Consider the following 72,089-nt stretch of genomic DNA (forward strand, 5'->3'; position numbering starts at 1 on the left):
ACCAAGCACTTTGTTGTCTCCAATGAAGTATATTTTTTAATTATATTGTTAGCAATAATTTTCGAGCAGGCAAAGCAAAATGAAAAGGCCATGGTGTCTCGAATATTGAATAACTGTCAATAGCAACATTCCTCTCAAGGTTTATGCCTGGTTGTTTGTACGACATTAGTCAGCTCCTGCCCCTATCCTGCTCTTTTATTGATGACAAATGAAGTCAAGGTTCCTGAGGGAGTCATATCCTTCACGTCCTCCGAATAGTGCACTCGCAGTTGACAAATAGCCTGAATAAACCAAAGCTCCAGAAATCCAGGTGTTTGTCGATAAGTGCCACTCATGGCAAATGTTAAGTGACCCAGTGGAACATCAAACAAAATGTCAAAGGAGCTTTCCGGGAATCCCTGGCTGGTGTTGCTTATATTTGTTATTTGCACAAGTCCATTGCTTTGCTTTAGGTTGAGAACTCTCTAGGCTCCCCTTTATCCTTAAAGATTTTTTCAGTATAATAAGATCTGTGTCACTCTGGCACAGCACCGGACCACCGACAGAGTAACTTAAGAATAAACTGTTTTTACTCTTCTAATTTCAGCACAGATCAGCAGAGCATTTCTGCCACTGAAGTGAAATTAGTCAGCAGATGGCACTAGCAGTCTTTGAAGATGCATTGGATTCTAAATAAACGTTTGCTAATGAGTCATTAGTTAAGCTGTTTTCTAGCATATTGGTAGTTAGTTGATCGACAGATTTTAGCTCTCAAACGAAGTTAACGCTAATGTGCCAACAGTGCCCCCTTGTGAACGAGGTCTGCAATTGTTAAAGACTGTACAAAGGAGACAGAATGTGCTTTAAGGAAAATTATATCAGTATACAACCAAATTACATGCTAAAATGTAGATTAGCAAGATGATAATGCACCATTAAAAATAATATATGGAGAAATATATAGAAACATTAGCTAATTTAATTGTTATTGAAGGAAATAAAAAAATCAGCAACTTATCACAGCTGCTTTTATATTTATCCAAAATCATTTTCATATAATAAGAAAAAATGTTAATTAATATAAAATACTAAATCAAACATTCATGTAAACTTGTGTTTTGGCAGCTTAGTTGTCTCCTTGGGTTCATGAAAGACACTATATAAATAAAACTATGAAATATAATTATTATTACTAAATAAATTAAATCCACAAATAAAATTATTATTACTGTTAGTTGAATAACAGTGATATATCCTCAAAACATTTAAGATAAAAAACAAAAAAAATCTCAAAATTGTTGATATTCCGATAAAAAGAAAATATAAGTGTATAATTCAAGAGATGAGATATCATGAGATGCCTCTAGGAAACAGCTGTGATATTTACTTAATAAAAAAAGGTTCTTATACTTACTTATAGCTATTCATTTGTTTTTCAAGTCTTCTAACAAGCTGACAAATGCTTTTGTTCATGTGTTGCTTGTGTGCTCATGTGAGAGACACTTAAAGTTGCAGGCAGGCTGTCTTCACACTATCTAACACCTGCGCAAAGCCACCTGTCTACTCTAACAGGGCTGTGCTAACAGGCTTTTGCGGTGACATACCATCAATTCAAGAAGGGCAAAGCAGACTTTCGACAACCACAGAAGCTGACAAAAGCAAGCCGGGAAAGGACAATGTCCTCACGTGAATTACAAAAGCTAGCACTCACAGTGGGAAGCCTTATTTTAGCTTTAACAGGATCGAGAAGTGCTGCTCACCTTTCTGACACAGTTTGTACCTGGCACATGAAGGTCTGATGAAGGTGTCACAGGTCATGTAGCGTGGGGTGTAGGGTGACATAGTTCCACTGTCAGGCACATCCCACCGCTGAGAGCAGCAGATGAGATGTATGTTGTCACAATGCCACTACACTATTGATTTCTGAGTCTAAAAAGGGCAAAGGTGAAGATGAAGTCATGCAATGATTTAAAGTGTTTGAAATTTTAATTTGGAGGTTTGCCTGCAGTCTCTAAATGTTGTGGGTTGTTTGATATTGTGGTAGAGCTGCAAGACAAATGATTGCTGGTTTGTTTAGCAGTATTGGAAATCATCGTTTTCCGATACAGTGATTCAAATATCAAGTGAGACCAACATTTTTTAAATCTAACCTAACTTAAAGGGATAGTTTACACAAAAATGAAAATGACCTCATGATTTACTCACTCTTAAACCATAGGTATGAAGTTATTATTAATAATAAAGGAAATGTTAATAAAGGAAATACCTCATATACTTTAGATAAGTATGATTTAATGCTTAAGGAAATTCCTTTGACCTTTTTCATTTTTTTAAAAGAAATATTATATATACTCCATAACAATATCAAAAAACTATTATAAAACTTACCTGCAGTTGTGACGGAGATTGTCCCCCTTTTTTTTTTAAACAGACAATTTATCTTTTAGTTTATAGCAAAACCCTGAACCTGCAAGAGAAAAAAATGCTAATATAAACACCAAAAATAAGGCTTTAGTCAACTTTTACAGACTCAGGATCTATCAAACATGGACTCAAAGCCACAAAACTAAAATTTTGAATTCACAGGGTCAATAATTCTTACTTCAGTACAACTCACTTCATTCACATATTCCCATCCCATCTCAGTTGCGTCTTACAGTGTGACTGCGATCCGACTCGATGCCTATCAGCATTGCCCTGGGCAAAACTAATGTTCTGCTCATATGGACAAGAGTGGATAATGAGCTAGGGTTATCCATGCCCCATCAGTCATATTTGAAGGAGGAAACAAATATGTAGCTGCGTCTCAATAAAGTTAGCTTTGACTCTCATACACAACTGATTTCCTCTCACTGGAAGAAAATGGGAAATCTGGGACGCCTGCTTGCCCCACACAGCTGCACCTGAAGTCACGATAACCCTGACACTTCCAAGCACAACACCACCTTACTTTCCTTTCCAGCAGCAGACCCTTACTTTATTCTCTTGAACAAAATAAACACCCCTCCAGGGATTTTTTACTTAAAATTGTTCCTGCCTTTATCAGTGGGGCAAGTTTCAGTAAAAAAATCATGTCACAGATTTCTTATGTTGGGTAAGGACAACTTAGCAAATAATTTTGTTTATAGTACCAAAATAATTTGTATTTTTAATTGGAAATTTCCGGATATAGCACTTTGGGATTAAAAAAAAAATCCTGCATTCTTCCTTTTGTTGCTTTTAATTGTTCTAGAAAAAATGTCATTCTCGCAGTGTTTCATAGTGATGAAGCGATGGGAAGTTTTTTTGTTTGCTTTTTTTTTTTTTTTTTTTTTTTTTTTTTTTGAGCAATATCTGGAAATATGTCCATATATGGTCATTTTCTGAAATTATCAAAGATAAAAAAAAAAGTTTGACTTTATGCAAATGACTCAGTATGCAAATGTCTCAACTTGAAGTGGCATCTACCAATAGGAGTGAAACAGAGCTCATGGGATTCATATCCTGTGAGATACTCTAGCTGGGTTGTAGCCAATATTGTTAAAGTCATGATATATTGTGACATGTATCTGAATATGTCTCTGCCCACATACTAAAATATAATAATCAAAATTATGCATGAAAACTGTATCAAATGTTGTTGCCATTCAGAGTTTGATTCATACATATTTTCCACAATATATAATGCACTTCTGCAGTTTATTGTCCCTTACAAACACTTTCCTCTGCACAATCATTTACTGGCAAGAAAGTCTCCTGTACTGTTATACAACTGTAAGTTTCTATATATACACTATAACTTTTCAAAAGACCGCCAGTTACATAGCCTACTATTAACTTTAGAGTGGCTGAGAACTGTATGAACATCATTAAAGACCAATAGTGCAGTAATTTAATCACTGTGTGGTCAAAATCCCTTTGAGGCAAGTCAGTTCACTCTGCAGCCATATTCATAACACCCACAGGCAGCTATTTCTAGAAATGCATTATGCAAGTACAACTCTTATGCAGGCTACTTGAATGTGGTAAGACTGGAATCGAATGACATTTCAATAAAATATTACAAATAAGAAATAAAATATCACAACATTTGTGTCATAAATTGCTTTTTATACACACAGACTAGAGTAAACAATATAGTGCTTGCACTTTTAAAAAGGGAAGGTTCACCCAAAAATCAAAAGTATGAAAAGAGTTTCTAAATTGGATGTGAATGACATCTCAGGTTGTATTTACTTCTGGGAAATTCTGAAATAATTTTGAAACCAGAGTTTCTGGGTTGGGCGGGTCATAAACTTTTAACATGGTGGAGGGGACAACCACTGCTGCTGTCAATGCGGTTCTCACAACAACTACATCTCTTTGTTTTGTCACTAAAGTAGTGTATTTATAGGCTAGATATGGCTAACGATCATTCGAAGCATGTATGTTTTATTAGCAGTGAAATTGCAGAATTGTCAGCAAACTGCATGTATAGCTCAGTGAATATGATTGTCAACCAACAGGATGCTGCATTTTATTCTTTCCGACGTTAAAGCACTTGAATGTGACAAGCTCGTAATCCTGGCCTCATAAGTGGGAAAAAGGTCATTTCCGATAGCACGTGAAGGCAGCATAAAACACTTCGGTAGGAAAATATCTTATTACAGACTGGGTTAGATGGCATGATAAATTGCGTTTAATGTGTTTCGAAGAATTTCAATTTGAATGAATTAATCCTTTAACTTGACTACACTAATTTCATTTTAAAAAGTTTACTTGCTGAGTTGCTGTTTGCCACACATTAGCATTTAAATCCTGCACCACACCCCGCAAGGCTTGTAATAATTAATAACCACAAATGTGTCTGTGCTGACTCATTTATTTTATTATCATATTCTCATGAAGATATTAAACCTACTGAAAGATCATTAGCAGCTTAGTCCTCTGACCTACTTCCTACTTCACCTCTGGTGCTGAATGAGATCACCTCTTTTATAGCTCATTATTTTAATCTAGGGCATAAGGATTTATTAAGCGCATACCTCATACAGTGTGTGGTCAGTACTACTTACAGCATGCACTTAGTATTGATCCAGTGGGGTAGGATGAGACAATGAAGGATCAGCCTTGCTCTGGACCCATAACTACAGTACTCATTAGCTGCATGGAGTATGGTGGAAATACTAGCTTATATCTTGAGTTCCTTTGCAAATGGAAGCCATTTTCACTTCAGGCATCGTGGTTCACAAACTGACATTTCACACTGGATGGAGAAACAAAAATGATATTGGATTTAGTGATTGATCACCAGTTGGGCTTCCTGAAACGCTAGGTCAACCATTAAAGAGTTAAATAGTTTTCAAGAGAGACCCCTAGCGGTTAAGGGTAGAAGCACTCACTTCATAATTATAATTGTGTAATTCAGAATAATAATTATTGTTATGTAGCTACAATGTGCTCCTGTGGCTTAGTGTTAGAGCATTGTGTTAGCAGCACAAAAGGTTGTGGATTCAACTCCCAGGGAACACACATACTGGTTTAAAAAAAAAAAAAAACTGTGCCCGTAAAGCGACTTGTTCAGTTTACTTAGTTTTGTCGTTGCCACGAAATAATAACTCATGGGAACGTGATAATATGTCGTGGCCACGGGATATTAATTTGTGTGAACGTCATATTAACTCGTGGGAATGTCATATTATGTCGTGGCCACGAGATAATTTTGTCGAGGTAACGACATCCTTACGACATTTTTCTCGTGGCCACGAGTTTAATGCATAAACAAACCTGCGTGACCATAGCAACCCAGGATTAGGCCTATCAGAGATGGATTCATTCATATTTTATTTTGAATTAAGAAATTATTATATAATTTATACATATAAAATGTATGCATTTATGACATTTTATGTTAATGTCGAGCATTTACTTTATGCTGTTATTTACAAAAGTATTCAGAATGTTAAGTAAAGAGATCGAAATTGAAGCAAAAAAATTGTATATAAACGAAATAAAAAAAATATAACCAATAATATAAGGCTAATAATAATGTACACATATTACGTGGGAAGTACTATCAGTTAATGGACTTACAAGACTGTAGGATGGATAAAAAAGTTTTTCTATTTTATTATGCACATGTCATATTTATGTATGATAAACTTCATTTGAATGCTGACGATCGCATGTAATACAGCCCGGTAGCCAGAGCATATGGTTAATATAATAATTACTTAAATCAAAATAAAATATGAATGAATCCATTTCTGATAATCCTGGGTTGCTATGGTCACGCAGGTCTGTTTACGCATTAAACTCGTGGCCACGAGAAAAATATATCGTTCCCTCAACATAAGAAGTCGGGGCCACGAGAAATGGATGTTGTTCCCTCAACATAGCATCTCGAGACCACGACATATTAATACGTTCCCACGAGTTATTATTTTGTGGCTACGACATAACTAAGTAAACCGAACAAGTCACTTTACGGGCACCGTAAGAGAAAGAGAGAGAGAGAGAGAGAGAGAGAAAGAGAGAGAGAGAGAGTCTCTGGATCATTTTACATGCAGGAGCATGGAGCAGGAAAAAGTTTTAAGATCCCACTAAAAATTGTTGTGCCACAAAAATAAAATATGCATGACATATACCTAAATGATAACAACTGTATATGATAAATGCTTCATTAAAACCAATTTCTGCACATGGTGTTTCATTTCAATAAAGCAGAAAAAAAACTCTCTTTATGACGGCACCCCCTCACTGCAGAGGATCCCTTGATGAGCAAGTGATGCAATTCTGTTCCAATGAAGACACAAACTCATCTTGATGGCAGGAGGGTGAGTAAAGTCTCAGATCATGAATCAAAAAATGCTTCAAGAACTGTGTGCTCAAGAAACAAAGATTGCAGCATGAAGGTCACGTACTGTACATCCAGGGTTAAAACCACCAAGTGAGCTGATGCAATTGAGATTAACGAGAATACTAACAGATATATAACTAATGTCTCCAGGTATGTGTGATAAACTTCATTGACTACAACCTCACTATGGAGCCAAAAGAGTCTCAATAAAGATAAATGCACACACTACATTCACATATGCACACACAGGATTCATACATGCACACACATGATTCATAAATACACACACAGGATACACAAATGTGCACAAAATTTACAAATGCATACACAAAATTTAAGAAGCACAGAAGATTCACAAATGCATACAAAATTCAGAAATGCACACAAAATTCAGAAATACACACACAATTCAGAAATGCAAACAACATTTACAAATGCACTCAAGATTCACAAATGCACAGAACAAGATTCAGAAGTGTATTTCTGATGCACACACACATATATCTTGATTTACAAACTGCTTGCGGTCTGTGAACTTCACTGCATTTGTGTGTGAATTTTGAGACTCCTCTGACTTGGCTCGCTGCATTTGTGAATCTTCTGTGCTTTTTAAATTTTGTGTGTGCATTTGTGAATTTTGTGCGCATTTGTGTATCCTGTGTGTGTATTTATGGATTATGTGTGTGCATGTATGAATCATATGTGTTCATATGTGAATGTAGTGTGTGCATTTATCTTTATTGAGACTCTTTTGGCTCCATACCTCACTGTCATTGGGAGGTGGTGAAGTAATGTCCCTCTATGCACACAAGAGGGCAGCGGAACTTCACTAATAAATGTGTTATTTTTGGTGCAATACCCATTGAAGCTTTTCTGTAAACCTTTTCAATAATTTATCAAAAAGCCATAAAAACCAATAAAAAGACAAAGAATTAAAGTCATCAAATAATGCATCTTTTGTTTAAGGTTTATGTAACAATCCATTAATCAATTGCCAACCCATGCTTAAAGTAGTTTAAATGTCTGCATCAAAGGCCACATTTGTGTAACAAAATGCTTCCAGTCTTATAAGTGTAATAAATTACTTCCAGCTGTAACCACAAGACTGCTAATGTTGTTTTTCAATTTGCTGTTTAGGGCAAAAAAAAAAAAAAAAAAAAAAAAGATACTGGAGCCTGAGCTGACCTCTTTTTTCATAAATAGATAAATAAACTGTTTGTAACCATGACATTTACAAAAAGATGAAAATCCTGTGCTGGAAAATAATGCTAATTCATTATTACACTAGTGCTTTTGTAGTCATCCTGTTTCTTAATAAAGCCTAATAGTTTCAAAGACAGCACTGACACAATTTCATTCAATGGAAAATTCTCTGTAGATGATTGCATGGTAAATTTGAAATGGTAAGTAGAGGGAGAATTATGAAAAGTCATGTCTTTCATATAATGCTTTATTAACGTCGATGCTAGTTAAGTTGTCTGTGGGTGTGCAAGTAGCTCAGTTCATTACAGCAAAAGGTCCTTAGAGACATTTGGATCAGGTGAAAAGCTCTGGGTCGTCATTCACTCCCTGCTCTCAATCTGCCCATTAACTTCAGCACACTCCCTATAAATCAGCTTCTTTTAGATCTGATGTTAGCATGAAATATATCAGTTTGGAAGTTTAATAGTTTAACATTGTTGTTCCACTATTTATCTATTTAACCGTCTGTCTGTCTGTCTGTCCATCTATTTATTGGAACAACATTAAACAAGTAGCTTAGAAGCCTGTTATCAGATGAGTCAAATAAGTATGGAGTTGGCACACTGCCTTATTTTATGCTTCGTCATGCTGTCATCTATATTTCCAGTTTCCACTATGACAAATACTTCCTCTTATGTCATCTACATGCAAATATAAAATTTAATAATAATATCTTGTGTTTACTTACTGCTGAACGGTTATAGTCTTTTTGCTTTTACTAGCTAAGTTTAATAACTATTGCATAAGGACTGTTTGCAGTAGTAGATACTGTACACTTCCACGTCTACGATTAGGTCTAAAATCAATGTATAGTCTGACAGATAAGGTCATACAAAGCGATCAACTACAGAGGCATCTGAAAAGCCTTCTTTCATCTTCTCTCTACCTACTGTGTGTGGGTGTACAACTTGTCCCATTTCTCCTGCCATCACTTTACAATGAACATTTAACACTGTGCTTGTGGGATTCCTGCCAACGTGTAATCAGTGACTGCATGGAAAGTGACAAAAGAGGGGAATCTAATGGCTGGAAGAGTAGGCTAATTACAGGGGGAGTACATTATTGTCACGGGGAAACCCAGAGTGAAAAGAGATAGTAGAATGCATTTAAAGGGTACATCACATACACAGTTTCACCTAATCTCATGTTAATCTTGAGTACCTATAGAATAGTACTACATCCTTCATATATCCAAAAAGTCTTGAGTTTTATCATATTTATAGAAGAACAAACAGCTTTCCGACTCTTTTCCGTGAGTGAAGCTATAATACTGATCTTTTGTGTTGTTTCCATGAACATAATAACTTATGTGCTGATTTCCAACAAAATACAGAAATCTGATGCAATTGTACTTACATGAATGGGGTCTTTTATCACAGGGACGGCTCTATATTATAATAGCAAACGATGTGCAAATCCAGCGTAGATTTGGGCCTTGTTTATAAAACATTCGTCACTCAAATGACCAGAACACACAAACGAACTTGATACACTCCGTTGCTGCCCCGGAAAAACAAACTGCACCCACTGTTCATGTAACGCTGGGTTCTTGGGGAAGCTGAACACGGTAAGCCTTCCCTCACATCCAAAAATGCACTTATTTGGAAACATTCTCGAACAAATCCCATGCAGCGCTGCCGACGATTTTGAAGAGCGTTGATGTGCGGGGTCTTGCTCTCCTCTGGCCAACGTGTGTGCGCTTTTCCAGGAGAAATTATCATATAAGGACTTCCATTCTCTTCTACGTCATTAGATACACGATCAAAAAAAAAAAAAAAAAAACAGCCGAAACCAACCTGGAAGTAAGATTTTCGGCACAGAAATTCTCTGTCATTCTTCTAAATTATTTCTAATTTTTTTTAAACTTTGGCCATGTTTAGCATGAGAATCCATCTCTTTAACACTGTGAGCTTCTCTGAATACACGAAACACCATTGTACCCCCCCTTTAAACAGTCTGATATCTGGAAGAGAACTGCGAAGCAAAGAGAACAGGATTATACAGCATATTGTATAATAACACAACTGCTGATATTTTATTGTTTTGAGGGTAGCTGGGTTAAGCAGGCCTTTGAGTAGATATACCTTTTATATCTCACCTCCAACAACATGAGTGCCATTATTGTACTCGCACTTAAAATTAATAATGTATTGGATAGTTTTAGATTTAAATAGTTTTGGATGGATCACTCCTGAATTATTATTAGCAGGTTAAGTGTGCTCAGGTCTCAATGCTCAACAACTCTCCATTAATACTATTTCCGAACGATATGGTAATATTAGCATTCTTAGTCATCCTGTACTGTATGTGGCAAAAAATATATTCCATCATAATACATGGCCATTTTAAATAGCTGTCATTAAAGAAAGATGCTCAGGTAAGATGTAATTTCAGCAGCCAGATAACCAGACCACCCGGAACCTTAATACAGAATTAAAAAATACAGTATATATATATTTGACCACCTTATTTTAGAACACAGATGCAAGCTATTTTCAGGTGTAAGACCTTCAGTTCATTAGCCAGTATGGAGCACAACAATTTCCATAGGGAAAATGATTTATTACTGTTACTGATAATTATTGTTAATTGATGATATATGCTTTTGTTGAAGTCATTTGTTCAAATTAATTAAACATTTTTTTTATTATCATGTTTCATTGAGGAATTATTAGTGAAAAAAAAACTTTTTTAATTTATGTATTTAATTTATTTATTACCTAACTAGAGCCATTACATACACAGTTTTGTACCGTTGTCTTTTTGTCTGATTTTCATTCCATTTTTTTTTTTTTTTTTTTTTTTTTTTTTGGCTTCAAATAAAAGTCTTGCTGGCTTGGTTCATGGCATTTAACATGTATTAATTGTTTTATCCCTTTGTGAAAATGAATAGAAAAAAAAAATACTTCCAGAAACAACACCATTGAAAAAGTAGGTATGCAGGCACTAATAAAATCTATATGTAAATAACTACAAGAACAACAAAGTGCAGTAAACAGTAAATCTATTTACATTACAAACCAGTATGTTTATGATTTTTATCAAAAATTTTAAATAATATTATAACAAATACCAATTCGCAATATAAAGCAGCATAACAGACAGTTTTTGTAAAGAAATATAGCTGGAAGAGAACGAGAACAACCCTGGTGATTTTGGTATCTATAAAATACAATAAGTAGCATCAATCTGCAGCTTCTAGTTACTTTATATTAAAAGGCATCAAATTAGACAATTACTGTTTACATTTTTGTATTGTACTGTATGATGTCATCTTTTCATTTCAAAAGAGCATCAGCCTTCATCACATCAGGCTTTTCCAATGATTTAAAAGCTTAGTAAATCCATCACTGAAGCTGATTAAACTTGGATGTTCCCTTTGACCAGATAACAGTTTTTATGTGGCTGAGAGCTACCCTACTTACTAGCTCAGACTAAAATCACTGTCTGTCCAGTGACCCACTATACAAGGTATTTTATAGATTTATGTCAGTGCAACTTTTAGAGATTTAAATACTACATGTATATATCTTTTGAGGGGAAGTTATATATATATATATATTTATATCCAGTGTAATTTAATTTATTTGAGGAACGTTCTGGAATATTTATACAATTCAAAATAAATGTTTTCTATTTGAATATATATTTAAAATAGAATTTATATTTGCGATGGCAAAGCTGTCGCCAGTGTCACGTGATCCTTCAGAGATCATTCAAATATGCTGATTTGGTGTTCTGCTTCATATTTTTGTGGAATATGCGTTACACTACCATTCTAAAGGACACATTGAGCAAAGATGAATTATGCAATTACCCGAGTCTTCTGTGTCAAGTGAAATTATCAGAAATAATTCTTATATGTTGATTTGCTGCTCAAGAAACATTTATTATTTTTATCAATGTTGTGCTGCATATTGTTGGTGAATAAAAGTATTAGCATTTCTTTTTTTTTTAAAAGCAACTGGATTTTAACCCTTTCGAGTCGATTAACGCATATATGCGTTTTGAGTCATTTTCACCTGATAACCCCGAAAAGAACTTAAATTACACTCTCAGTTTTAATCGTACAGATAAGAGCAATACATCAATCGAATCTGTAAAGGGTCTAGTTTTTTTTGGATACAGACATAATAACAAAAAACCTTTGTGCACTTATAAAATAAAGATAACAAACAAGGTGCGCTGTCTACAGTCTTTGTCTCCGCTGATCGTCATGTACAAACATTTCATTAAAATGAACTGTAACTCCGTGAATACTCAACGAAGAGACATGAGAGAGATATCTATAGAAAGCCTGGAATGTCTACTTTTAAACTAAACAAGTGCTGCCGAAAACAAATATTCTGAGATAAAGTAATCCATATGAAAACAACGCGATGTCTATTTTTCATATCTCCGCTCATTATATTTAATGTGACCACGCCCCCGCGCTGAACACGCTATTCAGATTCAAACTGAAGCGCGCGGCTTGAATACGCCCACACAGAAGAAAAAGCAGCCAGACTATTCTTCAAGTTTTTATTTTATTTTACTGTTTGCTTCGCGATGAGAGGACTAAGACATAATTCACCCCAAAAAGATGTGATGTGGTTGAGGATTTGAGAAATGGATTTCCTCAGAAAAAAGAATGAAGCACTTTATTCAGCAGAGATCATAAACAGAGTAAGTCTCTCTTTATTTATTTGTACTAGTTTTCACATAACGTGTAAACATTTTACTAGTTAGACTTTTTCCAAATACTTTTTCCAAACTATAATTCCTGACTAAATGTATAATCAAGTGAAACATTATGAAGTTTCAATAACAATATACAATACTATACCATTCAAAAGCTTGATGTAAATAATATAAATGTGACAAATAGAGATAACTCTAACAAATGTAAAAACAATGCAGTTCTTTCGATTTATTCCCCCTAAAAAAAACTGAAAAATATTATCAGCTCTTTTCAACATTAATAATAATAATAATAATAATAATGATGATGATAATAAATGGGGTTTATTTGGTAGAAAATAAGATTGTTAAAAGGATTTCTGAAGGATTGTGTGACTAGAGAAAGGATGCCAAAAAATTTGAAAGTCAGCTTTGATTGTTCCTAATAAACTGTTTAACTGCTCCCCCAAGTGGATATTAAATTATGTTGTGGGATAATTAAATATATTCTTAATAAACTACAAACATAAAATTATATACTTTTATTTTGTTCTCTTTCTTGTAAGTCCTCACTCACAGTAGCACAGTTGAATGAGAGGCTCATTATGCAGCTCATTATGCAGGCCTTTGTCTTCTCAGGTGTAAATCACAATGATATTCATGATAGTTGACGCCTACTTGCATATGACTTTTACCAACAAAAAGTGTTTTAGAAAATTTAAATCAATATATTGTTTTCTGTGAGTGAGTAAACAAGATGATTTTCACATCATTCAGAAAGAAAAATTCTAGGCTACAAGCTCCAGTTCTCAACTTTTCCGGCAACCAATTTTATGTATGTGTTTTATTCCCTTATTCAAGTGATTTAACATTTTTAGTTTTTCACTAACCATGCATAACATTTTTTTTCTCAAAAATACAATCATGTACATGCATGGGTTTCACATATTATTATAGCCCAGTTTGTGCTGATTACAGTGATATTAGACTTTACCCATTTAGATATTTATAAGAAACTGAAAAAAGCACAAATGTCAGGGCATGACAAAACTTCTCAAGGCCCCAAAAATACCCTTAGACTCCAGAGGGTTAACCTGAACTGCAGTGTGTATTAATTATTAATTAGCAAGTTTCACAATGAATGTGGCTAAAGTAAACAGTCCCTCAGAGAGCAGCTGGAAGAAAGGGGCGGGGTCTGCAGAGCTCATTAACATTCAAAGGAAAATGCTACTACAAAAACTACGTGCTCTGAAAAGAGATGTTTTTGACAGGGTAAAAAAAAAAAATGTTTTTTAGAATACCATTGAGAAATTTTTACCAAACTATGTTACAGACTTTACATTAAGACCCTAAAGAATCATATAAACATTTGGAAAATGGGCATTCTATGAACCCTTTAAAGACTTTCAGTAGGGTTAAGGTCAGGAAACTGTGATGGCCAATTCATACACAAAATTAAACTCATGCTCCCTGAAAATCTATTTCACATTTTGGTCCAATGAATCTTGACATTGTCATCCTGTAATATGGACATGGATGACCATACATGGTGGTGTACTGTACATTGTGTAATGCATAACTGATCAGTAGACACTAAAGAACCCACCATGAACACACACTCGGAGCAGTGGGCACCACTGGAGAGCAGTTGGGGTTCAGTGCCTTGCTCAAGGGCACCTCTGTTCATTCACTCCCCCCACCTATTGGCACGAGACCTTTGGGTTACGAGTCTGACTCTCCATTAGGCCACGACTTCCACAGAAGTGTGTTTGCTTGTTGTGTAATGATGATAATGTAATGTAATCTAGTGTATATAAAAGTAGAAATGTAATTCTGATAATGGTGATGGAAGTGTTGCACTCTAAGTAAGCTTGCACTGACCGGAAAAAAGGAAGACTAAAAAGGTAATGCAGAGCATATTGTGTGTGGGCTTAATCCTGATACTGTGTTCAACAACAAAAATTGATGATACACTGTAAAATAGATCATAATTGTAAAAGTAAAAGACTGAAAAATACTAAAACAGTAAAAGCATGGTAATTGTTAATGGTAAAAACTGTAATAAATCAAAATAATAATTATAATTTAATAGTTGTAATGAGATTACAAATGGAATATGGACATATGGAATTTACAGTAAATAACGTTAAATGTACAGCTTTTGGAAGTGAAAAAGCGTTCTACACAATGCACGATTTTAGCAATCATATCAGATGCAATAATAATAACATTATATAATAATAACATTGCAAATCACATTGTGCAACATGGATCTGATAAACTTGTGTACGATATGCATGCACACTGTATGATGATGACACCTATTGACTCGTACGCTACGCCGCACATTACTATAAAATAAAAAAAAAATTCATCATTTTGACAGTTGTAATTTTTAAGTGTTCTAAAAAGGTAAGGAATAAGAGCTTGAGATAAGCAGTTTTATGTTTTAACATTGTGTTGCATTGATTTCATTGACGTTGCATTTTTCTGGTCAGTAGATGTGGGTTATAGCAGCCAACAACGTGTGCAATGATCATGCTGAATTTCTTACACTGTCAGAAAATTATCATAGGCTATCTTTGGTTGCAAGACCGTGACAACGGCTGCCTTTGAACCAGTGGTGTCAAAAGTACTGGCATTCATTACTCAAGTAGAAGTATAGATACTAGAGTTTAAAAAGACTTTTGTAGAAGTTGAAGTATCAACTCAAGCTTTTTACTCAAGTAAAACTGTAAAAGTACTGGTTTAAAAAACTACTTAAAGTATAAAAGTAAAAGTAATGTAAGGGGAAAAAAATGCAATTAAGAACAAAAGCTTAGGCCGCACCACAGGGGCCTGTTCACTACCCCACCTCCTCAAAAAAAAACATTTTTCTAAAGGCCATAGGCCATAATGACTATAATGTTATATTAAAATGTTCATGTTGAAAAATTTGGGATGCACTAGGCTACCTGTTTCAGCCGCATATATGAAAATACAAAAATGGTGTGCACATCCCAAACATCTAATTAGGACGCAGGTGCAAGACAACTGAATGATATAGACAAATAAAGAAGTGAAGTCTGAACACTGAAAACTACTGCTCCAGAGGAATTTAATCAAGAAACGTTTCGACCTTCAGGTCTTCATCAACCGCATACATGCCCATTTAAAATGAACGCACTTTAGTACAATGCAAATACATTAAAGGACTAGAGATATGATGACTAGTTGCCAATAAGTATTGTTATGGTGCAAAAAGTCAAACTTCAGAGGCATGTCATCAATAACCTTTAATGGAATGTAAATGTACTGTACATCCAAGCTTAGCTGCAGGAATCTGCGAGGGCAATGGACAAGAACATTGGTGCAGGCTTAGTAACAATTACACTTGTATGGTTGTCTATATACAATAAACATTAGTGCTGTCAAAATGAATGATTAATCCAAGTGATTAATCGAAAACTAAAACTGAAAAAGAAATCATAATCCTGATACTTTCTTGATTGATAGCTTCTTGTATTTGGTACATACGTCTGCTATGTCCAGTGTTCGGGGGGTAACGAGTTACAAAGTTGGTATAGCCTACTTATCACAACATTGTCAATCGCATCATCAATCGAAAACGCTAATTTATTCAAACGTCTCGCTACCGAACTACCTACAGTAGCTTAATTTGTGGAGGACGAAGAAAAAGCACTCATTTGGTAAATGAGCCAGTGAGAAATAATAACTTTTAAGTAGGGTCCAGTGCCTTTTCGATACTTTTAAAACGGTACCGGCTCCTAAACGGTGCCTGAACCTATACTTTAAAAAAAAAGAACCACAAAAAAAAAAAACTATGGATAACTTATAGAACATTACAAATATTTAAAATAAATCCATAGCTTTTCAGCTTGGATGCTCTCATTTCCCAAGTTGTGCTTCCCTTAATCTAAGGCTAATAAATGTATTTCACAGTCTGGGTATAAATGTATTTCACAGTCTGGCACATAATATTTCTACTGTATCTCTGTCACTCACTCTGATATTTAGTTCAGATGAGTCACTGTCTTTAATCAGTTCTGTGAATTACTGTATGCTCATTCTTTATTAAGTAGCAAAAATGTCGTTTTTAAAATACAGTACTGTGCAAAAGTCTTATGGAAAAAAATAGTATTTTCACCCCAAAAAGTGTTTTAAGCCAGTTATTTATATCTTTTGCTGTAGTGTGTCAGTAGGAAATATTAGTTTGCCATTAATTTTAATAATAATCTAGTGCGATTTTGAATGCACAAGCAGTCTGACAACGGCAAAATGAATGTTTGGAAATGTAAACTGATATTTTATACTGACACACTACAGCAAAATATATAAATAACTGGCCAAACACCATTCTTTTAAGTGAAAATTTTGCACAGTAGTATATGTATAAAGTACGTATGATTAAATTAAGTATATTTAAAATAAGTTTAATTAAAGTATGTGTTCGTTCATATGTGTTAAGGGCTAGATTTTCGCTGGAGGAAACGGCTGTGGTTTGATGAGCGAAAACTTTACAGATGAGAAACTGACTGCTACCTCGTGACCTTTTGCGAACTGTATTTATGACAAAGAACTGCACAGATATGGATATTCTAACAATCTATCGATAAACACATACCTTGTGTCCTCTGTTTGTTTAAGAGCGCATGCGCTGCTCCGCTCGCGGTCTGCGCCTCTGCGGATTGATGAGCGCGCTGAAAGACGGGGAGGAGACCGGTCTGACGCTGGTTTCATGTGAAATTTAAGCGGACTGACTCTGAGGCGATCGGATACCGGTTCCTTACCCAACCCTACTTTTAAGAAATACATTTTTTGATAAACGAACCCAAAACTGTCTATGTCCTGGCTGGACTGTGATGTGATTTGTGTCACGTGCAGGTGCGATGGATCGCGTACAAACCAATAGGGTGTCGGAATGGTATAGGTTTATACTTCTCATCCAACCACAATCAAATTCACTCCATCCGGATGGCGCGATTTATCTGGATAGTTTTTTTTTTTTTTTTTTTGAATGATGACAAGCCGGAATGAAAACAAGCCGAAATGAAATAGCAGTAACGAAGCTATTTTTAAAATGTAAGGAGTAGAAAGTACAGATACTTGCCTGAAAATGTAAGGAGTAGAAGTAAAAAGTCGGCTGAAAAATAATTACTCAAGTAAAGTATAGATACCCCAAATTTCTACTTAAGTACAGTAACAAAGTATTTGTACTTCGTTACTTGACACCTCTGCTTTGAACCTGTCTCACTGAACTACATAGGACCACCGTTTAGGAACCACAATCACAGAAATCGTCACAATAGTTTCATGATTCCAATCTTTCGTCTTTTCGTTCAGCTGAAAACAGTGCAGTGTGTAGAAGGCTTTGGTTATGTTTTAATCACTTTTGTACTTTCATGTTACATCCTGTGTTGCTAAATGTATAGTTATTGTATTATTTAGTGTCATTTGTGTTACCATGTTGTTTTGTATCTGTGTGGATGTCACTGTATGCACCATCTATGGCACTGTGGACTTACAGACTTGTGGACTTGCAGTGTACACAATTCTGTTAAGAGACCGTAGTGGGTTCCATCCATCATTTTAGCTTTCAGAAGGGTGCTCGCAAGCTCCCCCCATGTGACCTCCTCGATACACACTTCTGCCCAGCCCAGACTGAGTTCCACTGCAGACAGCAGCATTATATCACGGAAATGTAGACTCAAAGGAAGAGCGCAGGAGTTTAGCGTGCCATCTGGGACAGAGCCAATGATATTAGTAGTTATTTCAATGTACAGGTATCGAGCATATCTTCGACACACACAGAATACAAAGAAATCTCACCCCAGCATGCTAATGGCAGTAAGACTGAATGAAGAAGGGAAAGAGAAAAAAGAGAAAAAAATCAATTACTAACTGTCCATTGTCATGGACATTTCCTTGACAATTAGTCATCAGGTGAGTCTCAGCCCCAGAGATCATGCAGCATGGCTGCTGAGCATTATTCATGTGTGTCTATATGTGTTCATATGAGCATCTAAGATGATACAACACTATTTTGAGGACATAATATGCCTCCAGTGGAGAGCTGAGAAGGCTGAGCACTCAAGCAATCAGTCTACAGCCCAAACTCAGATAAAAGCTATGAAATGAGGCCAGCATGTCCCCATTTTAAACCCAGCAAGGATTTGCCATGGTGTGCACGGGATGAAAAGGCAGCTTTGATGTCTACGCAGGCTTGATTTAGTTTCCTTGTTCCTCTCCTCAGAGGAACCCATTATCTCGGCCAAAACCTGCATACTAGACCTGAAATTTCCCTCTGGTCTATGACATACAGCCACACAGAATAACAGCTTGACAGTGTGAGACCTCGCAACACAAACATGACAATGAAAATCCTCGATGGAGCAAAACAAAATGGCATAGTAATGCCCTTAGAATCCACGGAGAGACCAGTGTGTTGACAAAGCCTCTCCCTCTGTCTATTTTTCTCCCCTCTCGTCTCATCTCTCTCCCTCTCTCTCTCTCTCTCTCTCTCCTGTTCCTCGCTCCCTCACGCTTTCACACCGATGAACACGCTGAGTGATGATTGCTACATGTGGGCAACAGTAGATATCTCTACACAAGAACAGAGCCACGCTAAATCCATTGGATAAAGCAGCTTCTCCAGCCTGAATCAAAGAGCTGTCGTCTACAACGCCAGTGAACTGTAAAGGTAAAGGCTTCACACTCATAACCCTGATCGATTGTTGCATAAGTTGCTCACACTGGCTTTGTGTGTCTAGGATATTTGTCATAGTGTACAGCTCTCACCATCTGTCCTCGTGTCATGTCTTCTCATGTGTAGGGAATTGAGAAAAACAAAGCAAAACAGATCATCCATTTGGCTTTCACATTGTTACATTTATAATATTTTGTTGTTTAATTTTGTTTGCTGGTGTTGTTTTGGGAATGTTCCTCCTCTGTTTGCGTAAATTCTAGATTACTTATAATTAGAAAGTGCAGAAAAAAATAAACAGAAATTTCATGTTTTTAATATCATTTACTTTGTAACTGTAAAATACATTTTGTTTTATTTTGTATTTATTTAAAAAAAAAAAATCTGACATGCACAATTAAAACTGTGTGTTTGTTGAAGGGATTGGGAATCTAATCCATCTCTCCAGCAGTAATGAGGTAGCTTTGTAGGTTTGTAAATGTCAGCAAGGGGAAGTGACAGAGATGAGGGGAGACTTTGAAACACCCACACATACCACCCACTGCTCTTTTTGAGACACACTGGAGATATGTTTCATTCTGCTGTACAGAAACCTTTTTTAAAGGCACTTTCGCTTGGATAGTAGGTTTATAACTTTGAGATGGTGAATATTGCACAGCATCTTAACATTTGTGAAAATGAAATTGGAAGCAAAATAAATGCACAAAAATATGCAAGTTTTATCAGTTTTATGCGTGATGTGTAATTTAGTATTTATAAAGGGAGTTTTCTTATCAGAAACACTTAAGGAAGAAATAACAATTACACGGTAATAATATGCATGAGTGACATTTTGGCATTATTATTATTATTTTAATTGTTAACTAGGGGGCATTTACACTACACCGTTTACAACAAAAAATGAAAAATTGTATGCATTTTGGCCATTAATTTACATGACAACAGCTTTTTGGGGGCCTGGAAATGCAAACTTTCGAAAATGGATTTCAAAGTTTTTTGAAAATGATACCTTTTTCTCCATATAAACTACAAAAACATGAAAACAACAATGTCATGGTCACGTGTAGTAGGTGTGTGCACGGGCACATACGCTGCGTCCGAAATCGCATACTTCCCTTCTACTTAAAAGGCCAAAAAAACGTATGTGAGGCAAATATATGTCCGAATTCATAGTATTCGAAAAACAGTACGCAAAAAGTATGACCTACTTCTTCCGGCCGGATTCTGAAGTGTACATTTGATGGACACTTTACTATGCAACAATGCAACTGATGCTGCTAGGTCAGTAACGTGGAGGAAGTAATACGTCCAGATATATTTAATACTACCCTCATTCATACTACATAGGACATACTTTTTTAACGGTTGTGAAGTTATGCATTGAAGCATTTAAACAACCTCTGCCGACACATTTAGCTGACTGACATCTCATCCCTGTATGTTGTGTTGCGTAAAATAATATAATTTACAGCACAGTAAAGATTTTATAGATGGAATAAAATGTATACAAATCTTTATTTCACAGAAGAAGCACACCAGTTCGGTGGCACTGAGAATAGCTCTCTCCTGAAGAGGACGCAAAATTCCCACGCTCTGATTGTAACCCAGCAGTCGGGTTGAAGTAACCGCGTGGTAGGTTGTTTCGTCCAAGGAAGGGGGGGGGGGGGTGTATAGCTGTCAGAGAGACTGACACAGCCACTAACCCACAACTACCCAGCACTCACATCCCAAAAACATCCCAACAGGCTCAACCCAGCAGTTTGGTAGAAAAAAAAAATAACCCATCACTTTTTAAAGTGTACAAAGTGTTACCCACGCTTGTTGAACCTTTTCTTTCTCCTGAATTATATTTGGCATCATTGAATTAGGCTTGTTAGCACTGAGAGTGTGAATATATTAAAACTAGACAGTGGTATTTAAGAATAAGTGTTCCTCGTATAACCATGCTTAAGCTACTGTTCACATTCACACAATTGCAGTTCTATCCAATTTATGAATTATGGCCCATTTGGCAGAACAGCCACTATGTGCTAACCTGTTTCAAACAGATGTCTCTCTCTGTCCCAGATTTAATGAGACCTCACACAGAAAAGGAGCACTTATTCCCATTTTCCAGCATAATGTACAGCCAACATCAAACCACATTTAATAGTTTATCCTAAAAAAGTGGAACAGGGCTTGCTGTTTTGAAGATTTCTAAATAAGGCAACAGTGACCTTAACCTCAGAGTTCTGTTGGACCGGATGTGATTTGACTAGACAGTAGCCGTCACGTTACGTGGGTGAGGACCTCAAAGAGGAAAGAACATTGATAAAAATAGTAGAGAAAGAACCGTAGGTGGGCTGTAGCCTGGCGTTACCCTGCAACTGTCATGGCAAAGCATGAAACAGGGTGTAAATAAAGGCAGTGTCTCTGGGGCTCTAACACCTTGCTAAAACAGGAGCTAAACCCCTTACTCTCACAAACCCCTAGGAGACATGCACTTTGTGGACGATACCACACTGAAAAACAGCTTAATTCAACCCACACTCTAAGAAATTTAACCTTTAATTGATTATTTTGTTTGTACATTTTAATAATCCAAAGAATGATTTTCCAATATAAAGAACCTTTTGCACAAATTAGTTAGAGTTAATAAGAGTTTTGAGCACTTTTCTGTCTTAGAAATCAGCTTGGCCAGGTTTGGAGACCAGTTTAAACCAGCTAAGATCAGCAAACCAATTCAGACTGGTATAAGCTGGGGGGATTTCAGACCAACATCTACATTCATTCATTCAGTAGATGTTTTCATCCAAAGGGACTTGACAAATGAGGTACATCACAAGCTATTTATTATACATATTGTCAACATATTGTCTGTAAGTGTTGCTGGAGAACCTTGATGGTTAAATATTTTAGGTTAAATATTTCCCTTGTCTATTCCAGAACATGGAAAGCAAAACTAACAACTAACTTAAGGTTGGTAAAAGCAACTGCATTAATCTTTTACATGGACAAGCCTGGAATTCAAAAATAGCAAGAGTGAGGGTAGAAGATCAGATGGCATAGCACAGTGATAGTGGGTAGAGGAGTCTCAGTGGGAAACCTGACATCTCACTGAGCTCCATCCGACAGTAACACTACAGGGACCTTCACATACTGAGCATGAGGATGTGGTGCACTTTGTGTGAGATGATTTATCTATGAGGGAACCCTCAAAATCAATGTTTCCGATTTCATATGATTGATTTATCATTGATTACCACTAAATATTTTAAATAATACCAATTATTATTATAATTATTATTATTAGAATTAAAATATGTATGATTATTTACAGAATCTTTTTTTTTCTAGTTTATTTTTTTGTGATTATGCTCTCCTGCTATGAACTGTATTTTCCAGCAAAGTATACTTAACTAAACAAAATAAAATGCAGCCAAAATGCAGCCTGGGAGTTTCCTTCCAGGCCATTAGCATCCTATTTAAATCTGAGACAGGACCCACAACCATGAAATTGCTCTGAGCACAGAAACTCAGATCCCAACATCAAAGACAAATTGAGAATATTAAATTGGCAAACCCTCACAAAAAAAGGGAAGAAGAAAGTATATGGATGAGACATCATCAGAGGATCTTTTAGATAGCAAAATCCCTGTAGCTCGATTTGTGCTGCATGGCTGCATAGAACATGAACTGGCTTCTCCCTGCCTAGATAGATTTGTCAGTGCATTTTTATAAATAGCATTGCACGTGTTCTCATCCAGTGCAAGGAAATGAAGAAAAAGTTTTAAGCATCCAGCGCATCACTAAAATATTCCCATCTTGATTGTTTAGACAGACTGCAATTATGTTTCATAATTTCTGCGAGGCCTCACTAGAAATGGCATGATAAACTTAAAATGCATTTACTCTATTTTAGTGCATCCTAGCAACATGCAGCTTCAAAATAACATAAAATACTTGTTTAACCTCAGATTTTACAACTATTGGTAACATTTTATTTTAAGGTGTCCTTGTTACACATTACATATGCTGTACTTACTATTATTATAACAATTAATTATGCATTAACCCTAAACCAAACCCTCATCCTAACCCTAACCAAGTATATGTAGTTAATTAATATTACTCAGTACATACACACTGTAAAAAATTTCTTGTTGTTTTTACAAAAACTTTTTGGCAGCTGTGGTTGCCAGAATAATTTTGTAAAAATACAGAAAACTGTAAACACATTTACGTCAAAAACTGTTAATTTTACAATATAAAGCTGTAATTTACAAACAAGAAAATGTGAATATAAACCAGTAAATTCAATAACACACAAAATTAAATCTGTTTTGTACCTTGAAAATACTGACAACCACCATAATAATAAAGATGGTACTGTATAAGAGAAAGCCACATGAAGTATCAAAGCTCATCACAAGTAGCTTCACCACAAGCAGAAGTATGTATTAACATATAGAAGGTGCACATTTATGGAAACACAAAACACCATCATGGTAACACACGTGATACTTAAATAATGCAAAAAACTTTCATTAAGCAACAGAAGATGTAACATAAAGCTCAAATGTACATAACTGATAACAAGAACTATTTAAAAACATGATTATTTAAACAAAATACTTTCAAACGTGGAGTGTCACGCAGGGAATTCTGGGAATATCAGTTTACAGTTTTAGACTGTAAATTATACATTGATTTGTTCTTTTTTTACTTCTAAAAGCTGTATAATTAACAGAATTTTACTGTAAATTTACATTAAATGCTTTGTTAGATCTTTTAAAGTTTTTCCCTGTATATAGTACGGGAACTTACTGTTAACCTATTATCAGTTTTTTTCCGTAGCGTTTTTACAAAATTTTACAGTTAAAATTACATTTATTTTTTACAGTGCATGTATAATTACACTGGAACAAAGACACCTTGGAAAAAAAAGTGTAAACCTATTTTAATTAGTTTTTTTTTTTTTTTTTTTTTTTTTTTTTTACTGAGCCCTTCTTAACTATTTTGAGAGCTTTAGTCATATTATCAAACCACCTTTTAGGACAAGAACTTCAATATCAGAGCTGACTTTAATAAGCAACTGCACAGATTAAATATACATTTCAATATACACTTTCAAATCCATTGTATACCTCCTAAGGCTTTCTGAGTCCAATCGAAGGAATAACACAGTTCTGTTTTTTTTTTTTTTTTATATACATTGCTCATACATTACTCACGCCTGTTAGTGTCTGTGGAGCAATTTTTGATCCTTCAGAAAAATAAGAAACTATCAATTTGTTAAAAAATAAGTAATAATAATAATAATAATAACTAAATGTTAAAGCAATAGGTTGCATCAGCCTCATAGGTTTGAATGGTAAGAGAGTGGAACTGCAAGTGCAATAACAAGCAAAATAATGTGAGTCTTATGTTGGTTCAAATTTTTTTATTTTGCATCAAGGGAAAAGGTAACATCTGGCATGCTAGTAATTGTGAACCATGGGAATAGTGATTAACAAAATATGCTCGCTGAAGAGTGGTATATATACGTGTAAATCTTCATCATTTTCACAGGCATATCAGCTCTTCGCTTGTTCCAACAGTACAGCTGACTTGACAAAACGGCATTGCAAGGACATTCAGTGAGTATCCATTTATCTTGTCATTAATGTATCTGTCTTTCTCTCGCTGTCTGTCACTGCCTGTTTCTCAGTCCTGATTGATTCTTCTATGATGTAAATATAATCAGAATCCATGATAATGCTTTATTTGAGGGCCAGGTGCACTGCACATTTCAATTATTCACATTTTGAAGGAATATTCATGTTTACAATATGGTGAATTCACATCTCCAGATAATTACTGAACATTGCAATAGTGTGTTGTATAATGCAGGCTCAAGGTAACATCTGTGTGCATCACTACAATCTAATCAAACAGGCTATTATGCACACCTGAGCTGTTATTATTATCAGTAATTTGCTACGTTCTAAAAATAACTCATCACTGGTCTCTTATGGATACTCTAATGTCATTGACAGCTGCTAATCTTTTGTTGTATAAGACAGCTTTTGTCTTTGTTTTTCTTTCCTTTTTGTCAGGGCCATGAAAACTAGACTAGGTTGCCTGTCTAACAAATCAGACTCATGCAGCGATTTTTCAGAATTCCTGCCTCCTGCTCAGGAGAGATCCACAAGATACTTGAAGTAAGCAATTTGTTGTTTTAATAAAAATTAAAAAAAATTTATTAAAAAATTATATAAAAAGGGCAGTGTTCATTGGCTGTCTTATAACTGTAGCTGATCATTTTTGGCTGTTTCAGGTTATCTACAGATGAAGTGACCAGATGGGCTGATTCATTTGACACTCTGCTGTCCAATAAGTGTAAGTCACTTTACGCACGATTATGTGTTTGTGTATGAATTATTGAGCACATTTGATTTATTGTTCAGCTAGGGACACTTTTGACTACTGTACTTTAAATTAAATTTCACCTAGACACATTTCATCTATGTTGAAATATTTATCACATGTAACTCATCAATAATAACATTTAAAATATTATAAAGGAAAACAAAATATTAAATATCTGTTAAAGCAATTATCACATATTATTATCAAATTGTACGTAAAAATCTTAAAAACTAATTATACTTTTGTTTTATTAAAACATTTTGGAAACAAGTACAAAGCAATATTTATATATATGAAATATTGCTTTGTGTGTTTATTCTCCGCGACTTGTTATAAATTCACTTAATAGTCTGGTATAAGCTTAAAGTAGTGACATACTGAAAAATGTAAAATTTCGACACTTATACATACTTATATATTTCGACACATGATAAAGAGAGATACAAATTATTATTATTATTATTATTATTAAATTATTAAAATATAATTATTTGAAATGTACTAAAGTAAAGCTTTTTTTATTTTATGATATTACAAAGTGCATTTTTTTAAATCATAAAGTGCATTAAGTGTGTTAATAAACTCATGAAAGTTTACTCTCTTTGAGTACACTAAAGTGGTCTTTTATTTTATAAATGTTATACTATATGCAGTGTTGGTCATCTTACTTTAAAAAAAGTAATTATTTACAGTTAGAAATTACTTCTCCCAAAATGTAATGAGTTAGTACCTCAATTACCACATTGTAAAAGTAATTAGTTACTTAGCAAAGTAACTGTAACGATATTTTTTATGTTCTATAACGTTATTTCACCCTATAACATCTTTAATGTATAAGATGTTTATATTAACTGATTGAAGAATAAAAACATTATAAGTATTTTAGAAAATGTTGTATTTATTTGAACTCAATAGATTGCAGCCTGCCATATGATATGCATAGAAATAAAAACATATAAACAATAAATATTGAAAATAATATTGAAAAAGAGCGTCTGGCATTAGTGATTTCAATGTTAAGTCCGAAAATCGGCGAAACACATTTTTTAATTAACCGCATATTTGAGTTTAAAACAACTACATTCTCGCATGAAATATGTTTAAAACTACATTTTATGTCATGATAACAGTAATATTTAGAAAATTATCAGAATAAAAATGGTGGTTGAAAATGTTGCGTGAACTCAACTGGCAGTTCGAGAACGCCATTGTCGCTGACGCCGTCTGGTGTTTAGTATGGCAAGCCATTGTAGTCACAAATGCCTGCTCGGGTGTCTGATTTCACATTGACACGTCAAAAGCCTGCGATTTTATAAATATAAAAATATAACCAAAAATAATAGGATAATAATAATATACAAATATCACGAGGAAAAGACGGTCAAAAAACGGAAAGATAGTCTGTACCGATTTTTCTCGGAAAAACACGACCGGCTGGAGGCGTGACGTGTGGGCGGAGCTAAAGAATCACGAGCGCCAGTAGGCTTTTGCGTTGAGAGCGTTTGAAAACTGTGACATTACCGTGAGGGAAAAACCATCATCCAAAACAAACAATGGCTTACAGTCAGATTCAGCCGTTTATTTATGATCCAGAATCAGATCCCGAGGCTGAAACTGAACGAGAGCAGCAGCAGCAACGACTCGCTCCGAGCGGGGCTCGAACCCGGGTCTCCGGCATGGGAGGGGACGCACTAACAAGGAGGCAGAGATATTTTAAGCAGTTTTAGTCACGGCCTGCAGTTCCAACACACGATCGTGACCCTTTTCCGTTGGGATTGCATCATCCTTAAGAAATAAACGATACGCAAATCCGTCGTCAAACTGGGCCTTGTTTGTAAAACATCTTCGAAATGCAGGGAACAAACAAAAACACTTGCACAACTCCGTTGATGCTCTGCAAAAATAAACTCCATCCACTGGTCCCTTAATGCTGTTTTTTTGCAGGGTTGTCTTTCCCTGGCAAACAAAAACACACTTCTTTTGTGACATTTCGCGACGCTCTCGCTCTGATCAGTGAAATGTCTGTGCTGCTCAGCCTCACTGTACGGGAGCGCGCGCTCTTCCGGCAGAAGTGCCCTAGGACCCATATAAGGAAATTCCGCACCATCTGACGTCTCACAGAGCCATACTCGAAAAAAACTTTCCGAAACTTGTGACAAACCGGAAGGAGTATTTTGGGAACAAAAATACTCCTTCAAATGTACAACTTAATTTTCGAAACTTTGTCCATGTTTAGCATGGGAATCCAACTCTTTAACAGTGTAAAAAACTCAGTATGCATGAAATAGCATTTCACTCCCCCCCCCCCCCCCCACCCCTTTTAAAGTGTAAAATGTTAACACCAGAATGGATGATGAGAACAACAAAGTTGGTGTTTAAAGTTAACACCCACGGATTAAATGGTCAACACTGCACCAGTGTTCCGGTGAAAATATAAAAAAAAATCTGTTTACATTTATTTATTTTATTGAAACGCTTTAAAAAAAAATAAAAATAAATAAAAATCCCTACACCAAAACGTCTTCACTTTCAATGTTTCAATTCAAATGTCAAAAATGTAAATAAAAAAAGAAATTAAAAATTTACATGTAAAGAACATGTTCTTATAAAACAATGGAACATCATAATGTCAAAGCGAATCTGTACAGACACGCACAAAAAAACATTCTTATTTGGTTCATACGTACTCTTAACATCATAAGGCTCATAATGCTGACATTTATCGGGTTAAACAAACAGCATTTCATTCATTACCATAAATGCAGAATGCATGTTAATGCTCACTAATCAGAGTTTCCCAAAAATTTCGTAAGCCTAAGATGTTCATAAAAACGATTGTATGACTGATCTTAATATTACGGTTTGTATCCCAAAAGCATCGTAACTAAAGTAGCACTTGAAAATCATTGTAGATCTACGGTTGCTCTGGAGTAATCGTTAAGCCCTAAGTGCATCGTAAGAATACAGAATTATGCAGTCACCTGCAGGACAATCAGCAGATTACACCTTTATCTTGATTCAAGTGCAATGTTATTAGAATATAAGGATTTGATTGTGCTTTATTGTACACTTTATATCTCATTTTCTTTATTATTATTTTTTATTATTAATTTATAAATTAATTAATTAAAAAGGGCAGAAAAAAATTTAAATACACATTAAAATTAAATGACTGAATAAAAAAGAATAAAAAAAGAATAAAATAAGTAATGTAGGAAATGCTTCAAAGACTGGGGGTGAAAATATGTCAATGACTTGCTTAAGTGCACAAAAACCAGCTACATTTACATTTAGCTGATGCTTTTATCCAAAGCGACTTACAATTGCTATATATGTCAGAGCTCGCACACCTCTGGAGCAACTAGGAGTTAAGTGTCTTGCTCAGGGACACATTGGTGTCTCACAGTGTATTCGAACCCGGGTCTCTCACACCAAAGGCATGGGTCTTATCCACTGCGCCAAAACCACCCACGCTATGTATTGGACCCGGAAATAACATTTCACTCTCTCTCTCTATACTGTATGTAAATAAATACATTTAAATAAATGTATGCATTTATCAGACGCTTTTATCCAACATGACTTTTTTTACCGAACATAATATATAAGTATATTATTATCATGTAAAGTATAGTATTGAACACTATAATATAATATTGTTTTGTTATTATATCCAAGTTGTCTGTCTGTAAAGCAGCATTAGGTTAACATCAATAAACGATAGTGTACTACAATTAAGAGCCATCCTATAAGGTGACATTTCAGCACGTAATATACATTACATTATTCATTTATCTGACGCTTTTATCCAAAGCGACTTACAATTGCCATACATGTCAGAGGTCAGAGGCTATCTGAGGGTTGGTGGGAGTGGGAGTCCAGGGGTGTAGCCTGACAGGGTAGAGCAGGCATGGTTTGATTATGGTTAAAGCCTCGCCGCAGAGAAGACGGGGCCATAGGGATACGGGTGGTGGCATAAGTAGAAGTAGTGACTGGCTTGACAAGTGATGGCTTGAAAGTGGTAGGGGAAGTGGATATTTCTGGAGATTTAGAGGTTGGAGTATGGCAAGGTTCCCCCTCCTGAAGTTGGACTGGATCAGGAATGGGTGCTAGGACAGGCTCTGGGGGCTCTTGGATTGAATCTGTAGCAAACTTTGACAGACTCTGGGATGAAGCAGACTCGGGAGCTTGAGCCGACAATGGAGTGGGTTCAAGGGCAGACTCTTGATTTTCCACAGGACCTGCAGAACTGCCCTCTGGGGCCACTGGAATGGACTCTGGAATTGATTCTGGACTGCCCTCCGGGCATACTGGAACAGATTCTGGTTCTGGCTCTGGGACAAACTCAGAGACTGGCTTCAGGAATGACGTAGGCTCTGGAACAGACACTGGGACTGGTTTTGGAATGACCTTGGTCTGTTCCTGGACTTGCTCTGTGATAATCTTTGGTTGTTCCTGGACTGAAAATTGGTCTGAAGTAATTAGCACCAAATAAGAACTAAACGAGGGGGTGTGGTAATGTGAAACAAGGGGGCAGGAAGAAAGGAGCACATGGCCAACATAAACAAAGACAAAGCCATGTGGTCATACACAGAACAAACAGAGAAACACTAAACAAATACAAAATAGACACAGATGCCAGGGCAGAACCCTGACAATTAGCAGCAACACAAATCTGTCCCTGTAAAATTTAAAAACAATAATAATAATACACAATAATACATACTGAAAAGTGTTATTTTCAAATTAATTCAATGAAAACAGCACTCAAATCAAATATAAGGACACAACATCATTAAAACCCAATTCATGCTTAATGAAATCACAAAAATTGGTCATGAGACACACAAGAAACAATTTACTTATATTGCCATTTCGATTTGATCAGTTTTACTGTCGCTTGATTTGACAATATGACGTTGCAAAATACATACTGTATTATAAGTGAGGTAACGTAAACATTTTTTACAAATTTAATTTGTGAAAATGTTTTGGATTGTTTTGGCGCACACAGCATAAAACTATCGTCATAAGGTAATATTATAAAATACATATCGTAAATGAAAATAAAGTTTAGGAGTGTACAACAGATCAATATCACTATAAATAATAATTTTTATATAAAATACATATTGTAAATTATGTAACAATTAAAACGCTTCTAGTGTTACCCTGTTAAAAGTGACCTCCTCATCTGCACTGCATAGCAATTCAAATCTGTGAGAAACGGTTAACATTAGGCTTGTTTAGGCGTGCGCAGCAAATAAATATCGTCATATAGTAATATTATCTTATAAAATACATATCAGACATGTGGTAAAACACTTACTTTCTGTGTTTTCCTTGTTAAAACCAACTTCCCTCTATGCTTCGCATCGCAGATGAAAGGAAATATCGCTCTGAGAAAAGTTGTAGGAGTGTACAGCACATAAATATCACTTTAAATCAATATGATGTTATAAAATACATATTTAAAATTAGATAAAAACACTTAACGTACTTTCGGATTTTCTCATTTTGAAAAAAAAAAAGTACTTTTCTGTTCTGCATTGAGAGTGAAAGGAAATGTCTTTGAGAAAGGTTTAGGTGCATACAGCAAATAAATACTGTTATAAAATGATATACTATTACAAAACACATTTTGTAAGTATGACTAAATATACTTTATATGCTTTGCGAACAAAGAAAATAGTGTCTGTAAGAGCTATTTCAGACGGGATAGGCTCACACATGAGCAAATGTCCCGGATGTGACTAATAAACTCTCAAGAGTGTTAATAAGGGTTTTTACTCTCCGTTTTTACACCAGTAGGAGGTTGCCATCTACACCAGCTAGTGTTATTCATTTAAAATTCAATTCCACAACTTTAACTCTTTACTCTGAAAGGCCTTAACACTGGGATTTCAACACTGAAGATTTTACTGTGATGTATGGAGAGGGAAGGTGAATGAGGTAAATATAAATATCAGCAAACGTCAAATTTGACAAGTCACTAGACTTTAGTGGAGTCAGCAGTTCACTAAATAAGGATTTAATCCTAATGTATCTCCTTTTTTTTCAATACTGTTGTTTTTTCATCTGTGGTGAAGTGTGCTATTTTGATTTACGATCATAAAAGAGAGGCTACACAAAGGTCCTAAAGATGAGAAACAAACACACAACAAAAAAAGTCTTCCTGTGTCCAGTAAAGCAGGATACATGCTTTTTTTTTTTAAAGAAAAGATAAATAAATAAATAAAACAATGTCCACGCTAAAGGAGAACATTTTATTCCCTTGCCAGCAGGAGAACATTTTGCCTCTGTACTGCCTCTTGATTGTCCTTTCATTGAATTTCCTGAGAAACACTATTGTCTCATTAAGCTACCCTGCTGTTTATATGGACTTTAACTGTATCCAAGAAAAGTCTACCTTACACAAAAAGGATACAGCTGAGGCCCATTGGAAATACATGCCCGTGGCAACATTTCTGCAAAATGCATATTTGCTGCATCTTGCTGTGAGTGGTGCTAAAAGCTTTTTCAGTTTTTATCTGGAATAGATTAATGTGAATCTGTCAATGTTTTATTACACTGGTTGTTGTACTATCACGAACTATCAAATAAAATGAGTGGCGCTAAAAGGCATCTTTCAGTCTCTATCATTACAGTCAACAGGTGTTGCATTGCTTCAGTCCAAAAGAAGTGAAGTAAAAAGCATTCCTTCCTTCCATAAAAAAGTGGCCTCCTGTAGCGACTTGGTGCATTTTTGTAAGAAAAATATCAGTATTAAAAATGTTATGGACTGCATTTATGTAGCGCTTTCAACAGACCACATGGCCATCCAAAGCGCTTTACAACTTGCCTCACATTCACCCATTCACACACTCACACACTGACTGCGGTGTCAGCCATTCAAGGCACCATCCAGCTCGTCGGGAGCAGCTGGGGTAAGGTGTCTTGCTCAAGGACACCTCGACACTTGGTCAGGTGGAGCCGGGGATCGAACCACCAACCTTCCGGTTTGTAGACAACCTACATGAACCACTGAGCCACTGCCGCCCCAGTTATAAATGTTATAATTACTTTAATCTAGCTTGCACCAACAATTGTGCACAGAAGCATGTATAAGGTTGCACAAAAACGTCTCAAGGTTACGTATGTAACCCTGGTTCCTTGAAGGAACGAGACGCTGCGTCGGGCGCTTTGGGGAACGTCCCTGACGAGACCGACTCTGAATATCATGTGCAATCTGTCTAACGGAAGGGCGTGACGTCAAGGGCGGGGTGACGTAGCGATCAGGAAGCTATGAAAGCACGTGCCGTGCAGCTAGCTTCAGCTTCAAGTAGGGAAGCAAGCGCCAGCAGGGGTGCAGGGAGTATGGCTCCGTGACGCAGCGTCTCGTTCCTTCAAGGAACCAGGGTTACATACGTAACCTTGAGACGTTCCTTTTCAGGAACTCGAGATGCATCGAGCGCTTTGGGGAACGATGTGCCCACGCTGCCAGACTTCCAAATCCCTGCCTAGTGTGTATCCAAAGAGCACAGCCAAGGCGAGAGAACAGAAGAGCCCGGAGTGGCTCGCATGTCAAGGTCATAAAATCTGACAAATGTAGAGGGCGTGGACCACCCCGCAGCGTTGCAGATGTCCAAGAGGGACACACCTGTTGAGAAGGCCTTAGAGGCCACCATACCCCGAGTAGGAAAAAGGAAGGGGAAGACCAGAGGACTCATAGGAGATGTTGATAGCCTCGACTATCCAACGACTTAGTGTCTGCTTGTTGGCACTAGAACCCTTTTTAGGAGGACCATAGCAAACAAGCAATTGGTCAGATTTTCTCCACAGGGCAGCTCTGCACTGGACACATACAATTTAGCTTCTCCTGGTCTGGCTCCCGAAAGGGAGGAGGACAGAAGGCCTGCGGTACGATAGGTTGTGGTGTAACAGAGGGAACCTTCCGAACATAACCCACTCAAGGGTATAAGAATGCTTTGGCCATACCAGGGGCAAAGTCTAGGTAAGTAGGGGCCACCAAAAGGGCCTGAAGATCTCCAACTCTCTTTAGTGAGGTGATTGGCAGTAACAGGGCAGTTTTAAGTGTCAGATGTCTATCTGAGATATCTTGTATTGGCTCGAATGGAGCTTTACAAAGAGCCTCTAACACCACAACCAAATCCCAGGGGGGAACACTGGATCGTACTGGAGGTCTCAGCCTCAGCGCACCGTGGAGGAAATGTGTAACTAGGGGGTGTCTACCCACTGACTGATCATTGAAAGGGACATGGTAAGCAGCTATGGCCGCCACGTACACCTTTAAGATGGAGTGGGTTAACCCTGCAGAGAGCCTAGCTTGTAAAAACTCCAGAACTGTACCAACTGGGCAGTTAACAGGGTCAAGGTTGCGGTCTCTGCACCATGAATTGAAGAGTTTCCAGTTCAAGGCGTACAGTTTCCTCATGGAGGGAGCTCTGGATTGGAGGAGGGTCTCAACAACCTCAGTTGAGAGACCCTCAGGGGCCCTCAGGGGCCACACCCTCAGGGGCCACACCCACAGTTTCCACAGCTCCGGGCGAGGGTGAATTATCATGACCTGCGCCTGTGAGAGTAGGTCTGTCCTGATCGATATCTCCCACGGAGAGCCGTTGAGGAGTGAGACTAGATCTGCGAACCATACTCAGCCCGGCCAGAACGGGGCTACTAATAACAGACGGACCCCGTCCCGGCGTTCTCTCGCCAGAACTCCCGGGAGCAGAGCAATAGGGGGAAATGCGTACAGACGAAGCCTCGGCCAGGTCTGTACCAAAGTGCCCAGTCCCAGAGGAGCTGGATGAACTAGAGAGAACCAGAGGGGACATTGCGATGTCTCCTGAATTGCAAAGAGGTTCACCTGGGCTGTGCCAAACACTCTCCATATCTGCTTCACCACCTCGGGGTGAGGTTTCCATTCCCCGGGCCTCAGCCCCTGCCTCGACAGTATGTCTGCTCCTACATTCACTCTCCCAGGAATATACACTGCTCTCAGTGACAGGATTTTGCCCTGGGACCACAGAAGGATCTGGTGTGCAAGCTTGTACAAGGGGCGTGAACGCAGACCCCCTTGGTGATTGATATAAGAGACCACTGATGTGTTGTCGGTGCGCACCAACACATGGTGACCTCTCTCTGGGAGGAAATGTTTCAATGTTCGATAGGCTGCTAGCATCACTAGGCAATTGATGTGCCATGTCAGATGGCGACCACTCCACAGACCGCGGGCAGGGTGGCCACTCATGACCGCACCCCAACCGGCGAGGGTCTGTCGCTAGCGTTACACGGCAACAAAGAACTCCCAGCACCGGGCCCTGATTCAAGAACCAAGGTTTCTTCCACATGTCTAAGGCACGAAGGCATCACCGCATGACCTTGATAACTCGAAGTGGATTTCCCCTCGGGGAAAAGCCCTTGGACTTGAGCCACCACTGTAGGGGTCTCATGTATAGCAGGCCAAAAGGTATCAAGTTGGAGGCAGCTGCCATCAGACCTAACAATCTCTGAAATTGTTTGACAGTGAGTGACTGGCCTTCTTTGACTCTCGACCGATGTGAGGATCGACTCGATCCGAGCAGGAGACAGACGTGCCTGCATCGTGGTCAAATTCCACACTACGCCTAGATAGGTGGTTCTCTGAACTGAAGAAAGTACACTCTTCTTGGCGTTTAGTTTCAAACCCAGCTCCCCCATATGTGCGAGAACGTCATCTCGATGTTGAACCGCCATCTGCTCTGATTGAGCTAGAATCAACTAATCGTCGATATAATTTAGAATGCGGATGCCCTGCATACAGAGGGATAGCAGAGCCGTATCTGCACATTTCATGAACGTGCGGGGTGAGAGTGCGAGGCCAAAGGGAAGTACTCGATATTGATAAGCTTTGCCCCCGAAAGCGAACCTCAGAAACTTCCTGTGTTGTGGAAGGATGGATATGTGGAAGTATATGTGGAAGTCTTTGAGATCTATTGTGACAAACCAGTCCTCGGATCTGATTTGAGCTACAACCTGCTTGACAGTGAGCATTTTGAACTTCAGTGGCATAACTGAGCGGTTCAGGTTACGTAAGTCTAAGATCAGACGCAACCCCCCATCCTTCTTTGTAACTATGAAATACCGGCTGCAAAACCTGGATTCCCTGTCACCTCGATGGCCTCTTTCCTTAATAGGGTATTACTTCTTGTTCCATAACCAGAGCCTGCCGGGGGCCGACTACTGTCGGTGTAACCCCGTTGAACTTCGGCGGTGGATGACCGAACTGAATGCAGAAGCCTTTTTCTATTGTACGCAGGACCCAATGAGATACATTTGGCAGTAGTTTCCACGCTGCTAAATAATCTACTGAGGGAATCAGTCTCTCGAGACTGACCTCTGGTGTAAGAGGCCCCCGAAGGAAGCATCCCAGCTCCGCTACACTCACGGGCGGAAATAACTGGGAGAAGCGCTCGCTCCCAATTGCGCGAGTGGCCTCTTTAGTGGCACGGAGGGAGAGATCAGCGGTCTTTCTAAGTTCTTCTACATCTTCAGACCTAATCCCCTCTCCCTCATCAATATCTCCCAGCAGGTCAGCTTGATAAGCTTGTAGGACTGCCATAGTATGAAGGCAAGCCCCAGCCTGACCTGCTGCCACATAACCTTTGCCCACAAGCGATGATGTAACTCGAAGAGGCTTAGTGGGCAATGTCAATTGCCATAATATAGTGAATCGGGGCCGAAGAGGCGGGTCGAATATGGGTGGTTCCACAATCTCGAAATTTCATCATGGAGATCGGGAAAATAAGGAAGGCTCCGACGTGGAGGTGGTTGCCTCAGCGCAGAAAGCGTTTATCTAGTTTGCTTCTCTGCGGCTTCGCTACAGATTGTTTTTCGGCAGGCCATTCAATTTTTAATTCATCTACTGTGCGCTTAACCACATCCAAAAGCTCCTCATACTGGGGCGACAGGGGTGGTGAATCCCCAGCAACCATCTCCACATCAACCTCCTCGGAGGAATAGAGGTGAAGAGTTGATCCCTCACCCTGGGGGGAAGAAACCGACGAGCGTGCTTCCGAACCCAGGGTTTGGGCGCCGGATCTGGCAGATGAGGAAGGAGATAAGGACTAGCCCGTCTCCATTACCTCTGACAGATCCACCTGCGAACCCCACGAGTACAGCAGCCGTTCTGCCTCGGCAGAAGCGGGGCCAGCACCGCGGGTAACGCTGGTGAAGGCTCCCTCCTCAAAGAGGTTATGTGATGCAAATGTCAAAATATATTAGTTACCGTATTTTTTGGACTATAAGTCGCACCTGAGTATAAGTCGCATCAGTCCAAAAATACGTCATGATGAGGAAAAACATATATAAGTCGCGCTGGACTATAAATCGCATTCATTTAGAACCAAGAACCAAGAGAAAACATTAGCGTCTACAGCCACATGCTGCTCAGTGTAGGCTACAAGAGCACTGAGCAGCATAGAGTGCCCTCTCGCGGCTGGAGACGGTAATGTTTTCTCTTTATTCATATCTCTTAGTTAATTTCTCTTGGTTCATGTCAAATTAATTTTGATAAATAAGTCGCACCTGACTATAAGTCGCAGGACCAGCCAAACTACGAAAAAAAGTGTGACTTATAGTCCGGAAAATACGGTATACATCATGCACTACTGCAAAATATTTTGAGGTCATAATACTGTATGTTCACGGAACCACACACACACACACAAAAGTAAATAATCTGCCCTTTAATCATTATTTGTGTGAACATTTTTTAAAGTTGATGCTGCCACCAGTGTTCATTTCAACTGCAACCTGCAGTGATTTGCATTTATTGGTACTGTTTTGTAGTTTTGTCACAATGTACAGTACTGTAGAGGCACAGTTTTCCTGCGTTTCTGTAATCTCTCATTTGAAAGACGTCACAAATGTGACAAAGAAAGGAAGTGTTTTTGATGAATGAAAAAAAAACTAGCTTGGTGTCCTTAGGAAGCATTTCCTGTATCCAGTATGGCTTAGATGTGGCATATTAGACATGACAAAGACATATTGGTTTTAATATAGTAAGATGTTTATCCGTAATCTTATTCATCTTTATTTCACAGATGGTTTGGCAGCATTTAGAACCTTCCTCAAATCAGAGTTCAGTGATGAAAACATTGAGTTCTGGTTGGCTTGTGAGGACTATAAAAAGATCAAATCCCCTGCTAAGATGATGTCTAAGGCCAATAAGATCTACAAGGAATTTATTGAAGTTCATGCTCCCAGAGAGGTATGTTGACTGCTTCTGTAAAACCATAGCAACTACACCTGAACATATAGTACTCTTGTAGGTACTGTATGTCCATTTCTTCTTGCTTGAGATGAATTTTTTTTTTCTTTTTTTCTTTTTTTTTTTTTTTGAGTCACCAGAGGATTTGGTGTGTTTTCAGATTAATGTGATGTTTCCAGACATTACAGCAATTCATAACTTGAAAAATTGTGGTGTGTTTTCCAGAATTAATAAATAATAATAATAATAATAATAATAATAATAATAATAATAATAATAATAATAAAATCATGGATAAATAAGGTTGTAGCTAAACATTTTCCAAAAGAATCATTGTGATACATCACTGACCATCACTGTTAGCATGGGCTAGTTTAGGGTCAAGATATAAATAAATAGTTTGATTCAGCAAGAACATATCAAATTGATGAAAAGTAAACAGTAATGACATTTATAAAAAAATATAATAAATCCTTTATTTTTTATTTTATATATATGTATTTTTTACTTTCTGTTTAACAAATAATGCTTTAAAACTGTTGACACAGATTCCACACAAATATAGCACAACTGTTTTCAACATTGATAATACATACAATGATTTCTGAAGGATGATGTGACACTGAAGACTGGAGTTTAATGAAAATGTAGGTTGTCACTGCAAGAATAAATTACATTGTAAATTAAATATAAAACTTTTATTTTGAATTGTAATAACATTTCACAATATTGATGTTTTTACTTATGGTAGGGCTACAGTATTTACTATTAAAATCTAAATTTATTAATACAGTTTTATGATATAAACTAAACTTTTTATAACTGTACTCTTTTGTTTTTATTTTATTTTTTATAATTGCTTATATAATGCACTTTCGAGTTTGAGTCCTGTGCTATAAAGACTTTTCCTTCCTCAGAGTTGTTTGAACTTTAGCACCGCCCACGCTCATTTGAGTTCTTCCCTGTCTTCAAACCTGAAGATCATCTTCTTTTTTTGCATGACCTTCAGATACTTTGTGATTCACTGTTTGTTATTTGGGAAGCAAAGGCCTGTCCTTAAGCATCCTGACTGTGTGGGTCACAGAAAATACAAAATTTGCCAAACAGTTGTTTTATCTAAAAAGTGATAGAGAGCAATTGTACAGAATTTTATATTAATTAACTCTTATATCTGTGAAGGTTAACATAGACCACAGGACCAGAGAGGAAACCAAACAGAGGCTTCTGGATCCAACTCCCAACAGTCTCAATGAAGTCCAAGCTAAAGTGTACAGCCTCATGGAGAAAGACTCCTATCATCGGTTTATAAGATCAAAGATCTATCAGGACTTACTGAACAGGACACAGATATACTGTCAGAGGAAATCTGTTTAAAAGTGAATGTCTATTTGCTTGCCTGGTTAGAGGATACTGAGGTAATAAGCAGACTTTAATTGTAATATATAGCACAGTCTGTGTGCTTACAAAATAATTAGATGAGAATAATTAAATAAAAAAGGTCAAAAGACGAACTAGTTCCTTGCATCTAAACTTTAACATGACCCTGTACTGTGCTTCTTTGCCCAGTTCTATTTGTAACATGTGGCTATATTCTTTCCCTTCAATTGTGATAGAATAGTTGATGTTTCTTCTGAATGCTGGCAAGCATGTAAATCAGTCTCTACATGGGTAATATGTAAGAGTAGAGTATGATAATTTATTTTTCCTATCTTCAATGTAACTTGTGTACACATTAGCACTGATATGATTCGATAAAAGAACTAAAGGCATGCCTGCTGTTACTGCATGCAGCCTCTGACTTCGCACATTTCTCATTGGTTCTTTTCCCTTAAAATCTTCAATCTAAAAATACTTCAATCCCACACACAAATGCACACTGAAAATATATATTTTTTTTTATTTTCTCTGATGTGATATTTTTATTGTAACGTTCATGTTTATTTTGTTGTTTATTAATTTATTTAAGCTTATTCTTTCACTTGTTGATGCTCTGATGGTTTACAATGACATGTTCTTGTGATGATACTAGATCAAGTAAAGCATGTCACTTTGAACAGTGTTGGTTTGTGTTTTTTGGCTCAAAATATAGGCTAATATGTGTTGTCTGTATGAATATTTGTCAAGCTTCATTCCACGTGTTGTCTGGCAAATGTAATAATACAAATTAAATATACAAACTGATTTTAAATCACTCCACTATAATAAATATTTAGTTTTGTTTTGCTGTAATGTACAGTAGGTTCAAATGTTCAAAGTTAAATTTTTCACATTCACAATGGAACAAAGGTAAAAATGCTGTACTTGCTTTGAAGGAGATAAATAGAGAGCAAAATAAGTGTTATTTATTTTTTACGTTTATTTTTTATCATTGCTGTAAATAGTTTAATGCTAAAAATGTACCTCAAAATTAAAAAATTGCTGAAAATGTACTCACCTTCGGGTTATCCAAGATCCTCTGCAGTGAATGTATGCAGTTAGAATAAGAGTCCAAACATCACAATAATCCACAAGTAATCCACACGACTCCAGTACACCAACTAATGTCTTGAGAAGTGAAAAACTGTGTTTGTGAGAAACAAATTCATCATAAAGGCATTTGAGCTGTAAACCATTGCTTCTGGACAAAATACGAGTCCATAATAGTTTTTCTCATTGATCTTAACAAAAACAGCAGAAGTGCTGAATAAAAAAGCAGTTCACTCTCTGACAGCAGGTGGTGCTTTAGGAACAGTAGAAATACGGTCGTTACCATGGTTACCCCTCTATACAAAGCAGCACCAAGCAAGTGCAACACCTGCTTGCTCATCACAGAGGTCAAAGTACGTCAAATAATACAGGTGCATCTCAATAAATTTAAATGTTGTGAAAAAGTTCATTTATTTTAGTAATTTAACTCAAATTGTGATACGTGTGTATTAAATAAATTCAATGCACACTGACTGAAGTAGTTTAAGTCTTTGGTTCTTTTAATTGTGATGATTCTCTATGGGGTTCAGGTCTGGTGAGTTTGCTGGCCAGTCAAGCACACCAACACCATGGTCTTTAACCAACTTTTGGTTCTTTTGGCAGTCTAGGCAGGTGCCAAATCCTGCTGGAAAATGAAATCAGAATTTTCAAAGAGCTGGTCAGCAGAAGGAAGCATGAACTGCTCCAAAATGTCTTGGTAATGGGTGCAGTGGCTTAACACTGGACTTCAAGAAACTTGGGCTATGAGCTTCTCCACACTTCCTCCAGACTCAAGGACTTTGGTTTCCAAATGAAATACAAAACTTGCTCTCGGGAATAGTCCAGTTCTTCTTATCTTTAGCCCAGTTAAGACACCTCTGACTTTGTCTGTGGTTCAGCAAATTCCTTGACACATCTGTGTGTGGTGGCTCTTGATTCCTTGACCCCAGCTTCAGTCCATTCCTTGTGAAGTTCACTCAAATTCTTGAATCGATTTTGCTTAACAATCCTCATAAGGCTGGTTGTGCATCTTTTTCTACCACACTTTTTCCTTCCACTCAACTTTCTGTTTACATGCTTGGATACAGCACTCTGTTAACAGCCAGCTTCTTTGGCATTGAATGTTTGTGGCTTACCCTCCTTGTGAAGGGTGTCAATAGCCGCGTTTCCACTGTCAGGCTAAAATCGGGCGTTGTAGTGCGTGCCAGGGCCATTCGGGTTTCCACTTTTCAATTCAATTCAATTCAATTCAATTCAAGTTTATTTGTATAGTTCTTTTTACAATACAAATCATTACAAAGCAACTTTACAGACAATTACGTTTCTTCAATATTTAGTAGTAGCTTATAAGTAGTGACTGTCAGTTTATATGCGTATGACAGGATTTTCAGAAAAATTAATACAAGATACAGTCACACTTGTAGCAATATTTGTTAGTTCTGTTTGTTGATTCAGGGTTAGCATCATCTGAGGTCCTCTTAGGGGTCAGCATCATCTCTTCTCCAGTGTTCTGGATCCAGACTGGAGCTTGTGTAAATCCTAGTTACCCCGTGGCAAAACATAGAAACAAATAGAGACATCATTAGCATAGCTGCTATTCCAACAAAGTAAAATTAATTAGTTTAACCCAAGCTAAAGAATAAGAATGCACATTTGATCAGATGCAACTGCATTCGCAATTTAAGAGATACATTATTCAAATTCTTGCCTCATCGGGGCTTCCTCGGGGCCAATGGCCAGGGTTTTTTGGCCTGAAGAAAACCTTGGGCCAAAGCGGGCCAGCTGGGGCTAGAGGAGAGGTTATGAACAAAGGCAGAGTTTCACCGTGTCTGGAGAGCATCTGCATCGCAGATCATAACAGAAAGATAAAAGCAATAACACCAGCATTACATTTTTTTTTAAATAACTTGAGCTCAAAACTCACTTTCAGTCAGCAGCGAGTGTTTGAAATAACGCAATCCAATCTGATGTGGATTATAATCACCATAAAAAGCAGAAATATTTATAAGCGATGCAAAAGACTATGCACGCTAGGTATTAACGTTACAGTAGTAAACATGATAAATGTGACCGCTTGAAGAAATCAGACGTCAGCTTCTTATTCTCTGTCACAATCTTGTATTCATTTAGTAAGATATTTTATCTGTCATAAGTCTTGTCTCGAGAGTTTAGCTCCACATAGCCTATGTCATAAAAAGATAATAATGGTTTTTGTTCAGAAACAGACTCGACTGAATAAGCGGGCTATTTTCATAACGCATCAGCGTTAAAATTAAATAAATAAAATAGAAATACATTTATTTCTGACAAATTTTCAAACCTGATAAATTAATTCATTATTCTCAATGTATCACTTATAGTAAAACAGATGTTTTTGAATTTGAATATTTAACAAAGCCACAAACAAAAGGCCACTGTTATCATGTTCGTTTTGTGATCGCGCATGTTCCAGTGACTTATTTCTTATTAGTTTTCTGATAACTTTTCTTTGTTGGTGAAATTATGAGGTTGCGTGACGTTGTTCCTGAGAGGCATGTAAAGGGCGGGTTTGAAGTGAAGCGCAGGGGAGCTTCAGGCTCGACGGTGGAAACGCTGCACTATTCTGGCCTCGGTGCTACTGGCCCGTATACACGAGTTTCACAATTTTAGTTGAATTACTGAAATTAACGTTTCCATAGCATTCGAATTTATTGACATGCGCCTGTAGTATATTTACATGTTTTCAAACAGCTGTTCAGATTCTTTTTGTTAGTTTTGGTGTTTATCATATTTAAATGAAATTTAAATTTAAATTGTATGCATTTTGCAGATGCTTTTATTCAAAGAGACTTACAGTGCATTGAGGCTATCTATCATGTGTTCCCGGGGAATCGAAGCCACAACCTTGCACTTTATAAGGCAATGCTCTACTAATTGAGCTAGAGGAACACAAACATATAACAACAAATAGTTAAATATGCCATACCTTCATTTAAACATTTGTTTCCACTTATACATTGTCCTTTGAAAATCTGCTTAGGACCAAAATGATAGGGCCAGCCATGACTCCAGAATAATTATGTACAAATGACCACAGACAGACTGCAAATGTTATAAAATCTCTTCAGCACACAGATGTGATGCCCTTGGCTCATTTGTTTTTTTTTTTCCCAGGACTATAGCCCAGTTGGAATAATTAGATCTTCCACCTCTTCAGATCAGTGGTCCCTGAACACAGTTTAAGACAGAGGGAACATCTGCCAGCCTGGGGCAAAGTCCTCCCTGGAGGCATCGCAAATAGATTCACGAGTCACAGACAGATGCTTCCCTTTCAAATCTATGTTATCATGAGAGGATGAGGGGACCATTCAGTTGGGACTTCAGGTTAATTACAGTCTCTTCTCTTTGGATAAAAATTCCAGAGTTCAAAGTTCCAAAATGAACTTTCTAAACATCACCCTTACAGCTGAATGCATTCAGTGGTGCTTATGTGTAAAGTGATGTTGGTACAGCCAAGTATGGCAATATTTGATTCTCATTGGTATATTCAAATTCTGTTTGATGCTTCTCACCAGTAAAGCATCTGCTTAACTTAAAAAAAAGAAAGAAAAAAAAAAAGAAAGTGCAGCAACAAACTCAAATATGAGTGAGTTTTCTCCCTGGTGTTAATAAGAATTGTATGCTTGTTTTTCTGAATATAGAAATATCATATAAAAGTTTTAGATAGCTGTAGCAAAGTTCGTGGGATGGAAGGAAGAGGACAAAGGGGTCGGCTGGACTGCTGACGTGTTTATAATAAACAAAAAGAACTAAAAGGTTGCAAACACCCAAACGGTGACTCTTATTCTGACACGTCAACACTAGTTTCGTTTTACTCCTTCCGGTTTCCATTTCCAGCTTGGGTCAGCAGTCCGTCTCTCTCTCGCTTGCTTCCGACTCTCCTGGCGTTTTATACTCTCTCCACGCCAATTACTAGAACAAGAAACAGGTGATGATAAATTTTGCCCAAACCACTCACTTACCGCTCGTCTCCTGATTCTCTCTCCCGCTGCAGACTTTGCTAAACCACGCCCCCCTGCCACATACCCCCACCGCCCGACTCAGGCCGGGGAGCCATCCGAAAAGAAATAGCGGCTGTCTTATCAATTTGGGGACGCACCTGCCCATGCCCCAAGTGGAAGCCCAGATACCTTACTTCCACACGCCCAATCACACACTTCTTTCGGTTGGCCGCGAGCCCCGCTCCCCTCAGCGACCTCAGGACAGCCCTCAAATGCTGCATATGCCGCTGCCAATGATTACTAAATATAATGATATCATCCAGGTAGGCAGCTGCATATGCAGCATGGGGCCGCAGAATCCTATCCATGAGGCGCTGAAAGGTAGCTGGGGCCCCGAACAAGCCAAACGGAAGGGTAACAAATTGGTTTAATCCAAACGGCGTTGTGAAAGCTGTCTTTTCTCTGGACAATGGAGACAAGGGGATCTGCCAATAGCCCTTTGTTAAATCCAATGTAGAATAAAAATGAGCCGTGCCTAGCCAATCAAGCAACTCGTCAACCCACGGCATTGGATATGCGTCGAATTTTGACACAGCATTCACCTTGCGGTAATCTACACAGAACCGGACTGAGCCGTCCGTTTTCGGAACTAAAACTATCGGGCTCGCCCAGTTACTATTAGATTCTTCTATTACCCCCATGTCAAGCATAGCACCTAATTCAGCCTGAACTACCTTTTTCTTGTGCTCAGGTAAACGAAACAGCTGGCTGCGAACTACCATGCCCGGCTTGGCCTCGATATGGTGCTGAATCAGGTTAGTACGGTCCGGTAGGGGCGAGAAGATGTCGGCAAACTCTGCCTGCAATTTCGTTAAATCAGTGAGTTGGGATGGCGAGAGGTGATCTCCCCCTGGAGCCAGGGCGAGGGATTGTGGTTTGATATTCGCCTCTGGCCCGAGATCATCCTCTCCGCCAATCACCGTTGCCAACATCACTTAGGGTTGAGGTGGTAGATCTGACGGGACCCGTTCCTATCGGACCGTATTACCTCATAATCGAGATCTCTCAAACGGTCCCTGCCACTTAGCCATTAATTTAGAGCTCGACGTTGGGAGTAATACAAGTACTTTCTCTCCCGGTGCAAATTTGCATAACCTAGTTCCCCTGTTATACAGCTGGCTCTGGTGGTCCTGGGCTTGTAACAAATTCTCCATTGATAGCCGCCCCAATGTGTGGAGTTTTGTTCTCAAGTCCAGCACATACTGAATTTAATTTTTGCCCTGAGATGGTCCCTCCTCCCAAGTTTCTCTCAGTAAGTCGAGCACCCCCCGGGGCTGGCGTCCATAGAGAAGCTCGAAGGGGGAAAACCCTGTGGAGGCTTGCGGGACCTCTCGCACAGCGAATAACAAGGGCTCTAGCCACCTATCCCAATTTTTGGCGTCTTCGTGGACGAACTTACAGGTCATGGATTTAAATGTGCGAATAAATCGTTCGACCAGGCCATCTGTTTGTGGGTGATAGACGCTAGTTCGAATCGATTTAATGCCCAACAATCTGTACAGTTCGCATAGCGTACGTGACATAAACGCTGTGCCCTGATTGGTGAGGATTTCTTTTGAAAACCCCACCCGGGAGATAAGACAAAACAGGGCATCCGCAACACTTTTAGTGGAAATGTTGCGTAGGGCCACGGCTTCAGGATATCGTGTTGCATAATCAACTATGACTAATGCAAAGCTATGTCCTCGTGCCGATCGCTCTAATGGCCCAATGAGGTCCATACCAATTCTCTCGAAGGGGTCCTGCATTAAGGGAAGAGGGCGCAACGGCGCTTTTGGGGCGGCCGGTGGGTTTACCGGACAAGACGCACACCACCTGCGCACGTTGTCATGAATGCCCGGCCAAAAGAAACGGTCCATGAGGCGATTTAGTGTTTCTGCCTGTCCCAAATGACCCGCCATAGGATTAGAATGAGGCGCATGGAAAAGCATTTCCCTGCGGCCCTTTGGAATTAACAATTGGGTTGTTTTCAATTTTGAAATATAACGTCTTGGGTCACTCGATACAACCGGTCTTTTAAAATGGCAAAATACGGATAGGAGAGAGGGGGGGCAGGTTGGAGAGACCGGCCATCGATGTTGCGGACCTGTTGAAATGCATGTTTTAGTGTCTCATCCTGAGACTGCTCCAGAGAAAAGTCATTACGCTCCGGGAGAATCAGTCTCCCGATTTCGTTCGGTTCCCCTGAAGCAGAACCAAGCGGTCCTGGCTCTGAATCCCCCACCTGTACCCGCGCGGTTTCCTTCCGCGCCTTATTTCCCCAATAGGCATCCGCACATAATGACCCCAATAAAACAGTAAACGTGGGCCAATTCGTTCCCAAGATTATCGGATGCCGGAGGTGGGGACTAACCGACACCTCCACACTATGCTTTTTATGCTTTTTGAACAAGAAACAGGCGATGATAATTTTTGCCCAAACCACTCACTTACCGCTCGTCCCCTGATTCTCTCTCCCGCTGCAGACTTTGCTAAACCACGCCCCCCCCACCCCGTATATATATATATATATATATATATATATATATATATATATATATATATATATATATATATATATATATATATATATATATATAATCATTATAATTATTATTATTATTATTATTATTATTATTAACTTATTTTGACACCATTATTGGTGATGATGTTTGGGAATAAAATGTGTCAATGGTTGTTTTCGCTATGAACAAACAGTTATTCATTTTTGAGTTGTTAATTAAAATAATGTAAATGTCCATGCTTAGTATCAGAATTCTGACTAAGATCATTTGCAATTTTATAGTAAACAAATAATTACATTTAACTCACATGTAAAATTGGCACTGGAGAACAGAAGTCAAAGTGGAGTGAATGATGTGGACTTTGTATAATAAATTATTCTCCAATGTGATGTTTAAATCGAGACCAACAGCTGACATTTTCTGCTAACGTCATATCCTGAGTATTACAGTTTCATTACTAAACTGTTCAAATACTAAGTGTGCTTTAAGCATTTTGTGAATCTTAGCCAATACTCAAGGTTTTCAAAACAGTAATGCCAGGAATCATTACCGGCCTGGCCTTTACCAATAAAAAGCTGATGTAGGTGGATTCCCGGACAAAATCCCCACTCACTGAGTCTCAGGGCTAATTCATAGCTCTTCAGGAGCATTAGAGCTGACAGCAACCTCAAGCGAGAGATTTGCACAGTGCTGTGAGAGAGTGATGTTTTTCCCTCGTGCTGCCCGAAAACTAATCATAGCATAACAAGCAAGCTAGAAATATTAGTGGGCTTTTATTCAATGTTCTTCTGGGTGATCATATTAATGGCAAATACATTTTCAACATTGCATAACATTTAAAACATTCAAAAACATATTCCTATTTTGTCATAAAAATTTATAATAATGACGAGAGGGTTAAAAATACTGCAAGGCAATTACTGGAATTTTTTAATTGCTTTGTTTTCAAGGAGCTCAAAGCATATTGTGTTTGATTTGAGCTGAGGATTGAAGAATGAAGATCCCTTTTACATTTTTCCAAAAGAATGCTCTAATGTCACAGTTTAATGATTACATTAATAATACATGATTGATATATCCTTATAAACTAATTTACATTATTATTATTATTTGTTTTTTAAACAGTATCAGAATATTCAAAGCAACTTACATTGCATTCAAAAGGTGAATTTTGTCATTTCACTTATTGCCTGGCAATTGAACTCGATCATGGCTATATTTATGCATAATGATATACATGTTGAGGTTTTGGAATATTTAAAAAAACTCTTTTTAAAACTTTCAAAATCAAACAATAGACAAAAACTCAATTTAACTAAACTGAATACAGAACATATAAAATCTGATTCAAAGAAGCTATAATAATATCTCAGTGAGACTAAAATAACACTGTCTCATACTCCCTTGCTCCTAAAAAACTGTTTGGATTTCAAGTCATCTCCATTTTTAGCTATTATAACAACACATTGCATACCTCAGGTTTAAATGGTGAGCCAAGTTTTGCCATCAATGCCTCTAGAATATTTAGAATATTTTAGAATGTCTTTAGAAGATTCTCTTCATATTTTCACACTGTTCTGTATATAAACATAGCCATTATTTCTGAAACACAACCAGGACAAACCTTTGTGTAAATTGTTTGTAAAATCGATCTGTAGTTATCACACAAAATGTAGTGCAACAATTGACATGAGGACAAATTTATGAAGGATTTACATAACTTGTGCTTCATAGATTGACCCATTGAAACTATAGAATATTTGTTTTGCCTGTTAAAGCCCATTCATATTTAGCATTTATGGGGGTGGGGGGTTGTTTACTTTAATAAATAATACTACTTTAAGAAATGTGAATTAAAATGCCATATAATATGATAATGCATGATGGAAAAATACAAACTAGGACTAAAAATATGCAACATCCCAGCAAACAAGAATCCTTTGTTCAAGGATGAATCATTCTTATCATGATAGTTCTGTCATTTGGAGGACACAGAATTTATGGTCTGAAAAAGAAGTCTTACAAATGTGGAAAAAAAAATTTGTTTGCAGCTGCCATTATAGCCTACTTTCCCAGTGTGTTTTATATAACCTCTTATCATGTTAAAATAAATAGAATGGTTCTTTCCATCCTGAGACAGTTTCAGAAATCAAAAAGAAAGATTCATCATGTGATGAATGTACTTTGATCGTTGTGTGGTGTGGAGAATTATCTTCATTAACATTAAAAGGTTAGCGGTGTCCTGAGGTAAGGCTGATTGACTGTGTTTCCTCTTATTTCCTGTTCTCATGGTGCAGCAGTGGGATACTCACTATCATCTCTATGAAGAGACCCAGCATCTCTGTGGTGGTGTAATCACCCTCATGCGAGGCATATTTTCTATAAAAAAAGAAAAAAGAAAAAAAGAAGCTGTGAACAAGCAGCTTATTTTCCCCTCTGCATGTCTTCCACATCTCTGAAAAATTGCTTCAAGGTATTGGGGTGAATGTGAATGACATCTATCAGAGCAGACTCCGAGATCTCAAGGCCAACTGGTGGTGGAAGTTCCCTTGTCCTCATACAACCTGATGTTTGGTCTTTCATATCCCGAGTGTCATGTTGGGTGAAAGAAAGATCTTTGTGTCTACTGACATCATAAGTTATTGATCCGAGGTGGGATTTACTGCATCTTTCTGGGATGTTAAACCTATTCAAATGTTCCTCGTTCTGTGCACAGCTTGAACAAGTTAGGTACAGCTGTCCTGATTCGACTTGTGGATCAATGAAGCGAGACGTTTGACTTCACTGGACTTATGATGAAAGGGAAGGAAAGGAAATGTTCTCTGTTATGTAACTGTGTCACATCACAACATGTCTATTGTGCAAACTAAATACAAATTGTGCCTATAGTAAGAGTAGTGATAATAATAATAATGTAATAATTGGTGCTGTCAAATGACTAATATAAAAACATAATATGAACAACAAAATAATGACCGTATATTTTGTTTTATTATCCTTATTCTTTTTAGTTTAACTAGTGCTGTCAAACGATTAATTGTGATTAATTAAAATTAAAAGCTTTTGTTTACATAATATATGTGTGTGCTGTGTATATTTACTATTTATATAATACACAAACATACATGTATATATAAAAAAATATATACATGTATGTACAGTATATATGAATATATTAATTAATTAATTAATTAATTAATCAATATCATGCATTAAGGTATTTTGGCTTATGACTGCGAGTTTAATCAGTAAGTTCTGTAATAATAATCTGTAGCGTAACAAAAGTAACACATGACTGTCATGCCCATGTTTAGTGAAGTTCAAGCTGGAGGCAGAGGTCAGTTTTTATTTATTTATGTATTTGTTGTTGTTTTTTTTATATAGTTTTTTTATTTTGATTCACAGGTAATACTAATGTAAATTAAATTATTTTTCGTTGTTTGTTGTGTAAGTTCCTTGTTGAAAGCTCATACTGTATGTATATATATATATATATATATATATATATATATATATATATATATATATATATATATATATATATATATATATAAACACACATATTACATTAAAAATATTCATTTTGCTATAGTATTTAGTCAAAATGTGATTTTAAACTGCATGATAAAGAAACAAAAAAGATTTAAATAAAGAAACAAAAAACATTTCCTTTGTTTTTGGCAAAAGAAGACAGAATTCAATGAATGTGCAAATCCAACTCGGCATAAATTGTCGAATATTGCTTGAGTTATTTATGTATTTATTATTTACAATATGAAAACCTTCAAGGTTGCTAAGAAAAACTGAGATACTGTAGGTAACCACCAAGATCATCTGCAGGAAAAGACATTTCTGGCAAATCACGAACTGTGCTACTCATCATTTGACCAACATCCCTGCAAGATTCAGAGTTGTTGTTATTTATGCTTTTCAAATAATTGTTTTTCTTGAACACTGTGTGAGCAGTGTAAAAGGCCACTTAAATGACCTGAATTTGGGCACTTACAATAACCACGCTTGTGAACATCACCATCTCTGTGGACTTTCCTGACTTTTCACATGCACATAAAATGCACAATACACAGTACATTAGCTGAGATAGAACTGGATCCTGATTGGCTGAGAGAAAAGATGACGCTCCGCTTCCTGCTCTATATAAACTCCCTGTTCCCTGACTGCAGACACACTGCTGATAAATTTAACCTAGAGATCACACTGCACAATGGATATTTACTTCCCTTCTGGCTTTCCAATGTTTAGAGGAATAACAAGGCTGTCAAACAATTGCCTGGAAAGGTATGATCCTGATATTGACATTTGAATGGGTTTTATGTGCTTTTTGTACTAATAATTTATGCATGTCAAATCATTTGAACCTCTACTATTTTATATAATACCAGTAAGAGTTTTTTAAAATCTTGTTACAAAGAACTGTGCATATTACAAAAGTGTACATATGCTGTGTATTAAATAAATGCTTTTCTAATATCAGGGCCAAAAGATTAAAGGCATGCGTTGGTGGATTTCTGCAGAGACAAGACTTGAGCAGCCTATGTAAATATAGAAAACCAAGGTAAATATACAGTTATTGAATGCACTGGCTTTTGTCTATTTCAGAATGCGTGACTTTTTACATGATAAAGCATTTTTAGTTTTCTATGGTTTCTCCTCTGACTGGTGGACATCTTTGCAGGTTGACCTTGGAGGAATGTCTGATGTGGAAAGAGTCTTTTGAGAAGCTTCTGTCCAGCAAACGTAAGTTTACACTCAAAATTGACTCAGAAATTGCTAGTAAATTCCACAAATAATTACAAAGAGTAAATTGATACATTGTAAATGTGAAATTTTGAAGCAAGAGACTGAAATAGAAATGTACTCCAATAATCTTGAAAAATATATTTTGTATAGCAAATCTGCCTCATTAATGAAAAATTGGGAGAAACAATTCCCTTCCATTGGAAGTAAATTTCCCAACTAAGAAATGACAAGTACATTGAATTAAATGTGACATTTTGAGGTAGAAAGACTGAAATAGTATTTTCTTTTAAAACATACTCCAGTAAGTTTTAATTTACATGTACAATTTCGATATATAGCATGAAACAAACTTCCACGAGACTATGGATTGAATCCAGATGCTAGAAATAGGACTGCAGTGCACAGATGTGTCTGTCCTGCTGTCTGATCTGTGTGGGGGGCTTTAATCCGATGAGACACGTTGCACAACTAATCTCTTCTCTAACCCCATTTTTCTCTCTCTATCAGATGGACTATATGCCTTCAAAGCTTTCCTGGTATCGGAGTTTAGTGAAGAAAACATTGCCTTCTACCTGGCCTGTGAGGACTACAAAAGCACAAAGTCTGCAACTAAGATGCCATCCAAAGCCAAGAGGATCTACGAGGAGTTTATCGGAAATGAAGCTACTAGAGAGGTAAATACACAAATTAATCACCATATCCCGTGGTTTTGATCCTAAACTGTGGATGTTTGAACTCACTTCCCGTTTGCTTTCAGGTTAACATTGACTATGAGACTCGAGACATCACTCAAGCCAACTTGAAAAGCCCTACTGCATCCTGCTTCGATATGGCCCAGTACCGCATCTATATTCTCATGGAAAAGGATTGTTACCCACGATTCCTGCGCTCCAATGAATACCGAAATCTAGTCAACCAGCTTACAATGAAGAGCGCTAAGGCAAGGAGCAAAAAGGCAATTGCAGCCAGACCACCATGTGAAGAAGACGAACCAAAATGAACAACGTTGGTGCATTTCGGTTCTGCGAGAGATGGAAGCTCGGGCAAGAAGTGGAAAGCATTGGTACAGATCCTAAAAAGGCTGCTTGAGGTGGTCGGAGTGCCATGAGATGAAGAAAACTGCATAACAGAATCAGAAACACTGCATTCCCATACCCCGTTAATATTGTCCGTGAGAGGGAACAGCAGATCTTCTGGTGGAGAGAGATGCATCTGTACAAACACCTGTACTGAACACAAAGGAGATGCAGACTTTACTGAAGTATGCATGGGTCAAAAAGCACATAGCATACTTTTTAGAGAGCAAATGATGTATTTTGTTTATAAGTTTATAAAAAAAAATTTTTTAAATGTTGGTGACAAGTGTTTGAATATTTAATGCATTATATATAACCCGGTACCTTGGAAAAATGGTGGTATCTTATTAAAATAAATAAATGAATTAATAATAATAAAAAAAGACAATCTGCCTGGACTGCTTTAAGAATGTTAAAAGTTGTGTGCTAGCATTTATTTAATTTTATTATTATTATTATTATTATTATTATTATTATTATTATTATTATTATTATTATTATTATTGATGTTGTTGTTGTTGTTTTATAAATGTTTTTGTTATCTAAATTTTGAATTAAAGTTATTACAATTTTGCATTAAAGTAATAATGTGCTTTCACGTCTACTGTGTCGTTTTTTTAGACTTACAGGACAAACTGAACAAAAAATCTGTTATGGTTATAGATACATATTAGATGGGATACTGTTGTTATTTTCTCATTTTTATTAATTAATGTTATTTTTTGCTTTTTATATTTATCTGCATAGCTTTTATTCATTTTTTATTTCAGTTTTAGTTTTCGTTAAGCACATCAGGTTAAACTAAATTAAAGAGAAATGTTGCCTCATCAACCTCCTGAGATGTATGCATTTTTATTTTGTTTCAGTTAACGTTTATTTTAAGCAACAAAATATATATATTTTTTCTTTTCTCAAGTTTAGCTTTAGTTACTTACTGATTTGTTTTTATTAAAGTATGTAGCTGTTTTTATTTAATGCGAACAGAATAAAAATATAAGGCCCCAGAGCCCAGATTTATCACAGGCGCTTCACTACGAGGTAAACAGGCTTGTTATGCACATGACTGGCCAGACTGAGCTTGTGTTTCATATTTAACCATCAATGCCCACGAGCCACAAACAGCCTCAAGTGTAGGTTTACACAGTTGCCAAGGCAACCGTTTGGACCCGGTTGCGAAAGCTGTCCACATGATTCTCTCAGCTCAAGATTAAGCCACATCATTCCTGATGACAGTAATGAGAAAGCTCATCATCCAGTTAGAAAATCAAATACTGCAGGTCAGAAAGAGGAAATACATGTGTTAACGTCTTTGTACAAGCAACTGTGAAGATTTGTTAGCTTTTGTATTTGTTTACACATCTAAAGGAAGGTTTTGTGAGACCCATTGATTGATTTCTAAATCATGTCGTTGTTGCTTTCACACTAAACCATGCATTAAACTATACTGCATCGCCTAGCCCTAGACAATAAACGCATATATATTATCATTAATGCACAAAAGCAATCACAATTTGTCCACAGAATATGATTTTACTGAATATTTTAATTTCATCAGCCAAATGGTGGCTACAAGATAGTCCAGTAGATATAAAGAAAATAGTCAACACAACATTAGAACCGAGTTGAGCTGATCCTTCAGATGGATGGTCCTGTTGATTAAAGAGGGGAGACGTGTACCTGAGTGTTGCGCTCTAGCAGTAATTTGATCTCAGACTTTGATTATAAAAAGATTAATGCGCTAAAATGTTATGCAAGAGTGTAGCAACAGTGGGCTAGTGGGGTATACATTCCAACACAAACACCCATAAAAATAAATAAATTAATGTTTCTTCAATTTCAGCATAGTAACCATAATAATAAAAAATTCACTTCATTTAAATTTAATTGTGTGAATTATTTTATGCTTTATTACTTTATTTATTTTAATAATTATTTTATATTTTAATTTATTTACTATCAGGGTTATTTTCGATAACTAATACAATGAACAAACACTTTCATTACTCGAAATAAAATAAATATTAACTAAATTAAATGTATATATTATTATTATATACATACATACATACATACATATATATATATATATATATATATATATATATTTCTTTTTTTTTTTTTTTTCAGGTAGTAACTTTTTAACATTTTTATAATGTCTAATTTTTGTTTAATTTAAAATATCTAAAACTTAATAAAATGTATATAGACATATTTTATTAATAAACTTTTTTTTAAATAACTAAAAAATATTGTTTTACTAAAATTACTACAACTTTAGGTAAAAAATTAAATGAACTAATTTATCTTAATCTAATATAATATAATTTAAAATATTAACAAACACACACACACACACACACACACACACACACACACACACACACACACACTTATATAACTATGTATATATACCTACACATATATAAAAAATAAAACTAAATGAGTAAATGCACACAAAAGGTTAATGCATTCATATAGCGATTTCCTCCATTGACTTTGACAGCTGCACTTCATCATTTCTGTCCTTTGCAAACATTGCTGAACGTGTGATAGTCTGATCTACAAACGTAAGAGCAAAGAATTCATTCTGAATGACTGCATGTGTATTTAATTCAGTCCGTAAACATAGCACCTTGTTGTTCGTCAGAAGTGAGAGCCAGCGTTAGCAAGCCCATTCACAGACTTAAAGTGCATCCGACCTCAAAGCAAATTTTATCATGTTTGTTAGCCCACGTCTTCAGAAATCTTCAATAAAACAACGCGCGTGGTGAGTCAGACAGCAGCATCAAGGTCAGTGCATGCATCTCCCACAGCCTGATGCAGCGAGGGACAATATACTTCGCCTTGATGAAGCTTTTCTCACCTATTTATCAATATATGCATTGCATGTCAACATGAAAAACTCTAAAGTTAGCATTTGGCTTAAAATATATTTTAAATGTATTTGTACTTACAAGAAGTGGAGGAATTTGAATCCACTTGCTTTCCTGATTGTAATTATTTATGAAACATTGCCTCCTAGTGGGCGATAAGCATTAACACACCAACAGAATTATTCCGTCAAATCCACTGCATAAACACAGATCCAGAATACTTTTCTGAGCCCTTTTCCTCATTCTGGATATAAACAGTTCTTGAAGGGTGCTCCCTTCAAAGGGCTCAAAAAATCACTCTGGATCCCTCACATCCAAGCCATCTGCTTTCTGAGCTCCAAACAGAGCACCAAACACCAGGACTGCAGGCACAGAAAAGTTTCTTCCCGCAGGGAATCGACCTCATGAACAGTTAAATGGTTTCCCCTACTGTTCCATAAGAAGATGAGTGATACCGCTTTTGTTGTATTTTCTAATGTGACAGCTGTAGCTTGTATTATTGTAACATCTTTAATTCACCAACAAGTCAGATTTGAAACATGTATCTGGCATTGTCCGCTACTGAAAGAACTGAAGTTCTAAACTGAAAGAAAACCATAAACTGTTCTGTTAATCCAGAATTAAACCAAATGTTCTCACCACATTTTAGAAAGATCTTGTGTGTTTCAACAATGATTATGTAGACACTAAGAGTGTGTGCGTGTGTGTGCCTATAATGTGCCTGCACATTAAAGTTACAAGTGTAAAGTGTGGATTTTTGAACGAAGGATTTTGAAAATGTAAATTTTTTTCATGTGAAAATAGTACCAAAGGGAGAAAAATATATATTGTAAAGTCAATTAAATATATATATATATATATATATATATATATATATATATATATATATATATATATATATATATATATATATATATATATATATAATATGTGTGTCAGCAGAGGGCAGCATCTTCCAAAGAAAGACAAAAGTATCATAGCACCACAATAATCTAATAATAATTAGGGGGCACTCGTGAGCCAACATGCCTTGAACACAACAACAGCTGCTGAAGATATGCAACCCTTAATATTTGTTCAGAAATTTTTTTTATTAATTAATTAATTAATTTTTTAGACCTTTACTTGTTTCTGTTCCATAATCACACCTGAAATATAAACTGACAGTGTAAAAAATGTATTGAACATGCCTTTGACACTCACTATGAACCTTGTCAAAGGAATACAATCACTATATTGATACCTCCTCAGATGACCCTTTGTGAGCAGAATATAGAGGGACACTGTGAACACACGCTGAGAAACACATTCCCTTGGTGCTGTTAAAGATGAGAAGCTATTCCAGGAAGATGTTACATGTCAGGCAATGTTCGTCCCATTATGATGCTTGTGTTTATGACAAAGATGCTCAGCCACTGGATCTGGGTCATTTGTTCTGGCTATTCTGTCTAGTCAACATCATCAAAAATACTTAGTGAGTATTTGATGTTTAATAAACTCTGTATTTATGACCTGGCACTCGCAAAAATCACTTTTTTTATTATTTTAGTTGATTTATATTATAATCAAACTAATATGTAAGGGTCAGCCCTCTGTTGATTTGCACTCCAAGCGTGGGAAAAGGCTCACTGCTGTTCCCCTGTGAAAAGGAAAAAACTGTTCTGTCCACTGACCTTGTTCCTCAGAGCTTTGGAGCTTCTGTCTCCTGTGAATTAGAGATTTTACAGTCAGCCCTGTGCATCAGCTGCCACTTTTCATTTCTGTTATGTCATCTTTGGGTCCTTACTGTTTTCATGGGAATGATATATATATATATATATATATATATATATATATATATATATATATATATACACATACACACACACACACACACACACACACACATACATATATACATAAGGACTTCTAAACCATTTTTTACATTTTCTTTGGGCCTTGGATTTCTTTATTTCCAAAAATTGTTTGGCAGGGGAATTCCTTCCTTACCCTGCTGGACTCCCCAGTATGGGACAGTGGTGTCCTGATGCCCCTAACAGGCTTTAAAAAAAAAAAAAAAACCCTGCTGGTCCACCAGCATTAAAAATCATAGCATGCTGATCTTTTCAGCAGAGTATGATATAGTGACAGCGGGGGGAAATAAATGTAATATTACATCGATACCTATCCATAACTTTGTGTAAAAATATATTTCATACTCCCTTTGGAAATTGTTCCCAAAAGAGGGGAAAAGGGACAAAAATTTGGTACGGTACACAGATGCATTCAAGATGTTGGGAGCCTTTTAAACCCAGAGGGGTGCAGTTCTGTCTCCATTACTGAATGCAATCTAAATAATATCATTCTGCACTGCCATTTACAACCTTAAGTATAGCACGTAGTATTTATGACCTCACCTTTGATCTTACCTGAAAAAAAAAAAAAAAAAACATTTAGCTTACCATGGCACAACTCACAACACACCATATTTGAGTTGAAAGCATGCTGATCTGTTCGTCAAAACTGATGCAGAAACTTTTGACGACAAGGAATGTTCAACCTGTTTTGGCCTCAGGCAGCATAATTGAGAACACATGCTGTTTGAAAAACAATGGCTTTAAAGACATGCTTCATCATTATAATGGTAGCATGAAATACTTGAGTTTTTTCAAGCAGAACTGTATAAGCAGAAGGTGTAATCTCACATATGTGGGAGAAATCACATCTTAGACTCATATTTATGCTTTAGGCTGCATGATTAGAATTGAAATCAAAAGTCAAACAAGCATATTATTTGTCTAGCATTGCCAGCTGTAGTTTTGCCATTTTCATTTAAAGCAATAGTTCACCCAAAATTAAACCGATGGAAGTTTACTCTTAGGCCACCCTAGATGAATGTCTTTCTTCCTCGAAACAGATTTGAAGAAATTTAGCTTCGCATCACTTACTCACCAGTGGATCCTCTGCAGTGACTGGGTGCCGTCAGAATGAGTCCAAACAGCTGATAAAAATGTCACAATAATCCACAAGTATTCAACACTTCAAAACGCTTTTCCAGATAAAACTGAAGTCCTCTTTCCATAATATTATTTCCTCCAATAAAACAGTTTTAAAACAGTTAAAACCTGTCAGAAATATGTACAGATCAAGCACTGTTTACAAGCTAGAACATCCCAAAACTGTTCTAAACAAACATGTCAGTGGATTTGGATATGAGAGAACAAAGTTTTTAGTTTTTTTTTTCGTGTGTTTTTTCACTTTACAGGGTGTTAATACATAGACTGTAGAATAGATTGTTGTTATTTGTGGATTATTGGGTTGTTTTATCAGCTGTTTGGTGGGGGGGCTCTTCTAGACATTATTCATAGATCATATGTGATCACCAAAATGCAAATAAAACTGACTGGCTTAAAGTAGTCTATTCCCCATTTCTTTCCAATTTCAGCCAAAGATCGTAGATTAGAAAGGTCCATAGGGTGGGATATATTTATGGTTCCCACAGTGAGGTTATTACGCAAATATAAGCCTTCCATTTGCTGGCTATCACTTGAGGATCTAAGAAGTGCTAAAACAGACAGCACAGATTTTCCATGATGGATAAGCTTCAGCATCAAGTTTGGTTTGGCATCTCTTTATCATGCAAATTGAAGACTTTGGCTTGCATAGTCACATTATAAGAAGGATTTGCTGTCTGCATCAACTGCATTGTCAAAAGTGCAGAAGTCTTACATTTAAACATGCACTGAGTAGTTTTTTATCTTTATATTCTCATACTGTACATGCATAAATAAATTATATTTTTAAAATGTTTAAAACATATTTTAAAATATATAATAGCAATATCACAACTCAGTGAGAAATTTCATAATAAGCACTACACTAAATAAATTAAGTATTGTATTTCATGCATATTGTTTTTGTCTTTCTCGGTAAAGGACTGGCAACATTTGTATGAACATTGAGTTTCAGTCTGACTTTGTAATTTATGCAGCTTTTCTCAGTTGTAAGTAATTTGTTTCTCTAAGGAGGGGAATGAGTTTAAGGCCACATTATTTGTCCTTTTTCCACTCAATATGCCGTTATGTAATGGCTCATATTAATTCAAAGCAAATATATTATGCACAGGACTCATTCCTTATTAAGCCAGGGTCCTCCGGAAAAGCCTTTGCAAATAAACGATTTAATGTAATCAATTTTATGCCGCTGTGGGAACATTGCTTTAATTTCCTCTCAAGTGCTGGTGTGCTGGGTGAAGAAAAACTCTCAGCCTGTGCATAGCACCATGTCAAGGTTATAATGATGGAAGCTGCCATAAAGATCACAGCAAAGCTGTTTGGATGGTTTGCATGTGATGACCCTTTGAGCTGTCTGTCGAAGCATGTTCTGTTTTCCATCCTAAATGCAAACCAGAACATGTTTTTCAAAAGGACTAGTTTGACACTTTTCATAAGATTTCCCACTGATTTCCAGTCCTTCTCCAGGTCTGATGTGGCTCACTAGTACAGAGCCTGAAAGATCTGCTCATATCAGCCATGCAATATCTGACACCCGCCTGTGTTTTTGACCCTGATGTTTTCCAGGTACAATCAGCACCGATGATCTCGGCTGGCCAAGTGCACTCATTACTCGTGCACAGCATGACAGATGTGGCTTCATTACTTGGCTTTGTTTTGCAGCGTCCTGTCGGCGGACATTTATATCAAAGTGTATAAGCTTAATAGGGGTCAATTCACTAAACAGATGCACCACTTTTGCCTCTGAGCAATATTTATGCTTTCATAACTTTTCAGTATATATGAAAATTAGACTGAGAGATCGCACCTTCTATTCACAGTACTGTGTCTAGAGATGACTGTGTGCATTTTCGAATGATCGTGTCAGCTATAACTCATCAAATGATAATCAAATGGTAAAAGAGCATTATAACCGCCATATATCTGCCACAGTGAGGTTATTGGGCAAACATTTGCTGGCTATCAACTTGATCGAAGAAACTCTAAACCAGACATGATGGATTAGCTTCAACGTCATGTTGGGTTTGGCATGTCTTTATCATATACCATGTTGTGAACAATATCAGAAGATCTTGGCATCATTTTCATAAAAAATGCATAAGAAAAATAAATAAATAAGCTCTACTGTTCAAAAAGAGGTCAGTAAGCTTTTAAATGTTTTTGAAACAGTCTCTTATGCTCACCAGGACTGAACTAATTAGATCAAAAATACAGAATAATTATTGTATATTATTGTTGCTAAATTGATAGAAACTGATAATCAATTAATTTATTAAATGGTTTATTGATGGATTTACTTTTCTTTTTTTTCTTCTTTTTTTTTACATGGAGCAGGTCAGACACTTGTTTTTATGCTTTTTTTTTAATTATTATTATTTTTAATATATATATAGGTTATTGTCCACTTCCACTTTTGTAATAAATGACATGGTTGTGTCATTATTTGATTTTCAGAATTTCTTCAGTGAATGCTGAATAAACAATGCAACTGGGATCCATCTGATTAAGTATACAGAGCCGCAGGTGTTACACACACTTAGGAACAATACAAGGTTCAGAAAACTTTCACATATTTTAACACTGGTACATAAGTGTTCAGAATGAATAGTATCTTATCGTATTCTGTGCCTTTGTGACTGCAACTTATTTGCAATAAGCCAGCCCCTAGAACAATGATATGAATTTATCAGTTCCTTCCGTTGTGTGATTTTGAAGGAAATTACTTGCCAAAGCATTAGCTGCAAGTGTAAACAAACAGTTTGGACTGAGACAAAAATCTGCGATTACGTTATAATAGTGTTTGCTGAAAATCCTGCCGTGACATCATAGAAAAGCTTTGCTTTCTTTCCTGTCTGGCAAGCATGTCTATTATAGGTTAAAATTGTTTAATTTAGCTGAAGTCAAGAGTAATTGTTGTACACATGCCCAATCATTGGACATAAATGGTATCCAAACTTGATACACAGCAAGTTGAGTTTCTGATATGAGCAGGGAGCGAGCCTTTATATGGAATTTTGATCAGTACAATGATTACCCCAAAAAAGATCAATTTATTTTATAGTAAATATGTCAGATATCTCTGAACAACCAAAATAGCTAATCGAGTCACTCTATACTTGTATTCATGCGACGAACAACCGTATAAGTCCAAAAAAACAAAAATTGAGATAACCATGTGACTTCAATGTATGTGTGCCACTTTGTATACAGAATCACTTTGGGGGGTGTTCGCGCGACCAAAACTCTGAATTTAAAATTTTAAAATAGTCTCACGCGGAAAAACCGTTTATGTCCAGTAACGAAAAATGGAGACGCCGGTTGCTTTCATGTTCGCTGCAGACATTAATAGACAAAACGTCGGCAAAAAAAGGAGAGCGAACATGAATGAATGGAAGGACAGGGTAAGGAAGTCTCTGAGGGATGCTGGGAAACCATATGTGGGGATATGTGTGTGAACGAAGAATCATTATTGAATTTCTTGTTGAATCATGATTTCAGCTACTGATCCATGGTGTGTCCACACAAAAGGGAGCCACAGCCTCTACGAGGGATGGAAGCATTGGCTGATCACCAAACAGAGGAAGAATCAACCACCTCCAGCTCCCTTGTTCTCCACCACGTATGCTCGTGCTTACTAGGACCCTCTGCCCATCAAGAAGGAGAAGCACCGTGACCTTATGAAAATGCTAGCCTACATGCCAGCGGAGGCCCAAGCATTTTATGGGACATTAGAATGTGAAGAGTAGCCTGGTATGTGTAGGTCATGTGCAGGGAAAGGTGGGATATATTGTGTATATTGTGTGAAATTAATCATAAAAGTAGTTGTAGCTTATCTTGTATGCCTTATCTTATGTTGTATAATAGGAATATATAGGTATTTATTTTATTTTATTTAGAACCAAAAAAAGGAAGACGTATATGGTAAACTAGCATATAGAACCAGCATGGAATGAAGATGATGTATGTCTCTATTGTAAATATGTATTGTTTACCATTATTACTGTTTATTGTTTGTATTTATTGTTTATTGTATGTACGGTTTGTTTGTACTGACGTTTATTTTCTGTACTATAAGTAGGCCTATGTATTGTTCATTGTTCGTACCGTATTGTCCGCGTTTTTGTTCTGTGATTTACGTTGGCAAAAAATAAAAAAAATTGAAAGAAAGAAATGCTTAATATTTTCTTTAAGGTTCTGTTACTGTATTAAAACTAAGATAAAGGAATCAAATCTCCAGTGGTTTAAATTGATATGATTAATTGGACTTATACTGTTATTCCACATTAACTGGACATATACTGTTCTTCCACATTCCAGAAATGTAAATTACTCTAACTTTTTATTTTTAAGATTGATACTAAAAAATCCAGTCTCATTAGAATTGGGAAGCTTTTGTTGTCTATCTTCAAGTAAAAAAAAAAAAAGTAATATAATATTCAGTCCAAATTAAAAAAAAATGTATTATTCAAAAATTGAAAATATGGACTTATATGGTTCTTCGTCTCAAGCCCTCACTTAATGCACTTATACTTTATAATATAGAAGCATGTTTCTGCCAAGTAATAAAAAAGGACATTGTAACTTTTTATTAAATACAGTGGCAAGCAGCGATTACGGGGCAAAGCACTAAAAAAGCAAGCATCAGACCAACTGCAGAAATTAGTAATTTAAGCCATTTTAGGGTGATTTTAGTCAAAACGGCTGAAAAATCTTTAATACAACCTCTAGTTGTTTTTGTTTTATTGGCTTATCACGTTTGACCAATGGGTGGCGCTGTTATCAAATCTATGTGGTGTGTTCTGTGTTAGTTGACAACGGTACACACAAAGTTTGAACGGGTCACTGGCAGTGTGAACGGGGCTGAAGAGTTTTGTGATTTTTGCCCAAACCATTCAGAAGTTATATGCATTATGCATTTTTCATATCTCCTGACCACTAGGTGACACTGCGCTGAAACACTGCAGGTAGCCTCGAGTAATTCTTGTTATATCACACACCAAGTCTGGTCTCAATATGTCAAATCGTTGCAGAGATAGGGCCTCACATAAATTTTTGCGTGCTTTTCGTAGAATCCGTTTGCATGTTATTCGAGAACGGTTAGACAAATGAACTTGAATTCCATTGAATTCAACGCTATCTCAAGGCCAATTCGTACGTATTTTATAAGGTGGCTTATTCGTACGAATTTGTACGACCTCACTCGTACGATTTTATACGATTTGTCTAAACCCCAGTGACGGTAAGGTTTAGGGGCGGGGTTAGGTGTAGGTCATTCGTACAAGTTCATACGAATTGTGCAACTCGTAAAATACGTATGATTTGGCAACAATCGTATGAATTTGTACGAGTGTGGTCGTACGAATTTGTATGAATAAGCCACCTTGTGAAAAATGGACGAATTGCCGTGAGATCGGGTTGTTGAATTCCATACATTTTTTCCAGCATGGTCTGAAGATGATCTGAGCTACTTTTGGTGAAAATCAGACAATCTGTCTAGGATGAGCTCGAAAAATTAGTTTTTTCAAACTATTAAAAAACAAACAAAAAAAAAAAAACTTAACCTTACAATTTTTACATTTTGAAGTTCATCTGACTCGGCATGAGCCAAAGATTCAGATGAGAGAATTTTCCTTCTGTGCTTTACAGTTCAAAAGTTATTAGCATAAACATGGGTGAAAAGTGGTGGTGCTAGAGAGTTTGAGTTAGAGACTCTAAATTTGCTGTGGTTAATGTTGAGACTGTCCTCTATCAGTGTGCCAAATTTTACAACTTTCCCGGAAGAGTTTCTATGAACTGCCATAGACTAAATAACAGAAGAAGAAATGGAGGAAGAAGAAGAAAAAGAACGCCAATGGATATGACAGATGCCATCGCACCTTCAGTGCTTGGCCCCAATAATCCCTTTTTTAGACTGATATATTTTAGTGCAGATAAAAATGTGAAAAAAAATCCAGTATATATGTGCAAATATACATTTAAATGATAACATGGAAATACTGTTTTAACTTTCTTCTCTGTGACAAGCAAGTAAGCTGCTCACTGCAGAGCAAATGGGGGGAGATGATGTGTAGCTCCCCCTCACAAGATTTCCAGCGAAGAGGGGTGAATGTAATATGTGCCTAATGCATGGAGCCAATATTATTATTTCAGTCTTTTTTAATGGAAGTTCCCTAAACCGGAAGTGCCACCCATAATTCAAGACGCAGTAGACTTGTCAAGAATAAGGTGGATAATATCACAAGTTCTGCAATGAAAGTGGCTTTACTTAAGCATACAAACCCTTCGCCTACCAGCTGCTCTGTGTTTATCCAATCCATGAACATTACCATCAGCCATGTTTACATTATTTAGCAAAGCATAAATGAATAATAGCATTTATTCCACACTAAATATATCTGGAAACAAAGAGAAAACATTTAAACATTGCTGTAGCGTGACACTCCTATTCTCACACTTTGTTTATATTTCATAAGAATAGATTGTGTGCGGATGTTGTGAAAGTTACATGCAGGCCATATGCTAGCCAAAAAAAAAAAAAATGAATTGGGCCTCTGTTTTATTGATGAACCATTTATTGTAGCATGATAAAATTGCTGTATGGTTTAATTCTGATGAAAACAACATTCTTAAGTTTACCTTAAATGCTGTAAGTCAGGTGGTTTGTACACATAAAAAATAAAAAGACATTTACATTGTAAGTTTACACAAATGCAGTGCCATTCTGGTGAAATGCAATTATGAAATTTATTAAATTATAGTTGGACGCAGTTGATTTATTTATGACAAAATTCCCCCTATAAATCCTACCTAAATCTTACTGTTGCAGCTCATATTGGTTCTCTGTTATGTATGTATGTATATATATATATATATATATATATGTGTGTGTGTGTGTGTGTGTGTGTGTGTGTGTGTGTGTGTACTTGTCTACCTATCTAACAGGGGACCATGGTGTCGTTACACACTCACCAACAGGGGACCTCAGAGCTAAGAGGGGACATTTTTCAGGTCCCCTGTTAGACATGCCTTAAATCATGCTAAAATCAACTGAAAAAGCCCCTGGTGAAGTTTTTTTAATTTTGACCAAGTGGGGACCTGGACGTGTGTGTGTGTTTAAACTCATTCTCAGCAGCGCCCCTGTAGGCCGGGGCAGGAACTGTAAGGGCAAATTCACACACGTCGTTCACACTCCTCTATTGTCTGAATGCCTGCTGTTCCAGAGAGACTCTGGGGCTCTGAGAGGAGATTGAACACAAACCAGTCTTTTAAACTCCTAAACTCTTCTAAACTCTTAAAACATTCATATTCTCAAACATCCAAGAGGACCACATTACAGTGAGGCAAAATAGTGTCTGAATTATTAGCATTATTATTTCACTCTAATGCTAAAAAAAGTTTATTTTTATATTTTTTACCCCAAAATGTTTTAACAGTGTATGTTGAATGTCAAGAACTGGTATTTTATTGTTATCATCAACATTGCCATTGCATGCACAGATAGTGAGAATGTGAAATATTGTTAAATGTAAGGTCAGCCGATCAGGCGTCACACTTCACCATCTAACAGGGGACCAGTGTGCTTATTTTTTTTAATGCAACAATCAATATATAATTTTGAAAAACTGACATATTATAACCAAAAATTCCTCATAAAGTAGACTACCAGTACATTTTATAAAAATTATTCTGCCAATAGACCTGACGATTTTTTGCTTAAGTGCTATCTGATATTATCAAGATGAATTTGTTCTGACAGTTTAACTCTGAGTTCTTGTCATCTTTTATTACCATTATCTAAACTATAGCAAATAAACTGTGATAGTGTGTGAAATGTTCAAGGTGTCTGAATAAATGTAGTTTTTACTGTATACATACACAATATACGTATATGTACTTATAATACTGACACATTGAGAAGTGTCATTATAGTTAGTTTGTTAGTACTTAGTTTCTTTATTTTTCAAATAATAATAATAATAGTAATAAAAAGTAGTAATATAATTAGAGTCAGCCAGCTGTCAACAGTTCAAGGGCAGAGGTAATGCCTCTTATAATTAACTATATATATATATATATATATATATATATATATATATATATATATATATATATATATATATATATATATATTATTTTTTTTTTACATTTATTTGACATTTTCTTGGCTTTAACCCCAGTACACTTCTCAACGTATGAATGCAATCAAAGCCCATTCTTGAGAAGGTCCTATCAGTGATGATAATTTGATCAGACAGATCGATAGATCGATAGATCGATAGATAGATAGATAGATAGATAGATAGATAGATAGATAGATAGATAGATAGATAGATAGATAGATAGAATAGTGCTAATGTTGATCTGAACACTTAGGTCCCCTGTTAAATGGTAAACTGCGACATCTCTTTGGTTGCTTTGACATTTCTTGAAGATTTCATGTTAACTTTGAAAATATTCAATTGGCTAAATTTCTAAATCAATGTTACAATCAACATATATTGTAACTTTATATTATCATCCTTGCCATAGCATTCAGAGATGGTGAGAATGTGAATTATTACAGCCAATCAGGCGTCACACTTCACCATCTAACAGGGGACCAGTGTGCTTTACTCTAGTGAAAACACGATTATATGCACAGATCTGTTGCTGTGTATGTTTAGTATGTACAGTTTAGTCTGTGTGGAATTGTTTTTATTATTTGACTTTTTTTTTTGTTCAACACAAACAAAAATGACCCTCAGTGGCCGATAAGAAACATCAAAAGAGGATTCGTTGTAGAGTGTTTGACAAAATTAATGTCTTGTAATGTATAATGTATGTTCAGAATACAGCCGAGTGATCCCGCGATCATTAAATCGAAACATGTACGCGTATTTAAAAGGGATTTTAATACCCCGCATTTTGAGAGTGACTCCCTGATGCTCGCAAGTTAGGCTTGATAACATATCTAGACTGTTATTAGTATGTAGGCTATAACAGGTTTTGTAGTTGTCTATAGATCTGTTATCTTTCTCTATTTGAACTTTGAATATATAGAGAGCACTTATTGTTTCTACTTAATATGACTATTATGTCATTTGTTATGTGTTTATTTGTCTGTTCAGTTTGTGAAAAGGATTTCACTTTCAGTCGGTCACTCTGAACGTCACATCGGTGATGACCGACACATTGTGATCCCACTTCTAGAAGCTCATAATTCATGTACGGTTCCAATGTCTAAAGAGACTCAGATAAAATCATGCAGGAGAGAATCCAGGCAGTTGAACAAAACCTTTTACAGAGCTTGAGTGTTGTTGTTTTTACTGCATATGATAATTCATACTCAGAAAGTAGAACTGAAATTATATTTATTACAGGATGATTTTTCCAGTCAAATATTTTTAGACCAGAAGTTGGTCACTGAGATTCCTTTTTGTATCTGTAAAAATCTTGTCTTGTGGCTTGAGTTAAGTGTTGGCATTAATGCTAATCAAACAATAAAAGGCGAGAAGAAAAATAATTACATTAATTTCTCAAGTAAAGCATTATTAGTTTGTTTAATTTACATCAACAAAACAAATTTATGGGTTAAAAAGAGCAGAAAGAGCTCTTTAAGGTAAGAATTGCATGTCAATACTTCTGACAGTAAAGAGTGCATGTGTTAGATAAAATGAGTTTGGTCCCCAGTTAGATGGTGACGTGTGACGCCTGTTAGACTGAATCACCTCTTCTTACATCACAGACACTTTAACATTATATGTTAACTTAAGAAACTACATTATATGTTAACTTAAGAAACTACATTATATGTTAACTTAAGAAACTACATTATATGTTAACTTAAGAAACAATATTATATGTTAAGTTAAGAAACAATATTATATGTTAACTTAAGAAACAATGTTATATGTTAGCTTGCTGCATTGAAAAATTTCAATTGAGTTCAGTAAAATATCTTTTAACCAGGCTACTTTAGCTGTTTAACACTGACATTTTTCAGAGGCTCCATTTTTAGGGTATTATCAGCATTGCCATTATATTCAGAAATAAATTAATAAATAAATAAATGTAATTTGTTAAATGTAAAGGCAACCAAACAGATCACGTCATACTTCACCATCTAACTGTGGACCGGTTTGATCTTGGAGGCCAATTTGTGCATTTTTTTAATAGATGGGTAGATAGACAGATGGATGGATGGATGGATGGATGGAATAGTGCTAATGTTGATCTGAACACTTAGGTCCCCTGTTAAATGGTAAACTGCGACATCTCTTTGGTTGCTTTGACATTTCTTCAGAATTTCATGTTAACTTTGAAAATATTCAATTGGCTAAATTTCTAAATCAATGTTACAATCAACATATATTGTAACATTATATTATCATCCTTGCCATAGCATTCAGAGATGGTGAGAATGTGAAATATTGTTAAATGTAAGGTCAGCCAATCAGGCGTCACACTTCACCATCTAACAGGGGACCAGTGTGCTTTTTTTTAAATGCAACAATCAATATATAATTTTGAAAAACTGACATATTATAACCAAAAATTCCTCATAAAGTAGACTACCAGTACATTTTATAAAAATTATTCTGCCAATAGACCTGACGATTTTTTGCTTAAGTGCTATCTGATATTATCAAGATGAATTTGTTCTGACAGGTTAACTCTGAGTTCTTGTCATCTTTTATTACCATTATCTAAACTATAGCAAATAAACTGTGATAGTGTGTGAAATGTTCAAGGTGTCTGAATAAATGTAGTTTTTACTGTATACATACACAATATACGTATATGTACTTATAATACTGACACATTGAGAAGTGTCATTATAGTTAGTTTGTTAGTACTTAGTTTCTTTATTTTTCAAATAATAATAATAATAGTAATAAAAAGTAGTAATATAATTAGAGTCAGCCAGCTGTCAACAGTTCAAGGGCAGAGGTAATGCCTCTTATAATTAACTATATATATATATATATATATATATATATATATATATATATATATATATATATATATATATATATAAAATTATTATTATTTTTTTTTACATTTATTTGACATTTTATTGGCTTTAACCCCAGTACACTTCTCAACGTATGAATGCAATCAAAGCCCATTCTTGAGAAGGTCCTATCAGTGATGATAATTTGATCAGACAGATCGATAGATCGATAGATCGATAGATAGATAGATAGATAGATAGATAGATAGATAGATAGAATAGTGCTAATGTTGATCTGAACACTTAGGTCCCCTGTTAAATGGTAAACTGCGACATCTCTTTGGTTGCTTTGACATTTCTTGAAGATTTCATGTTGACTTTGAAAATATTCACTTGGCTAAATTTCTAAATCAATGTTACAATCAACATATATTGTAACTTTATATTATCATCCTTGCCATAGCATTCAGAGATGGTGAGAATGTGAAATATTGTTAAATGTAAGGTCAGCCGATCAGGTGTCACGCTTCACCATCTAACAGGGGACCAGTGTGCTTTACTCTAGTGAAAACACGATTATATGCACAGATCTGTTGCTGTGTATGTTTAGTATGTACAGTTTAGTCTGTGTAGAAATGACCATGCAGTAGTGAACAAAATGGTGACCTAAACATGGAAACATTGAAATGAACTGATTTTGTTCAAGTGAAAAAAATTATTGAACATCATTGAACCAAATTTACACTTCAGATTTCACCAACAAATCTTTTGACATTGTATGGGTAAAAGCAGCAGAAAGAGCTCTTTAAGGTAACAATTGCAGGTCAGTACGTTTAATAGTAAAGAGTGAATTTGTTTGATAAAATGACTTTGGTCCCCAGTTAGATGGTGATGTGCGACACATGTCTGGCTGATTTGCCCTTTCTCGAATAACAAACGCACTATAAAGATTCTGGAGCTTAAAGGAGCTATTACTGACGAATACTGTTAAATTTAAAGGGTTTATCGTGGACTACGGTGTTTATAGTTTTTATTCGTTTAATACGCAAATTTTACATTATTTCAAGTTTAATGAAACACAACTTTTTTTCTGTCAAAAACAATTGTGTTTGACATGAGTAGCATATTTTACTAACTATTCAGCAGATGTTGTAAAAAATGCTTGAAAAAATCTTACATTTCATCTTAAAATCTTAAATTTAATTTTAACAACAGTTTGTAAGTAAAAGTTCTTAATGTCAGTTTACAGTTAACCCTTGGCGTAAATATTTAGTTTGCTCATTTAGTGCAGTTTGTCCATGTGCAGGGTATTTCACTGGTTTCATTGAGATACCTTTGCATCAACAGACGCTGTGGACAGGGACATTTATCACGTCAGTTTTGATGTCTTTTATCTCAAACTCAATCCGGCTGTATTTTATGATGACTGTGGTTATGGAGTGGAATTATTTTAAGCAATTAATACCTCAATGTTGAAACTTTTCACATAAACTTATTTTTATAGTTTATAGTTGTATTCAAGACTTTGAATACAACACAAATATTTTTTAATACTTTTATAATCTTTCTTGCACTAAATGTCCATGAGTATGTGTACCCCAATATATTATTTCATCAGGAAATAACATTTGCCCATAGATTCTGCATTTTGATGCTAAATGTTTCTCATTCAAAGCCATGGAGCATCTGCATGTGGATAGACAGTGTTTTCTGTCAATATGTGACCAGTGTAGAACACTTGAGAGTTTAAGCAGTGTGGAAATAGACACACAAGAGATTTAGTTAGAATGACTTTGGTCCCCAGTTAGATGGTGAATTGTGACGTCTATTTAGCTGATTTTGCCATGAGAAGCCTACTAAGTTTAATTCTATTTAGCCATTTTTTACATTATTTCTGAATGTAATAATGTCATATGAGTTACACATATTATCTGTCTTTATACACAATTTTGACTATAATGTATATTAGTATATTACTTATATTACTAAAAATTACTTAAATTACTTTTGATTGTTCACTAGCGGTATTAATATGGTTTTATTTTTTTACCCTAAATCTTTTTACAGTGTTTGTTGAACAGGTATTTTAGTGTTATGATCAACATTGGCGTTGCATGCACAGATAGTGAAGATGCTAAATGTAAAGTCAACCAGCATCACACTTGACCATCTAACAGGGAACGTCTCGGTTACGTACGTAACCCTCGTTCCCTGATGGAGGGAACGGAGACGTTATGTCGACCGACAAATGGGGTCTCACTTGGGAGGCCAATCATCTCTGATTTTAAGAGAAAACGCCAATGAAATTGGCAAGTGGATTAACACACCTGAGCCACTCCCCGTGCCAGCGGGTATAAATAGGGCGACAGGTGCATCCACTCATTAGGTTTTACGCTGAGGAGCCGAGAACGTGTCCCGGCAACAGCGAAT

General features: G+C 36.4%; 2 protein-coding genes across 3 annotated transcripts; both read left to right on the plus strand.

Moving 5' to 3' along the window:
* The first annotated feature begins 18,697 nt into the window (after positions 1-18,697).
* Positions 18,698-40,231, plus strand: LOC113050485 (regulator of G-protein signaling 8-like). 2 transcript variants are annotated; one of them, XM_026213475.1, is made up of 7 exons: positions 18,698-19,397; positions 20,926-21,032; positions 24,951-25,018; positions 25,478-25,582; positions 25,699-25,760; positions 37,871-38,037; positions 39,217-40,231. In XM_026213475.1, exons 4-7 carry the CDS (start codon positions 25,482-25,484, stop codon positions 39,409-39,411), a joined length of 525 nt encoding a protein of 174 aa, XP_026069260.1. In that variant the 5' UTR covers positions 18,698-19,397; positions 20,926-21,032; positions 24,951-25,018; positions 25,478-25,481; the 3' UTR covers positions 39,412-40,231. The 2 variants fall into 2 exon arrangements, with proteins under 2 accessions (XP_026069260.1, XP_026069259.1); XM_026213474.1 differs by lacking the exon at positions 20,926-21,032.
* Positions 40,232-50,880: 10,649 nt separating this feature from the next.
* LOC113051105 (regulator of G-protein signaling 5-like) lies at positions 50,881-53,272 on the plus strand. The gene is made up of 5 exons (XM_026214718.1): positions 50,881-51,322; positions 51,519-51,599; positions 51,720-51,781; positions 52,292-52,458; positions 52,542-53,272. The coding sequence occupies exons 1-5, from the start codon at positions 51,249-51,251 to the stop codon at positions 52,782-52,784; spliced, it is 627 nt and encodes a 208-aa protein (XP_026070503.1). The 5' UTR covers positions 50,881-51,248; the 3' UTR covers positions 52,785-53,272.
* Positions 53,273-72,089: the final 18,817 nt, after the last annotated feature.

Source organism: Carassius auratus, chromosome 31 (genome assembly GCF_003368295.1).
Source record: "Carassius auratus strain Wakin chromosome 31, ASM336829v1, whole genome shotgun sequence".
Classification (NCBI taxonomy): domain Eukaryota; kingdom Metazoa; phylum Chordata; class Actinopteri; order Cypriniformes; family Cyprinidae; genus Carassius; species Carassius auratus.

Bases quoted from the DNA above. Each gene is read 5' to 3' on its own strand.
- LOC113050485 (XM_026213475.1), top strand. From the start codon at position 25,482: ATGAAAACTAGACTAGGTTGCCTGTCTAACAAATCAGACTCATGCAGC. The intron at 25,761-37,870 runs GTAAGTCACTTT...TTTATTTCACAG, and splicing joins CACTCTGCTGTCCAATAAGT to ATGGTTTGGCAGCATTTAGA. The intron at 38,038-39,216 runs GTATGTTGACTG...ATATCTGTGAAG, and splicing joins AAGTTCATGCTCCCAGAGAG to GTTAACATAGACCACAGGAC.
- LOC113051105 (XM_026214718.1), top strand. From the start codon at position 51,249: ATGGATATTTACTTCCCTTCTGGCTTTCCAATGTTTAGAGGAATAACA. The intron at 51,782-52,291 runs GTAAGTTTACAC...TCTCTCTATCAG, and splicing joins GAAGCTTCTGTCCAGCAAAC to ATGGACTATATGCCTTCAAA. The intron at 52,459-52,541 runs GTAAATACACAA...GTTTGCTTTCAG, and splicing joins GAAATGAAGCTACTAGAGAG to GTTAACATTGACTATGAGAC.